At 44.9% G+C, this 71,203-nt stretch overlaps 2 protein-coding genes across 3 annotated transcripts; one reads left to right on the top strand and one right to left on the bottom strand.

The window, feature by feature from the left end:
- The first annotated feature begins 11,026 nt into the window (after positions 1-11,026).
- On the top strand, positions 11,027-25,682 carry ALX3 (ALX homeobox 3). Its single transcript, XM_044675946.1, has 4 exons — positions 11,027-11,279; positions 18,400-18,716; positions 22,584-22,712; positions 25,374-25,682. Exons 1-4 carry the CDS (start codon positions 11,027-11,029, stop codon positions 25,680-25,682), a joined length of 1,008 nt encoding a protein of 335 aa, XP_044531881.1.
- A 10,186-nt stretch (positions 25,683-35,868) lies between these two features.
- On the bottom strand, positions 35,869-65,220 carry STRIP1 (striatin interacting protein 1). 2 transcript variants are annotated; one of them, XM_044672286.1, is made up of 21 exons: positions 65,023-65,220; positions 59,745-59,814; positions 57,894-57,968; positions 57,096-57,230; positions 56,863-56,983; positions 55,989-56,057; positions 54,919-55,025; positions 54,669-54,796; positions 51,939-52,121; positions 51,078-51,295; positions 48,129-48,194; positions 47,877-47,940; positions 46,846-46,917; positions 44,329-44,403; positions 43,979-44,076; positions 41,339-41,465; positions 41,117-41,217; positions 39,229-39,295; positions 38,504-38,608; positions 37,778-37,982; positions 35,869-36,812 (listed from the first exon to the last, which is right to left on the bottom strand). In XM_044672286.1, the coding sequence occupies exons 1-21, from the start codon at positions 65,218-65,220 to the stop codon at positions 36,565-36,567; spliced, it is 2,532 nt and encodes an 843-aa protein (XP_044528221.1). In that variant the 3' UTR covers positions 35,869-36,564. The 2 variants fall into 2 exon arrangements, with proteins under 2 accessions (XP_044528221.1, XP_044528222.1); XM_044672287.1 differs by having other exon boundaries at positions 51,921-52,121; positions 65,023-65,153.
- Positions 65,221-71,203: the final 5,983 nt, after the last annotated feature.

Here is a 71,203-nt window from a genome sequence, read left to right as displayed (position 1 = left end):
GGAAAGGGGGCGGTAGGCCAAAAAAGTTTGGGATCCGCTGGACTAGACAATCCACAAAACAATAAAATCAAATCCTGATTTGCAGTATTTGCTGATTCCCAAAGTGTAAATGGTTAACACTGAATATTTAGCAATCAGGAACCTGAATGAGATGACATCAACACTCCTACTGTAAAGGGATACCCTTAGTTGTTAATACGGACTCATTTATATTTTGTTTCTTTCTTTGTATAAATTTATTCTCATAAATAGGATATAAGCTTCTGGAGGACAGAGGTTTGTATTTCTCCTTTCATGTCTTTCAAGTACCTGGCAGTAGGTACTTAATTGTCTATAGAATGTTGTAGGATTAGCCCCACTTTGTCCCCTCAAGTTGCACAAGTATGTGTGCATGGATCATTATAGCTGCAATCCCAAATTTATAGGTTGAAAGAATCTTGAGTCCATCCAGTTCAACCCCCTTATTTTACAAGTGAAGAAAAGAAGGTTCGAAGTCACTTGCACAAGGTCACACATGTATGTGGCAGGGCTGGGATTTGAACTAAGCTCCTCAGACTCCCGATAGAGTGCACTAAACATTCTTTTTCTCTTGCAGGAGGTGGGGATGCTGAGAGGAAGAGGGTGGAAGCTAGGAAAGGATCTCTTCCTCCAACCAAAACAACTACGTCATGGATTCAGCTAACAGAAAATTCCTGCCCTTGTTTTGTCATAGGTCATTTAAGGATGAGGGACCCAGAGCCTGCTAAAACAAGATGACCTTCCCATGGAGGAATCAGCCAGAGAACACAGGAATCCACTATCCAAGTTATATTTAATAACCACAGAAACACTACTGGGTGATTTACTAGGGGAGATACACCATGTAGATAAGACACCAGACCTGCCTTCTTATACTCTAATAGAGGCTAAGGCACTCAGTCAATCAATGATCAATATGAGGGACTTGTTGTACCTCTGACTTGAGAGAGGCTTACATGGAGAGCAAAGGAGAAAAAAGTTCAATACTCAAAGCAAGAATGAGTAGAAACTACTACTCTGGTTACTACAATAAATAATACTGTGTAATGGAAATAATACAGATCCTGAAGTCCAAGGCCTCAGTTCTTCTTAATTAATTAATAGTTCTATTTTTTTACTGGGCATTTAGAATCTAGTCAGTCATTTTCTCTTTTAGCCTCAATTTCCTTATTTGCAAAATGGATAATATCTCTTGAGATTGTCATGAAGAGCAAATGAAATGATGTACATAAAGTGCTTTGCAAACCTTAAAATGCTCTATTAAAGCTGTTATTCATAAATTGGAACATGCTATATAAATGGAAGCTACAGCGTTACTCAAACTTTGGCATTATTTCCCTTAAATTGCCTATCAATAAAGTACCCTAACAATAATAGCGAGCAAGTTACATAATACCATAAAGTTGGCAAAGCATTTACATTCGTTGTGTTGTTGGGATTCAGTCCTGTTGATTCTTTGTGACCCCATTTGTTGTTGTTGTTGTTGTTTTGGCAAAGATATTAAAATGGTTTGCCATTTTCCTTCGCCAGCTCATTTGACAGATAAGGAAAATGAGGCAAACAGCATTAAGTGACTTGCCCAAGGTCACAGGACTAGAATGTTTCTGAGGCCAGATTTCAAACTCTAGAAAAAGAGTCCTCCTGACACCAGACCCAGCACTCTCTCTACTGATCCATCTAGTTGCATTTACACAGATTATCTCATATAATCTTCACGGAAATCCTATTAAGTAGGCGTATTAAATTAAATATTAAGTAAGAAAATTATTTTTCTCATTTTATAGATGAAGAGACTGAGACAAACAAGAAAAATGTTTAGATGAACATATTTATATTTATTTTTATTAACTATTTGATCATTTCTATTTTATTACATAACATTATATAATTTGTTAATTAATATAATATATTATAAATTAAGTATAAAATAAGGAGTAAGATGGCATTACTGGATTCCCATGGGCTGGACAGCAGTAAATGGATGAGGCAGGATTCAAATTCAAGTCTTCCTTACACCAAGACCTATATTTCATCTAATACATCGTCACGATTTCCTAAACCCCACAGAAAATGCAGAGTTTGCAAAGAACTTGATAGGAGTCCATGAACAGATTGCAGACATAGCAAACACTCATTGGGGGGCAGCTAGGTGACTAAGTGGATTGAGAACCTGGTCTAGAGACAAGAGGTCCTGGGTTCAAATGTGGCGTCAGAGACTTCCCAGCTGGGTCACTCTGACTCAAGACTATCTATTTTTAAGGGTGGTTTAGCTTTAGAATTTCTACGTGTGACCTTGCTGTCCAGAGGAATCTCAGGAGCCAGAATCCTAGGGTGATGTTCTATTCATTAAATTACTTCCTTCAACAAGAACCAAGCCTCCTTGCTTGGGCTGCCGGAACCATGGGCAGTTCAGGGAGCAAAGTTTATTTTCTGGGAGTGAGGTAGAATAGCCAGATCTGAAGATTTATTTTCTCTTTCTGTGCCTGACCCTCCCAGAAGCATGTTCCTAAAGGGAAATAATCTGCTTGGGTTTTCTTGATTTCCCAGGAGAATCTATTTAAGATTTCAGTGTTTGAATTGAATGGAGTAAGTATAATCACCAAACTGCCTTGCCTTTGCAGGAGCCCAAAGTTACATATAGGGGAAACCAATCTGATTCCCTGATTACCAAGATTTTTGGCAGGAGAGCCTCTTCTAGCTGGAAAGTCAGGCTATCCAGTTAGGAGACATGGGTTCTATATTTAAATCTCAGGGACCCTTGGGTAGGTGACTCATCCTTTCTGAATTCCAGTTTCCTCATCTGTAGAATGGGGATAACAAACTTGAGACTCCCTACTTCTCAGGGTGGTTAAGCTTTAGAATTTATATATGTGACCTTCGTCAAGTCACTTTATTTCAGTACTACCACATTCAGAGTTCCTTTTGGTTTTTTAATTTTAAAAAATCCTTATCTTCTGTCTAAGAATCGATATTGTGTATTGGTTTAAGGTAGAAGAGCGGTAAAGGCTAGAACAATGGCTCACACAGCTAGGAAGGACTTCACCATCCACTCAGCCACCTAGCTGCCTCCTTGGGGTTCCTTTTTTCAGTGAAACCAGAGATCTAGTCCATATTATAAAAATTGCATTTAGTCCGTAATTTCCCTTTTTGAAATTCTGTCCACTGGTACCAACCAGAAACTGTTCTGTAATTTCAAGTTGTATTGGCTAAACTGAGGCAGGGAGAGTTAATTGCCCAGAATCACACAGGTAGCATATGATAGAGGGAAGACTCAAATTCCAGTCTTTCTGAGTCCAAAGTCGTCTTCTCTAGAGCCACAGGGCCATACTACTTCATTAAAATTCTAATGCAGATTGAAACAGACCATTCCTCCCTTTATTTCCTCCATGGATTTTTCTCTAGTGGGAGCAATAGATGTGAAGAGGGAAATATGTTTTATATGATAATACACGTACGACTGACATACAAGTCTGCCTTCTTAGGAAGGACAGCGGGGTGGGAAGGAGGGAAAAGCAACTTTTTTAAGCTTATTTATTTCTCATTGAAAAGGGGGGTTTTGAAAAGAAGAAGAATTAATATAATCCTATCAAGAAGGAAAGAAAGAAAAGAATACTAATGAATCATTTAAAAATACAAATGAGACAGCAAAAAAAATGCAGAATGAGACGAGGACTAGCAAAGCAGGGTTGGAATATTATTAATTTTGAATATATTAATTAGAATATATTAATTGAAATATATTAAATTTGAAATAGAGATGTTTTAAAAGCTATTTTTAAAAAATTCCAACTGTGAGTTATTATGAGGGAAAAAATGGAGGATGATTTTGTTAAAAGATGCTGACAAAAAGAAATTTTTTCATGAATTTGGGGTGTAAAATGGTCATACTTTCACAGAGGTGATAGATACAACTATAATTGTTTCTCTTTTATGGGGTGCCTCTCACTCTCCCCTTGGATAAGGAAGGAGGAAAAAACACTTAAAAAAATAATGGATGGAGGCAGCTAGGTGGCTTAGTGGAGATGGAGAGTCAGGCCTGGAGATGGGAAGTCCTGGGTTCAAATCTCAGCTCAGGCACTTCTTGGCTATGTTACCCCAGACAAGTCGCTTAACCTCAGTTGCCTCACCCTTACCTTCTCCCTTGGGACCATTACTTAGTAGATACTTTGAATTGCAAGTCAGAAGGTAAGGGTTTCAAAAGAAAAGTAATGGATAGATAGTAGGCTAAACTTGGGATCAAGATTTGGATTCAAATCCTCTCTTGAGTGATTGTGTGTGATCAGAAATATTCCACAGTTTCCCCATATGTAAAATGAGGTTGGGGCAGCTTAGTGTACAGTGGTGGATCTGGAGTCAGGAAGACCTGAGTTCAAATATGATCTCAAAGTAGCTATGTGACCCTGAGCAAGTCACTTAGCCTTGTTTGCCTCAGTTTCCTCATCTGTCAAATGAGCCGGGGAAGGAAATGACAAACCACTCTGATATCTCTTCCAAGAAAACTCCAAATGGGCTCAGGAAGAGTTAGACAGGACTAAACAATAAGAATGAAGCTGGAGGTTCCATTTATTGAACTCCTCCTTTCCCAGGCCAGTTGGACATACCAAACATTTTATGACATGTCATATAGATGGCAGAAGATGGGCAACAGTCATTAGTATCAAGCAAGAACCAAGTTCTAAGGTCAGAGATCTCTGTGATCAAGTCAGTGTTTAGATATGGCTGGAAATGAAAGGAGGTGCTGGTACCAAGTCCCCCAAAGCCTTTATCATTAGCTAGTCCCACAGGGCTGGGTATATCCCTTCCAGAAATGATTTTAGAAATACAGTAAGGATCTGAAGGAATGGCGAACCCTGGATTACTTGTTCTAATCAATCGTCTCTCACACACATACTCCCAACTTCAATATATTTTGACATCTGAAGGAATAAAAAACTAGGAACCTATCTTCATCTGGCGCAAATTAGAGGAAGTGAAGATAAGGGGGAATTTAGAAAATTGTCCACCCATTATAAAGGTCTATGAGACTCAGGAGCCAGATTCTGTTCTAATCTTCATTCATTTGTATTGGGAGATTTTCTCCCTGTCCCTAGTTGTTCACCTGCTACACTCCAGGCACTATGCAAAGCTCTGGGCATGCAAAGAGAGGCAAAAGACAGTCCCCACCACTGAGGAACTAAGTCTTGACCATTTAGCCAAACAGTCTAGATAATTCCGATAGGAAGAAATACCATTTTCCTCCTTAGTAGGGTGCCTTTGCTAATGTTTGATTCTGAGGCCTGAATGTTCTCAGTGTCAACTCCCTTTGTTCAGTGGACTTGGATAGAACACTGGACCTGGAGTAAGGAAGACCTGAGTTCAAATGTAGCCCAAGACTCTGTGTCTTTGAGCAAGTTACTTAATTTCTTTTTACCTTCTGTAAAATAGGGATAATAATAGCACCTACCTCCATGGGATTGTTGTGAGAATAAAATGTTAAAATATTTGTAAAGTGCTTAATAAATGTTAGTTATCACTAGTACTATTTCTAGCAATAATAATAAGCATAGCATGTCTTTTATTAAATAGAATTGAATTGAGAAAGGAGAAAGAAAAAAGACTCTCTCCTCTCAGTCTCCATCTTTTCCCCTCTCTCCCCCTGTCTCCTCTTCTTTCTCTTCTCTTCTCTTCTCTTCTCTTCTCTTCTCTCCCTCCCTCCCTTCCTCTGTCTCTGTCTCTGTCTGTCTGTCTCTCTCCCCCCTTTACCTTTTCTCTCAGAATCAATACTAAATATCTGTTCCAAGGTAGAAGTGTAAAAGCTAGATATTTGAGATTATGTAACCTGCCCCATCATATAGCTGAGAAGTGTTTGAGGCCACATTTGAACCCAGGATCTCCCATCTCTAGCCTTGGTTCTCTATCCACTGAGTCACCTAGCTGCCTTTCAGACTCTCTTTTGCCATTTGACCCTTCCCCCAGCCTCAGCCTCTTAACTTCCCCCAGCCTCAGTTTCCCTATCTGTGTAACAGAGTACTTTTCTCACAGGTTTTTTATAGAGATCAAATGAGGGAATGGATGTGCAGCTCTTTGCAAACACTGAAGTGTTATGATGTAAAGTGCTTTGCAAACTTCAAAGTGCTTCATAAATGTCAGTTATCATCATCACCTAGTTTGTGAAGTACTGTTTTTCACAGACCTCAAAGCGCTCAGTAGAAAAGGGTTCATTTTTCCCAGGGAAGAGAATAGAATCTCTTCCAGAAGGGAAAACAGAAGGCAGAGTGCTTGATGAGGAGAGGTGGCATGGAGGATCTCTAGACCTCTCAGGCCACTCTTTGCTCTAAATCCCATCACTTCTGCACTCCTCCCCATTCTAAAAGTCAGTGGCAGAGCCAAGAAGAAAAGCCAGGCATCCTAGCTCCCAGTTACCAGATGGTTCTCCATCCTCAGTGGTTGCTAGCTGGGAATCTGAGGTTCCTTCACAGACTTCTTTACAGCTTCTTCATTTGGCTTCTCCACGGACACAGCTGTGATGGCTTGGTCAGTAGCAGCTGGATCGTAGTGTCTGCTAAGCCAAGAAACCAAAGTAAATGGAGTGGCTAACACCTGAGATGTTTTATTACTCAGTCTGCCAGATGGGCGAGAAAGTTTTAAGAGGGTTTGTAAATTCGCCATTCACGCTGTTTCGTAACCAGCTGGATTAAAATATTATTTTAAAATATTTATTAATTTGGTTATTGAAAGCCACAACTACACAAGCAGAGTGAAGTTGGGAGTTAACAATGGGACTGAGATCATTCAAACCTGTACTTACGTGGCAAATCCTGGGCCCAGTCACCCAAGTTAGTGTTTTAAAGGTTCAGGCAGGAATAATAGCCTAGCATGGGGGAGTGGGGGGCTGGGGGAAAGGAGAATGCTAGTACTGAACCCCAAAACTTCACTCCCTTGACAAACATAGTCAGCTTTGGAGAGCTAATTTACTCATCCTGATGCCCAGTTCCCATCTCTATGTGTCCTATAATACTCTGTACCATAGTTTTCTGCTATTTTTTATTTGCAAATTAACCTCTTCTCTTCAGCTTTAATCTGATTAATAGTTGGAGCTTTGTTTTGTATTCCTTCTGTGGTATTCATTCTCTTCTGCCTCAACTCCTACATCCCCAGAGATGTTCTGTTGTTATTCATTGGTATAGAACAGTGATGGGTGGTGGGGGCAGCTGGGTGGCTCAGTGGATTGAGAGATAGGCCTAGAGATGGGAAGTCCTAAGTCCAAATCTGGCCTCAGACACTTCCTAGCCGAGTGACCCTGGGCAAGTCACAACCCCCATTGCCTAGCCCTTACCAATCTTCTGCCTTGGAGCCAATACACAGTATTGACTCCAAGACAGAAGGCAAGGGTTTAAAAGAAAAGAAAGAACAGTGATGGTGAACCTTTTTGAAACAGAGTGCCAGGACCCACCCTCTCTCCACCCTTCAGATCTTTAGCCATGCCCTTCCCCCATACTCTGTGCTAGGCATGCCCTGCGCCCCTTTACCTCCTTGGAGGAAGCATTCCCATTGGACTTTTTGGGGAGATGGGGCAAGTGAAGTGAGGAATATCCTCAACAAGTGTAAAGAGGGGAGGAGAGTGGCTTGAGAACTCTGCTCCTCTCCAGTTCTGTTGCCTGTGGGCTGCCCATCTTACCCCCGTGCCTGCTCCCATTGGCTGCGGGGCAGAGGAGCAGGGGATGTGAAAAAATGTCATCAGGCATGGTAGAGAGGGGGAGGGGAGCAGTTCTTCCGAGTCCCTCTGCCTTTCTAGTAAGGAGCGGGGGGGGGGGGGGGGCGGGGCAGCCGAGTGCCCACAGAGAGGGCTCTGCATGCCATCTTTGGCTCCCATTCCATAGGTCCACCATCACTGGTATAGAACCTCCTGCACTTATAGTCTGGCCTGGGTTCCCTAAATAGGCAAGTGTCTCACTCTTGGGCTCATAGCTAGCATGTATCAGAGGCAGGACTGGAACTCAACATCTTCTTAACTCCAAAGTCAGTCTTTCTATCCACCAGAGCATACTGTCTTTTTATAGGGACTTAGTAAGCTCAAAACTACTTCTGTTAAAGAGGTGCTCAAAGCCCTAGTTATAGCAAAAATCATCCATCTAAGCTTGTTGTCCAGAAGGATTCAAGGATCTAGAACAACCTAGGTCCCAGAAAGAGAATTTCTCCTAGTAAGGGAGAGAATTTAACTTTCATTCCAATTCTGATGAACCTGAACTTTTTGATTTCTGTCAAGTCATAGCTGTCCACCATCCTGATGGTTACCTAGGCTCACAGTCTAGGTGTTATCTTAAATCCTTTTCTCTCTCTCATCCCCCATATTTAACATGTTGAATCCTCTCTATTCTACACCCATTTCTGGTATATGCTCCCCTTTTCTCCTCTGACATTGCCACTCTGCTAGGGCAGGCACCTCACCCCGGACTATTGCATTGCCCTAAGTTTAGTCTCTCTGACTCAAGTCTCCACTCCAGTCCTTCCCCAACTCAGCTGTCAAACTGTCCTTCCTAAACTGCAGATCTGACCACATTCAATCAATTGATTCAAATCAATCAAAACCCTATTGCCTCCAGGACCAAATATGAAATATTTTGGCACTCGGAGCCTTTCGCAATCTGGCCCTTTGTTACCTTCCAGCCTTCTTCAGCTCCTTCCAGTGATACTGACTTCCTTGCTATTCATTGCATAAGACACTCTTATCTCAAGACCTGGGGCATTGTCACTGATTGTCCCCCATGCCTCTTCATCTGTGTTTATACCTGATTTCCCTTAATATGAATGACTTCCCTCTGTTTATTATCTCCAATTCGTCCTCTCTATCTCTTGTTTGTACATTATTTTTTTCCTATTGTCTTTCCCTTTAGACCATGAATTCCTCAAGAGCAGGGTCTATCTTTTGCTTTTCTTTATATTTCTAGCACTTAGCACAGTGCCCAAAGCTCACTAGGTGCTTAATATCTATAATATTATTATAATATTTATAATAGGGGCAGCTGGGTAGCTCAGTGGATTGAGAGTCAGGCCTAGAGATGGGAGGTCCTAGGTTCAAATCCATCCTCAGACACTTCCCAGTTGTGTGACCCTGGGCAAGTCACTTGACCCCCATTGCCCACCCTTACCACTCTTCCACCTAGGAGCCAATACATAGAAGTTAAGGGTTTAAAAATAATAATAATATTTATAATAATGCTCACTAACTGCCTGACTTTGTCAGGTAAGCCACAATTCTAATTGTGACTCTGCTATTCTGCCATTTAAGGGCTCTCATGGTGATCATGCCTCTAACCTGGTGTTTAAACCAATAAGGCTTCAGAGGAATCACAAAGTCTGTTTAATAATGGCTAAATGACTCAGATTGAGGCTAGGGGCTTCTGGTTCCTGTTTGGCCTTGATTTACTGCCCAGCCCTGACTGAAGACAGCCAAGAAACCCCCTTTAAGCCCACAGCGGAAGAAGGAGGTGTTCGCACCAGGCAAAAACTTGAATTCCTTTAAGAAACGAGTATCAAACTGAAATATAAATGATATCTACCTTTCTCCATCATTTTCCTTTAGTCTTTGGAGGCCTTGAATCTATGTCAGCCTTAAGCTAGGTCTCAGGACAGGACTTCTGCCCATTGCCCTGGTTAGTCATGATTTTCTTCCTCTGAAGAACCAAAACCACTTCCAGATTCTCCCACTTAATTCTTACTATGGAGACAAAGCCATCAAACTAAGGGAAGAGCTTGTTTTGTTAGAGTAAGTTCACATTTATCCTTAACCCTCTTCTACAAGCAAGGGAAGATGTCTGGTGTAAACAGCCCGGCCCAACATTCTTGCAAGGGCCTTTTCTTAAGGGATAAGCATGTTCCAGACTCTGTGGGCTCCACAGTGAATGGCTTTGCTCCCCTAGCAGAGAAATGGTTGAGCTCAGTCACTCCACCTGTTCCAAGGATCACAGCTTTAGCATTGCAAGGAAACTTAGCAGTCATCTACACAACTCCCTCCACTCCTGCCACTCTCAGTTAATCCATGCAGAAACTGAGGCTCAGAGAAGATGGCGGTCTAGCTTCTAGGTCACAAGGCAGGAAACAGGGATATCTGAGGCAAAGCCAGGTTCTCTGAACCCCGGTCTAGTTACTCAGCCCCAGCCAACATTATTGCTGCCCATATTTAGTCCAAAGAGGAGGCATTCCCAGAATACCCTCAGCTCTCGACCTTTGCGCTAGGCTGCAAATACTAAGGCTTGGGGGCTGACTCCTTGAGCTGACCTCTTCGGGGATGCAGAGGCAAGCAGGGGCTGCCCTTGCATAGTAGCGCTCACTTGCTCAGGGGTCTGGGCGTCTGTGGAGGAGAGGGGATGGCCTGGGCTCTTCTTCGATCCCGTGTTTTCTTCTCCGAGTGTCCCTGAGATCCCGAGGCCGGCTCTTCGGGAAGATGCGAATGATAGCAAGCAGAACGCCTAGTTCTCTCGGGGTGCCCAGGGCTAGGACTTTCGAAAGGCTCTTCTGCCAAGGGCGCTGTCCCGGCCTTGGAGAGCAGGGGCGGGGATGGGGCAGAAGAAAAGAGGACCCCTCCCCGGCCGAGCGCACAAGCTCAATCTCCCTCCCCACCTCCCATACTCGGCTTCCCGTTGCTCGTAGGACCCGGGCAAGAGTCGTCCGGTCCTTCCCCCACTCCGGCCTGAAGCTGCGCTCACCTCGGAGAACTGGGCACAGGGTGGCCAGGGCTGGGTGCGTCCGGTCTCCGAGGGGTTAATCCCCGCGCGGGGCACCGCCGCACGTGACGTGGATAGTTAGTGGATTAAGTCAGGAGGAACACTACCCCCCTCCCCCTCGCCCCCCGCCCCCCGCGGCGCGCGCCGCTCTCGGGGGCTCCGGGGCCCAGTTCCCAGGTCCCTCCCCCCTTGGCGCGCACAACCCGCGAGGGCAGCTCGAGCCCCAGAGCCGGCCGGCCCGGCAGCCCGTCCCGAGTACGCGTACAAGCTCCCCGGCCCCAGGCCCGGGCCCCCCGGAGGCCTGCATGGAGCCCGAGCACTGTCTTCCTTACGGCTCGGGGCCCGGCGCTTACCCGGCGGCCGACAAGCCACCGGGATCCTCTCCTCACCTGCACTCCGCTCCACTCCCCAGCTCTCGGATTGCTCGCTACGCTACGGCCTGCGGAACTCTGGAGCCCTATTCCCCGGAGGCGGCCAAGCCCCCCGCCAAGTACCTGCAGGAGCCCGGGCCTGGGCCGACCCTCAACGGCAGGCGCTTTTACGAGGCCCCTGCGGAAGGTAACGCTGATGGGAGTCTACGGGCGGGCGGGGGACTGACACACACTGACGCGCGGTTGTTGAGCTAAGTTCTGCAGCCTCCCACGACTACGAGGAATCTGGGAACCCCACTGGGTCCCTCTTCGCCGGGGCCTCCCTTCCTTTTCTCTTCTCAACCCCGGAGATCACCCACACTTTCTCCCGGGTCAGAGGCATCTGAAGGGCTTTGTTCTCGTGCTTTTGCCCTCAGCGGCCGTCGGAACCTGGGTCGAAGAAAATCGGACCAGGGAACCGAAATTCGCTGCCAGGGTCTGGCGGGGAACTTTGGGGATGAAGACTGGGAAATTCTGGTGAGGCTGTCGCGGTGAAAGGCGACCGAAGGGCTGATTGTGGCGGGCCAACTGAGTGAGACAAACTAGGCTTAGGGGGAGAGGCGTGAAAGGCGCCCAAGATCTCTGGACTTGGCTGGCCCTGACCATTCCAGCCCAGCCCGGCCTGGTGCGAGATGACCCCGGTCGAAGAGAGTAAAGCTTATGGGTCTCGGCCGCTCCTCTTCTCAGCTGTAGCTTTCCCCCAAGCCTTCTCTTAGCTGGGGCAGGCCAGTCCCCGGTCCCCAGCTCCCTTCTCCGCTCAGCCTTGATTTCCCCATGTCAGCACCGAAGGGCCTGTGTCACTAGACCGGCAATGACATGGATTTGGCTTTCTTGGGGCAATCGTCCAGCGGGTCATTCGATCATCCTTGATGTTTTTACTATTCAAACACAGGTTCGCCTGAGGTTAGAGTTAGTCTTGCTCTTTCTACTTTCAGCCTTTCAAATTAGGTCTTGAGCTGGGTTTCCCAAATCGGATAGAGGGATTCCAGTTCCTCCTTAGGATATGCCCAGGGCCTGTGTTTTTGAGTGGCTTTTCGGTTATTCCGGGGAACCTGGTACTTTCTTCTGGCGGAGGAGGCGATTGATCCCAGCCTCACGGGTCAAATCTCAGGAAAGCAGAGCCCCGAACAGAGCAATCCGACACCGGCCAGGTCCTCTGGAGGCAAAATTTCCAGCTCTATGACCTCTGGGCCCCGGGGAAAACTGACCCAAACAACTCTTGGGTTGAGCCCTGAACTCCCGGAAGGCCCTGAGCTTCACTGTACTCCTGTGGGCTCTTTGCACTTTAGATCTCAGCAGACTATCTCGGATAACTACTGTCTTTTTTGTGCTTTGCTGAAGAAGTGAAAGAGGCCTGGGTCTTAGGACTAAGAAAGGAGGGGACAGAATAACCCTCGGAGAGCGTCCTCATCAGTGTGAGGTGCCAGACTAGTCTTGAGCTAGCTCCCAGTTCTATGTAGGTCCCCAGCTGACCAGCCATCCCACCCAAGACAATCCCCTCAGCCTTGGTCCTTGCTTCCTTTCCCCGACCTGAGCTGGGTGCAGGAGAGAAGAAGCAGAGGGGTGGGGAGCTGGGGGTCAGCTGTAGGAAATGATTGACTCTTCGGTCCTTCATGTCTGCGTTCTTTGAAAGTGGCTCTCCTGATAAAAACCACAGTTGGGACTTAATGAGAAGCAGTTGGCCTGGCTCCTCAGATCCCAGGCAGACGAGGGGCTGCTTGCTCTGTAAACAGGAGAAATGGAACAGGTACAACAACCCGCACGAGGTGGTAAAACCTGGCCTGGTACAGAGAGAGAGATGAGGGCCTGGAGGACCCAGGAGTCCCCCTACCCTTCTTTACACCTTTCCCTGTCCTTAATAGGGCTGCCTGCTTGGCCTCGCTGGTCAGCATTCACGGAGTGCTCCGGTCTGGGGAACTTTCTTACGCTGTAAGTGGGTGATGCAGGGCCAGCGAAGGGCCAGAGAAAAGGGGGAACCGTGCTGTAGCCACGGGAAACACCCGATCATCTCAGACCTGAACTCCAGGAGCAGCACGAAAAGTGGGAAAGGAAAGGGTGGGAAACCAATGGGTAAATAGCGAGGATGGGAGGAGATTGGGAAAGTACGTAAAAACGAAAATGAGAGCAAGCAGAAGAAAGATAGCAGGCGCAGAGAATGCCGAGAATGTTGGCAAAAAAAAAATGTTTTTTTAAAGCAAGACACGGAAGAAGGAAGATGAAACGCAAGGAAAGCAATAGAGAAAATAAAATAAAGAGAAAACAGTTGGAACAGGAAGGAAAAGTAACAAAACGAGAGAGGAAGGAAAAAAGAAACAAGAAAGAACGAAAGAAACGGGAAAAGGGAAGGAGGAGATAAATAGAGAACGAAAGAAAGATGAATTGAGAGACTGCAGTGGGGATGGAAGGAAAAGAAGGATGAAAAAACGAAAGAAAAGAATCAGAGAGGAAAGAAAACAATTGACTAGACTTAATGCATAAGAAAGAGAGGAAGAAAGAAATACATCAAGGAAAGATGGAAAAGGGAAGGATCAAAATGTGTAGAGAATTAGAAGCCATCGATGGCTTGGGCAAGCCCCGAGGTGCCCCCTAAGCAGTCTCCTTTTCCGAGGTTATAAGTATCTGCCCTACCGAACTGTAGGAGCAGGGACCCCTCAAGAGAGGAAAGCACCCAGGGGCCAGTCCCTAGATCAGATGCCCAGTGACCACCCCGAGAGAGCAACGGCGGCAATTCTGGAGGCCAAGCCCATTTGCTAGGGTGGTAGAAAGAGATGGGGAAAGCCACCTCATTTCCCGAGCCTTTTAATAATGGGCTTGAAATATTTCCCGTTCAGACCAGTAATTGTGCAGCTGCTCCCCATCTGGCCCGATGGGTGTCTTTACAAATCCGGTTAATTTCGCCAGAAAAATGCCTCCGCTACCCTCTTGCTCCAGCGGGGGCTGCTCCTTTCAGCTTTTCCAGGTCCTGGGTGGGTTTTCCTCTTCCCTCCCCTCTCTGGTCCAGCCTGAATTCTACTTCTGGCTCTGCTTCCCTCCACCAGGTCTCTGATCTTCTCTCTCCGAAGGAGGAGGCTGAGAGAACTTTGATTTCTTTACGGAACTAGTTTGCGAACCAAAGAGGGAATGAAGCTGGGGGTAGGGACCATTATGCCGCTTCGGCCAGGCCCCCCAAAACACTGTGAGCTAGACCCGGAGCTCAGGGCTGGAATCGAATCCAGACCTGGATGATGAATTCTGGACCAAAGGAGTCTGATCTGTAAATATTCAGCTTGTTCTTAGTCCCAGCCTAACCGGATGAGTGGTTTAAAAGGCTGGCCCAACTCTGGGGTCACCCCTCAGAACAAGGAATGCGAGCCTCCTTCTAAGACAGGAGTGTCTAACTTTTGTTGTAGATCCCTTTCTCAGAATATCATTTAAAAATAATGGAAGGAAATGCTCATTTTTTAGTTAGAGGTTAATGAAAATGAAAATGTAATTTTTTTTTCAATCTAAGCTGATGGAACCCCTGAAATCTGCCTCGATTTGGCTCTCCTCCCTCCCTCGTCCCCACTGAACATTTTCCCTTCCAGGCAGGACCCCAGGCCCAGGCCACCTCCTCCAAACGCCCCTGCGCTGTCTTCTACCAAAGTCCATAAGATCATAGTCCCCATTTGGGGTTGGATGGAAAGAGATTGCAAGACAGAGGACGAAATGAAAAAAGCTACCAGGAAGAGAGCCCCGAAGGGGCAGCACAGGCCTGGTGGAGAGGAAGAAGAGAGCGACAAACGCGCCGGCCCTTCGGAGGGATTAAAGACAACCAGCCCGCACAGTCAGTCCCAAATCTGCGTCCTCTCCTTCCCAACCTGCGCCACAGGACGCCACCGCCTTCCACAACACACGTTCACACCCGCATTCTCTGCCCTAGGCTCAGATCCCGAGTTCTCTATTCCGCCGCCCTTGAGCAACCCATCCAATGCCCCAAAGCTCTGTCGGGACTCAATTCCAGCACTGCCTTCCGAGGGCACTTCCCCTCTGGCACGGGACATGTGTGCCCCCTTTCTAACGGACGCCCGCTGGCCCTGGGCTCCGTTTCTCGGTCCCTGCCTGAGATGCTCACCCCACCGCCTCCGTACCCCCACCCCCAATTCTCCTCCACTGCCCTGGATTGCCTGCTCACATTCTCACAGCGTGTCCCTTCGCCCCTTTCTCGTTCGCTTCTAGTTACCCTCCGCGTACTCTCTCCTCTAGTAAGGGTTCGGCAGCGTGGCGATAGTCCAGAAGGGAGCCACCGGAATCAGAAAATCCCAGGGACCTCGGAAGTGATCTAATTCGGTACCTGCATCCCCTCTGCGTCCTCCAGGCAAGGGGCTATCCAGCTTTTACTTCAACGCCTCGAGGGAGAGGGGACCCCCTATTTCTTGAAGTTTATTCAACTTTCCAAAAATTGTTAGGACTTTGGCGCCTTCACAGCAAGGCTATATCTGCGGCTTTGCAACGTCCGCCCTCGAAACCCCGCTCATCGATGCTGAACGGGAAGACACCAGTATTAAAGTTTCTTCTGAAAGAGAGACAGGTCTAGAGCTAGCATTATGGGGAAACTGAGGCACAAAAGGAGGGTGTAGAAGTTTAAGCTTGGGGGGAACACGGCAGAGACACAAGGTAGGTAAAGGACAGAATTCAGATATCGTGGGCTGTGCCTGCATCACCCCAAGGCTTTCTTTCTATCCCCACCCCACCATGTTTTCATGCTCACACACTGCATTTCCACTGTATGGTAAAAATTGTCTATTCTTTTCTTATGCATAGACTTGAACTACTTATTTGCCTTTTACATGTTCTTTCATTTTTTGGTCCCTATTTCTCTCCTTCGGGTCCTTTACGTCAGGGTTGCACCCCTTCTTCCTCCACTGGCTGCTCCCAGAGAGATCATTTCCTTGGGTGTCCAGCATGGCCAGAGGAAAAACCTTGAGAATTGCTACCTGAGCCCTACTTTCTCCCTACATCTATGGCGGGGGAGTCCCAGAGCCGGCTTTACCTCCTTTTTCAAAGTTCTCATTCAAATCAACGCTAACTGGGAGGAGGAGGGGCGGTGTGATCTGATCCTACATAGGACAGCTAAACAGAGATGTGTTGTGTTTGAGCCATTTCATTCCTGAAAGTCCAAAGGAAGGCGTCTTGTGCGGGAGGTGAGGGTTGAGGAAGGAGGAAGGTGGGAGGAGGTTTGGTGCCTTAAGAAGGGCTTATAGAAAGGATAAGCACCTGAGGCAGTGAGAGCCTGGGACTGACACCTTGCCATCCCTGGGACCTCTATTTCTAGGGCAAACACTTTCAACCAACCACACATAGAGTACATTTCACAATGCCCCAGACTTCCCCTAAGCTGGACCCTGGATCTCCTCTAGTCACCTTCTGGAGGCTAGGATCCTTCTGGAACTGGAGGTCTTGATGGGTCTCCAAATAGACACTTTCCTTGAACTGGAGTCACCTATCCCACTAAGTCCTATTTTCCAAGCTCCAAACAATGGTGTCTATGTGTTTTCCCCAGGAACTGAAGGTGTGTTTCCAAGCCATTATCCCGTCTGTGCCTATTCCCTGGTTGTTAATGAAGTTCTTATGCCTGGGAAACCTTTTTGTCCTGCAGATCAAGACCTCCCTGAAGTAGGTTTCGACACTTGCCTCTAGATGTAAGACCTTTAGACTGAGATTTGGGACCTTCAGGCCAGTGCTAGACCCCTTACCTCCCCCATTCCCCAATCTCTAAAATCACACACTTATACAAATCACTCTCCAGTTCACCAGGCAAATTCCTGCTTGCCCCCTAAGGAAGATTTTGCTTGCTAATGTTAAAAAAAAGTGTCTCAGTTTGCCTACATGATGGTTCTATCAGGGGAAGAAGGCACAAGAAACTAGGAAATGGAAAATCTGATAGTTCCACCTAGAGCCCTCCCCAGCTTCCCTAGCCTGAAGCTGGTCATGTGATCTTGTCACCAAAATTCCCAGGAAACTGCCTCTCTCCACTGAACCTCAGAGGGGGAAGGGGATGGGCTCCTGCTGAGAATGGGACCAGTGACAGGGCAGGGGGATGTGAGAATAAGAGAATGGTACATTATTCCTATAGCTCTCTTGGGACAGCCAAGAGGGGAATTTTATGGGGTACTGCTGGGGGCCTGATGTCCATGGGAGAGGGTGGAGGAGATGACTGTGACCTATTTTTCACCATTCTCAGGACTTGGTGGATCTCCACAAGTGCTTCCTGAAAGAGGGAGTTAACATGTCAGAGTGAGGCTGCTGGAAACAGTTCCCAGCCTGCAAATGGATTACCCCTTGCTCACTAATTGTTGGACTGTGAGGGAGAGGCTGGACCAGCTAAGGAGACAGGAGGGAAAAGGGAATGGGACTGGAAAGGGAGAAGATTTTGCCATCATTCCTCAGTTTGTCCCCAACTGTGCCCCTTTCATGTTCCACTTACCCCCTTACTGTTGGTTGGTCTTATCATGACCTTCAACATTTCCTGTATGCTCTTGACTTCCTTTCTATGATGGGCCCAACAGGAGATCTAGAGGCATTCAGAGACCCTGCAGAGCCTGGAATCTTCTTCTTTGGATTTTTTCCTCTTCCTCCAAGGCCCCCCGTTTCTATTGAGCTGGATTGCAGTGAAGAGAAGCCCAGTTTTGAATTTAGCCAATAAAGTCAAGATCTAGGAATAGGGATGGGGATAGAAAGGGAGAGACAAACTCTTGGAAATATCCCTTGAGGCAGGATTTTCTGTTTTTGCTTGAGATGTTGGGTTAATCCTGAGATTTGGGGTTCAGAGTTTGTACCTAGGGGTGTTTTTAGTGTACCTGGTCATAATGAGACATGGATGCCAGAGGATGGCAAAGAAGATAGCTTGGAATCAGATTTGGCTTCTAGTAGAAGAAGTGGGGAGCTGGACTTATCAACCACCTCTTTGGTTCACCAATCTCCTATACCCCATAACATCAGAATGGAACATTTCCTTGAGGCACATCTCATTGCCCCTCCCCCAGACTTCCAGACCCTCTAAAACCTGCCCCCCCTGGCCTGTTTTACTCTTGCCCAGACCACAGAGCACATGGCTCCCCCAGGGCCCCCTCCACAGGCAGCCCTCCAGAATGCCAGGCGCCTACTGAGGATGGTTGCCTGGAAAAGAAAGGGAGGAGAGGGAGGGAGGTGGAGCCAGGAGACGTCAATATTCCTCCCCCCCACCCCATTCCACCCACAAAACCCCAGAGTCCCCTTTCCATCCCTCCCTTTTGTGTTTTCCATTACAGCAGAAGAAAAGGTCTCCAAAGTCGCCAGCTTCCCCCCACTGCCTCTAGACTGTCCAGGAGGTCCCTTGGAGAGCCCCCCGGAGCTGACAGGCTCCCCGGCACCCTGTTTGGCCAGGCTTCGGGGACCTCTAAGCCCCCAGCTCACTGACTCAATGGAATTGCCCAAAAGCAAAAACAAGAAACGGAGGAATCGGACTACATTCAGCACTTTCCAGCTGGAAGAGCTAGAGAAGGTTTTCCAGAAGACCCATTACCCTGATGTGTATGCAAGGGAACAGCTGGCCCTCAGGACTGACCTGACTGAGGCCCGGGTACAGGTGAGGAGGACCCCTGGAGACTCAGGTCACCTATTTTCCTATCACAGCCTGCTTGGAATCCCTTAACTTTACTGAGCAAGAGAGGGGAGATTCAGAGGGGCAGAGATCAGAGCTGGGCCAAAGGGAAACCACAAAGGTATGGGTGACATCTCTGGGACATGGTCATCCAAAGGAAAACCTTTTAGGGGATTTCCCTAACTGGACTATGGATACATACTCAAATCCCTAAACTGAGAAGCTTGGTTGTTTGGTGGGGGAGGAGAAAGGGAAGATAAAAAGGGGTTCACCACCCTAAAAGTAATTGCATGGAATAGTAGAGTCCCCCAGAACAAGAGAATTTTCCATTATCACTCTCATTGGCTTCTTGACTCTTGCAAAGACCCAAGCTGACCTGCATCTCCCTCCTTCCTGGAGACTCAGCCAGAGGTCGAGCTCAGTGATGGGCAAACTTTTTAAAGAGGGGCCCAAAGGAAAGGAAATGCTCATCTGTCAGTCTGTTTCTAAGGCAACTCTTTCAAAGTTTCATTGTATTGTATCCTCCTCATTGTATTCTTCAGATTAGAAATAATGTCGCTCTGCCGGATAGAACATTTCAGGGGGCCACATCTGGTCCGAGGGCCGTAGTTCACCCATCACTGACTCTAGCTTTTTGGAGAGGGCTCTAGTGCCCACTGCAGCTACCTATGTGCTGGGAGGAACTAAGAATCCCGTGCTCAAGATCTGGGAAAGGGGAAGAGTTGGAGAATGAGGGAGGAGCCTGAGACTATGGGAAAGAATAAGAGCTGACATCCCAAAGGCTACCGAGGCACATCTTGTCCATAAGAGTAAGCTGGAGGAAGCTGTTACCTGGGACTGGTCAGGAACCCAAATATACATTAAAAGAAGGGCTAACCCCATCTGAGCAGAGCAGGGCAAAGCCCATATTTGGCACAAAAACACTGCCAGATCCTCCTCAGAGACAGAGACAGAGATAGAGAGACAGAGAAAAAAAAGAGAGACAAACACATACACAGAGTCAGGGACAGAGACAGAGACAGAGACAGAGAGACAGAGAAAGAAAAAGAGACAAACACACACAGAGTCAGAGACAGAGACAGAGACAGAGAGACAGAGAAAGAAAAAGAGACAAACACACACAGAGTCAGAGACAGAGACAGAGAGACAGAGAAAGAAAAAGAGACAAACACACACAGTCAGAGACAGAGACAGAGAGACTGAGAAAGAAAAAGAGAGACAAACACACACACACACAGTCAGAGACAGAGACAGAGAGACAGAGAAAGAAAAAGAGAGACAGACAAACACACACACACACACACAGTCAGAGACAGAGGGAGGGAGCCCTTCACTGGAAGATTGCTTTGAACTCGAGGATGAGGGGATGCTCTGAGAGAACAGGAGCTGCTTCCAGGTAAGGAGGGCAGAAGCAAGAGGAAAAGGTTTGGGCCATCTGTGAGTTTTTGCTGCCTCTAGGAGGAGTAGTGGATAGTGATGGGACTCGGAGAGGAAGGAGGGGAACCCCTGAGCATATGCCTCTGGGCTATTGTGTCCTTCCTGAGGTACCCTGGCACATCCCACTGCCCCAATCCCTCCCAAAGCCCACTGCTTGCATTGTGGGTCAGCCAAGATCCAACACCATCAGGCAGGACCCCCAGTGTCCCAGGGCCCTTGGTGTGAGAGAACCAGAGATAAAAACAGCTTCAGAACCTGGAGTCCCCGGGAGCTCTCAGCTGGTATCCAAGAACATGGACACAAAGCAACTATTTTTTCCTGTTCTAGCTATGGAAAGACAGATGGAGACATTCCTTTTCCCCACCCCCATTCCTTCTCCTCAGCCTCTCAAATAGGATCACAGATTTAGGCTAGACGGAACCATAGATAGCATCTAGTCCAATCCCTTCATTTTTTTTTAAACCCTTAACTTCTGTGTATTGACTTATAGGTGGAAGATTGGTACGGGTAGGCAGTGGGGGTCAAGTGACTTGCCCAGGGTCACACAACTGGGAAGTGTCTGAGGCTGGATTTGAACCTAGGACCTCCTATCTCTAGGCCTGGTTCTCAATCCACTGAGCTACCCAGCTGCCCCTCCAATCCCTTCATTTTACAGAGAAGGAGACTGAAATTCATGGAATTTTAGTCATTTGATCAAGGTCATAGAGGTGGCAAGCATCAGAAGTAGAATTTGAATCTGGGTCCAACACTTTCTATTGCCTTGAGGGAATGTTCACTAGAGTTTCCCAGTTCTCTGAGAATCTTTCTGTAATAATGATAGCTAAAATTTATATAGCAGTTTAAGTTGGATGTTATTATTATCCTCATTTTTCAGATGAGGAAACTGAGGTTGAGGGAGGTTAAATTCCTTGCAGAGGATCACTTGGCTAATAAGTAACTGAGAAATAATTTTAACTTAGAGCTTCCTGACTCCTGAGTCCAGTGCTCTATCCACTATGCAACCCAGTAGACAGAAAATACATACTTCCCAGTAGAGGTATCCTTTTCTTCATTCAGGATATAATTCTAGCTCCATGGAATTGAATAATCAAAATTACACACATTTACACGAGTCATTGCCCCTGAAGTGGGAGTAGGTGATGGTGGACAAGCCAAAGAATCAGTTTGTGAATCATTTCTCATAATGCTGCTAGGTCTGCGTTGGAGGCTGGGAGGGGAGTCATGAGAAAGGGAACTCGGAGTGTTCAGGGACATGACAATAGTTGCCTCACCATTCTCTTGCTCCCAGGGATGTTCTCTGTTGCCCTGGTGTCTGTTCCACATGTGATTCCCCAGGGCCAGGGCACAAACTAATTGTTCCTTTTTCCTCCTCCAGCAACAACCACACCCCATCGTCCCCCTTTTACTTCCCCAGATTTGAGTGGGAGCCTCAGCCTTGGCAGAGTAAAATAGGGCTTGGATTTCATTTCAGGATGTAGAATGTTGGCTTGGCCCCCATACACCAATATTTACCTTTTCTTCTCTTCCAAATAGATTATAAACTTCTGTTATTATGGGGGGGTTTTGGCTTGTTGAGGGTGGGCACACAGTGGTTGCTCAATATTTCTGAATTAACATGCATGCCATTCATGCTACCCAAGTGGAGTATCTACACAACTACCCTCCAAGCACGGAGAGGAATTCTTCATTCCTTTTCACACAGTCCCAGACTCTATTTGAATTTGAAATCAGGGGACCTGATTTTGAATTCTGGTTCCACTGTGTACTACTTTGTATGTACACTCTTGGGCAAATCATTTAATTTCTCTTTTCCTCATGTAAGATGAGGGGGCTGGACTAAAAGACATCTAACATCCTTGAGTGCTCTATATCGATAATCCTTCCTGATCAGAGAGGAAATGGTAATCACGAAACATTCAGCTACACAAATGCACACAGACGTGTACATGGATGCACCTGGGTACACATCACAGACACAAATGTAGGCACAGCTCCTGCACACACACACACACACACACACACACACACACACACACACACACACTGGTTAGCAACCTTCACACCAAAGGCAGGCAAGCCTGGAGAAACATCTAGAAGAATGAGTCAGGTCTGGAGGAGGCCAGTAAAACCCTTCCTCTTGGTTTGGGGCCATATTGGACCTCTCCCAGGTCCCATCCCCTTACTCACATGGTTGTGAGTGGTTTATAGATTTATTAGCCCCTGTAGCCCAAAGCAGCATGATGACATATCCATCTCCCACTCTGTCCTCTCTGAAGGTTCTTATTCTGGTTCTTTGCCTAATGAGCTCTCCACCCTTGTGAGGATCCCAAGGAGACCATATCCCCTTCCTAACTGGCTGCCTCACCAAGGCACTTTCCCATCCTTCCTCTCTTCTTCCTTTCCCTCCCCTCAAAGGTCTGGTTCCAGAACCGAAGAGCCAAGTGGAGGAAACGGGAGCGATATGGGAAGATCCAGGAGGTGAGGAATCCCTTCACAGCCACCTATGACATTTCAGTGCTACCCAGGACAGACAGCTACCCCCAGGTAAGGTGGTGGGCAGAGAGAGAGAACTCCTGGCCACCCCAGGATATACTAGAGCCCTGTCTCCTGCCAGTCAAACCTCCTTCCCTCCACTGGGAGTTGGGATCTTAGGGACCCCACCTAAGATTTCAGTACTTCCACTGGGGATGTGTGCCAGAATGTCCCCTGTAATTGAGGACCAAGAAGAGGGAGGAGATAGAAAAAGGGAAGAGGGGAAAGTCAAGTCAAAGCTTTTCTGCCAATCAGGAAAATAATAATAATAAATAAGTAAATAAATAGTTTTCAAAATAAAAAAAACAAGAAATGCTAGTAAAGAGAAGCAGGAACAAAGGACCCTAGGCAAGATTTTAAAATGGACTCCTTCCTTTGTGCATTACTCCATCATAATATGGAGACACAAAATGAACAGCTCCATATACATGTGACAGAAAGTCGACAGATACATACCAGAAATGGTAGAATTTTCCAGCACTGAAATAATTGATATTTATAAATTTATAAGGAGTGATATAGAAAGCATCCTTTCCCTGTGGGCTAGGCTCTCAGTGGCTGTCCAGCTTACCTGTCTTAATCTCATTTCTGAAGGAGAAGAAATTTGGGGGCTCTTTTTCCCCTCCCATGTTGGGCAGCTCCATGTTCTGATGGTGTAAAAAAAAAAAGAATTGGTACTGAGCATCAGTTCCAAGGCAGATGAGCTTGGCAAGGGCTATGCAATGGGAGTTAAGTGACTTGTCCAGGGTCACACAGCTAGGAAGTGTCTGAAGCCAGGACCTTGTCACACTAAGTCACCTGGCTGTCCCCTTTAGAGCTTTTTTGATCAAGGGAACTGGAAATGCTTGCAGCCTAAAGAAGAGAAGTTTAGGGGTGGGTATAGTGGAGGACAGAACATGATAGCTGCCTTCAGGTATTAGAAGGATTGGCTTATGTGGGGGATTATTCTTGTTCTGTTTGGCCCCAAAGGACAAAACCAGCAGCAAGTTGGAGGGGTAGATACAGGGGTAAAACTTCCTGACAATTAGAACTGTCCAAAAGTAGAACAGGCAGCCTAGGAAATAGCAGGATGAATCCCTCCCACTTGCCTTACTGGAGTTTTGCAGGAAAAGACCGAGAGACCATTTCTCAGGTATGTGGTAGAGGGGACCTTTTTTCCTTGTTTGATACATATACTAAGCTTTCTGCAGAAGAGGAAACTGAGGCTCAGGGAGATTGAGAAATTTGCCCAGAGCCCCTTCCTTATTCAGTTCCAGCATTGTGCCTTCTTCCCTCTAGTGGAGCCCCACTTCACCCCTTTTTGCTTTCACATTCTCCAGAACATTTTTCTGGGCTTGATTTAGTGTGGAATAAAGAGTAATGAGTAAATTAAGAAATAGCATACCGGGGTAAGGTCACTGGACATGCATAAATGTCTTTTGAAAATCACCTCTCCATTCCATTGAGGGGCAGCCAAGGTTTCTAGACTACTTCTTAAGTAAGGTCTAGAAAACCATGATATTCTTCCAGGTTCCATCCATGCCATTGGGGTGGATGGGTGGGAGAGAGAAGGTCTCTCTCATGGCCCCTGAAAGAAATAATGCCCTAAAACACCTCCCTAGCCGATTTGGTGAGCAGAAAAAATTCTTTTACCAATTCCAATGCTCTAATGGACTCTTAGCCAATCATTGTTGCTTCTTTCCTATTTCTCTTGAGCGATATTGCCTAAAAGCATCAGCTAGAGGGATATAGAAGCTCTAAAATAAAATCCTAAGTGGCTCAGTGGGTAGAGCACCAGACCTGGAGCCATGAGATCCTGGATTCAAATCTGGCCTCAGATATTCCCTAGCTATGTAACCCTGAGCAAATCACTTAACCCCAACTGCCTAGTCCTTCCCACTTTTCTGCCTTGGAACTGATCCTTAGCATCGATTCTAACTTGGAAGATAAGAGATTTGGTGAGTCCTTGAGAGGTTCGGTTTTTGAACCCTACCACAAAGTTAGCAAGTGTCAGAACTCAAGACTCCCTAACTCCAAGGCTAGCACTGGATTGGTCTCCCCAGATGCCTTTCTCTTGCCTACAAAAGATTTGTTCTCCTCACTTCACAGCATTTGGGGGAGGAAGGAGTAGAGGTTGACCATTGCTTTGTAGACCATGAAGTACGTCCATATGCAGTTCTATGATCGTTTCCCACTGGGTAGAGAAAGGGATAAACAAGGTCCGACCCTTCAGATGCTCTGCCTGTCACCTGGTCATCTCTAGGACATGCCAGAGTTGCTTGGTGGAGGGTGATGGGAAAAGGGCACTGATCTGAGAGTCCGAAGAGACAGATGGCACCTACTAGGAACTAGTGCGTGACCGTAGTTTCTTTACTTGTAAGATGAAGAACTTGGTCCAGATACTCTTGAAGGATCCCATCAGAGATGAATGTCCAGCCATCGTCAGGGTTCTCCCTGAACATTCCTGTGGTGGTCCCCCAGGTGGTGGGGAGCGAGTGGCATGGAAGATTTTGGAAAGGGGGTGGAATGGAGATGTGAGGTGAGGTGAGGATGGGGAGGGGAATGGCTCCATTTTTTGTCTCTCTCCAAAGCCTGGCACACAGCGCTTTGCCCTTCAAGGAACTAACGAATGCCCTAATGTGTGCATGGGCATTGAATTGAAAAGCTAATGTACCCCCCTGCTTCTCATTTCAGCTACAGAGCAACCTGTGGCCCAGCCCGGGGTCGGGGAGCCCGGGAGGCCCCTGTCTGATGTCACCAGAGGGGATTCCATCCCCATGCACATCACCGTACTCCCATTCCCACAGCAATGTGGCTGGCTTTATGGGTGTGCCAGCTTCCCCAGGACCTCCCCCGGGCATCTACTCCATCCATGGATTCTCCCCAGCTCTGGGAGGCCACAGCTTTGAGACAGCCCCTGATGGTGACTACAAGTCTCCCAGCTTGGTCTCCCTGAGGATGAAGCCCAAAGAGCCACCTAGCCTCCTCAACTGGACCACGTGATCGGACCACCCCAAGACAGAACTGCCCCCCTCCTTGGGCTGCCCTAAGGATCTTCCTCATCGGATACAGCCAGTCCTTACTCCTAATCTAACCTCCCCACCCACCCCCCATATATAGGAGAGGGACCATTTCAGCCTCTATTAATTTCCAGACACTAGAGTGGGCACACCACCCACCCCAGTCTGCCACTCCATCCCCTACAGAGAGGTCCATGGAGAGAACAGCTGTTCCCACCCCAAATCTAGCAGCAAACAAACCCGAGCTTCCTCCCCTTCTCCTTCCCTTTCCTTCAGAGGATCAGGTTTTTCTCCTATCTCTGAATTTCAGTAGCAGCCTGGGCTTATTCTAGACTTCGCCCCATCTCCTTGGCTCTGGGGGAGATACAGAAAACAGGTCTTTCCTCTTTTTTGAGGCTTTCTATCTTTCAACCTATACCCCCCCCCCCCCCGCTTCCAGGAGTCATGGTTCCAGGAGCCCCAAACAGATGAGATAAAACTGGGATGGGGAATGTTCTAGAATGGTAGGAATTTCCTCCATCCATAATGGAGGGGAATAGAATAAGAAAACATGCCAATGACAGTATTCATTAATTCATACGCCCTTTACAGCTTTCTGAGGGCTTTCCCATACTTCCTCCCGAGTGATCCTCAAACCCAGATTAAGGAGTAGGGAGGGAGGGCTCGTCCGAGGAGAGGGCACTGTTCAAACACGTTGAGCTGCTCCATGTTTTCTGTTGGCAGCACAAAACCTTAAGGCTGGCAGGGACCTTAGAGTCCTTTCATGTTACAAATGAGGAAAGAGGCCACTTGACTATGATCACCCAGGGAATAAGTCAGGGATTTGAACCCAGGTCCTCTTTAGATCTTTTCATTATACCACTCTGTTGAGGATGGGTATAACCATTTCCCATCCTCGAAACCTTCCCTATATCCATTCGCAGGAGAAGAGGGAGTAAGGAGGAACCAGTTAAATGGACTGGGCTGGGGCTGGGGAGGCCACTGAGATGGTTATTGACCAAGCTTAATGGGAGGCTCTCCTAGTTAATAGAGTGGGAGCCACAGCCTAAAACTTTTTATGGATGAAAAGAAGAATTTCATGATGTTGAGTTTTCCTTGGGCACAGTCCTTGATTCCTTACCTCGATCCTCAAAGCTCTTGGGCTTTGCTCCCTCGCAGAAGAGTAGATATGGTATTTGGGGAGGTTCTTCCTCTGGGCCCTACCCACCATGCCTGCAACCTCTTTCCCCATTAGTCTATGGAATCATCTCCTGGCTCGCCAAGGAACTGAAATTCCAAAGGAAATCACCAAATATGGCCATTTTGGTGAGCCCTCCCATGGTGTAGGTCCAGAGCCATCAAAGAGCTGTGCCAGACTGTTGCCATGGAAACACCAATGGCACCCAGATCTCCTCCTCCCAAACCCTAAAACCATTGGTTGGCTTCTCAGTAAAGAAGAGCAGTGACCCAATTCTTCCATGGTCTCCCCATCAGGGGACACCAATTAAATGTTGATTCCTTGTTATTCTAACCACCCTTATTTTGTAAAAATACATCTGTAAAGATTTTGTCATTTGCCGTAAATAATAAAGGGCTTTCTTTTTTTTTTCCTTTTTTTTTAAAGAGATGATTGATTTCTGGTACCTTCGGGCTAAGTCCTTGATTGCTCCCAATCTAGGACAGTCAGATGGTCAGGACTGGGCAGGGCTGGTCGGAAGCAGAGGCCCCCATCACTTGTTTCTCCCATATGGAATGCTATCTGTACCCCTTCCCCTAGTGGAGCCATGAAGCCAAAGTCTTGGAATATAAGAACTAGAAGAAATTCCATAAACTAGGTGTCTTGTTTTAGGGATGAGGAAACATTCTCAGAAAGGTGACACGATTAACTCCAGGTCCCATGGCTGGTAGGAGGTCCCAGGATCTAGGGACAGAGTTGAGATCTCCTCTCTAGTCCATAATCACATTCTGACAGTCTTCTACATACATATTCCTTAACTACTCTTCTGGGGATCCTGGTCCAGGAGTTTTGCTCCAAAGAGGGCCAAGATTAGCTCTCCCACTCCTGGGAGAAGGGAAGGGTTTGATGGAAGGACTGGGAGGGAGGTGGTGGGAAAATGAACAAACTTAAGAGTCGGAAAGACCTGGGTTCAAATTCTGCCTCAAACTAGCTCTGCTTTAGTTTTCAAGACGTTGGATTCGATGGCACGTCAGGTCCTTTTCAGCTCTCTGATCCCACGGTTCCTGGTCTTGCTGGTCTATTTCCCTGGCCATTTCTCGGACATTGCTTAGGAAAAACCTAAAGGCCAGAGGTCTAGTGAAGGAACGTTAAGTGCTTCATTGCAAATAGTGTGGCCTCAAGTATTTGAAAGACTGTGAAAGAGGAAATAATTGGTTCTCCTTGCCTAGCAGTCACATCCAGAAGCAATGAATAGAAGGCTCAAACTGCTTTCATTTGTGATCAGGAAAAACTTCCTAACCATTCGGGCTGTCCAAAGGTAGAATGGGGCTGCCTCCCTTGAAGGTGAGCTCCCCATCTCAGAAGGCTGGAAGGGGATGTCAACTGCTCCAGCTCCTTTATTTTACAGAAAAGGAAACTGAGACCCAGGAAGGTAGAGCAACTTGCCCCAGGTCATACAGGAAAAACAAAAAGAAAAAAAAAATACAGGAAAAGAATGGCAGGACCAGGATTCCAACCAAGCCCAGTCCTCTGACTCCAGAACCAGCACTGGCTAAGGGATATGGATGGAGAGGGAAGGTGTGTGGGGCCGTATATTTAGGGTTTCCCCGCCAGGGCAGGAGGCCCCGACATCAGCTCTGAATGGGAGAGAACTTGTTTGATTCCTGCTCGCAGACAGCCCCGAGTCTCAGCCTGTCTGAGACTCCTGCGAGCTTCTGGAGCGGTGGGGCAGCGACAAAAACCAGGGCTCTTTCTTGTGGTTTCAGGGTATTAGCCTTTCAATCCTGGGCCTTATCTCTTCAGGCAAGGGAGATGCAGGCTCCTGGGCCCCGAACCCCTGCAGTAAACACAACCACATTGCTCAGAAAATCTCAGCTTTCCCCTTCTTGCCACCCCCTCTCCAACTCCTCATCTTTCAGGCCTGGAGAAACCCAACAACACAAAGCCACCCAGTCCCATTTTTATCCCCTGTCAGGTCCTGGAAAGAAATCGGTGCAGATTCAGAGCCGGATCAGATTTCCTGGCCAAGACCTTCCCAAGACAGTAACAGGACCCAGGCATCCCCAGGCTTGCCCCCATTGCTGGGACACACATTCTGGGTCACTGGGAAAAAAAAATTGGCATCGTTTTCTCCTTGTCACTCTCTTTCCTCTTCTGACTCCAGAAATCAGAGTTCCAGAATTCGTGATGGGATGCCTCATCGGTCCTGATGTTCTCTTCTTAAAGCTCGGGAGCTTTAAGCACGTGTGAGGGGCTGAGGGCTCAGGGGAAGGGAAGGATCTGAAACCACTTGGAAAATGGTCCATGGGGGCAGCTGGGTGGCTCAGTGGATGGAGAGCCAGGCCTGGAGACAGGTTCAAATCTGGCCTCAGACACTTCCTAGCTGTGTGATCCGGGACAAGTCACTTAATTATCTAGTCCTTAACTGCTCTTCTGCCTTAGAACCAAAACATAGTATGGATTCTAAGGTGAAAGGTAAGGGTTTGAAGAAAAGAAAATGGCCCTAAAAAAAGGTGGGTCCTGGGGGTTCCTGGGGAGGCCTTCTGAGGAGTTTTGTGGGATCACTTCATGCTGAGGCATTGTGGCCAGAGCAGAAAATACCAGAATGGAAGCTGGAGCCTTTCAGCAAAATCTCCACCAGCTTGTTTCACAGGCTATTGATCACCTCCTGCTCCTGCTTCCTTCCAGGCTTGATGGTAAAGGGGAAGATGGAGGGGGGTGGGGACAGGGACAAGGAACCTTCCACAGTCCGCCCGTGAGGCCTCGGATTCCCCGGGAGCTCTTCTCTCTCTCCCTGGCACTGTCATGCACAAGAACGTGCCGTGGAACAGAAAAACAAAAGCTGTTGTATAAGCCAGCAGGGCTGAATGGATGAAGCCGGGGCTAGATGAGCCAGAGGGGGGCCATCCCTACGCCCCCTCTCTAGGGCAGTCTATTCAAGCACCCCTTGAACCCATGCCTCAGTGCCCTCTACCCCCCCAAGCTTCATTCTCAGGACCCCAGAGATTTGAGGGGAGGTCAGAAGACCCCAAGTCCTCATCAGTCCAATTCAACAGGATCCAACACAACAAAATTTGCAGCTAGGTGGTGCCATAGTGCATAGAGTTCTAGAGCACCTAGCTCATCTTCCCGAGTTCGAATCTGGCCTCAGACACTTCCTAGCTGGGTAAGCCATTGCCTAGCTCTTCCACTCTTCAACCAAGACCCAGGATTGATGGTAAGATGGAAGGTAAGGGTTAAAAATAAGAGCCAGGAGCAGAGAGAGGTGGGGGCTGGAGCCAAGGGGAGACAAAGACCCGCAAAGGAAGCAGGAGGTGGAGATGGCAGAGAGGATGGGAGAGAGTGGCAGGTAGAGAGAGACCAAGATGGAGGTGGTGAGGAGGGCAGGGAGGCCAGGAGCTAGCTACTGGCTGCAGGCCAGGGGAGATCTGCCCACAGCTCATATTTCTTTGTCCAGTGACAGTTAAATGAACAGAAAGCTAACTTTACAATCGCCTGCTTCACACATAATGAATATGAATGGGCATCCCCAGAGCTTGTTTCTCAGGCTTATCTCTGAATTGACAGGTCTCTCCCTCCTCGGGTCATCTCCCAGCCAGGAGTCAGGCCATCCCCATAGGCCAGGGGTGGCTGGAAGGGCTTCCACCTGCTTCCCATTAAGCCCTTGGCTTGTTTTCCCAGACTGTGCTCCCCTGCGCTCCCCCGGAGTTATCTGTCTGGACCCAGGAGAGCTCGACTGGGTCTTGAGGAAAGCGAGCCCTTGGCTGGGTCTGGGACTCCCAGACTGCCTGCCCCAAAGTCTCCCAGACCCTGGGGGAGGAAGAGGAAGGAGATGACAGTGAGGTATGTGGTAGATGCTCTCAGATGAGCCAAGAAAGCCAAGGATCCTGAGTAAGGGAGTCAGGAAGAATGGCCCTGGCCAAGTCACTCAGCCCTTGTTCCCCTCAGCTTCCTCAACAGTAAAATGAGGATAAGAAAATTGTTTACCTCCCCAGATCATTGTGAGGATGAAATGGAGTATTTGTAAAGTGGCCGGCACATAGTAGGCACTTTAGAAAAACATTTCCTTCCTTCCTTCCTTCCTTCCTTCCTTCCTTCCTTCCTTCCTTCCTTCCTTCCTTCCTTCCCTCCCTCCTTTTCTTCCTTCTTTCCTTCCTTTCTTCTTTCCCTCCCTTCTTTCCTTCCTTCCTCCCTCCCTTCCTTCCCTCCCTCCCTCCTTCCTTTCTTCCTTCTTTCTTTCCCTTCCTCCCTCCCTCCCTCCCTCCCTTCCTCCCTTCTTCCTTCTCTCTTTTCTAACATCCTTTTGCAAGGATGGTGGCTAGAGAATTGAAGGATGCTCTTATCTGTCTTGTCTCTGGATTGTGTGCCTCTTCTGATGAGAGTTAAAAGCTCTGAGTTATTGAGCGTAAGGGCTTCCACTTCCAGCGACCCCCAGCATCCCCGAGCAGGGCAAGGCTTCCATCACTAGGTCCCCCCAAAACATGAGGCCCCTTAAAGCTTAAAGATCTGAGCAATAGTAGCTCTTCTATACCGTAACCTGGTGAAGGTTCTGGCAGCCGGATGGCTCAGTAGATGGAACGCTGGGCCTGAAGTTGGGAAGATGAGTTCAAATCTGGCCTCGGACACACTCGCTATGACCCTGGGCAAGTCATTTAACCTCTGCTTGCCTTAATCCACTCGAGAAAGAAATGGCAAACCATTATCTTTGCCAAGAAAGCCCAGTGGATGGGATGGTCCAGTCATGGAGGTGGACACAACTGAACAGCTGATGGTTCTACTCCTAAAGACTCCTCAGAGCGGTGCCTTACACTCCTCCTGAAGTGCTTTTGGGAATATTGGGGCCCCTTGATCTCCCAAGGGGGAAGGCTCCTGGACCGAGGGGCTGAGGGAAGGGGCGACAGAGTGGGGAAACGGACCAGCCCCTGGGAAATGAGATAGGAACAGAGCTCCTAGCTCACAGCCATCTTTTTTTTTTTTTTAAACCCTTATTTTCTTTCTCGGGATCAATACTAAATATTGGTTGCAAAGCAAGTAAGAACTAGACAAAGGGGGTTAAGAGCCTTGTCCAGGGTCACAGATCTAGGAAGTGTCTGAGGTCACACTTGAACCCAGGACCTCCTGCCTCCAGGCCCGGCTCCCCATCCACTGAGCCCACCTAGCTACCCCTTTCAATTCTTGAGTCCTCTCATTCTTCCCTCTCCGGGGTAACAAAATCCCAGGCAGCATTTGAAGTGAGAGGCCCTAGAAAAGGAACTGCTTCTTGTTAGACATTTAATCCTCTGTCCTCAATCCCAATCATTTTCACATCAACCTAAATTACAGGCCTGAAGACTAGACCTTCTGCAGCCCCCAGCCCACCCCGAGGGCCATCAATTGGAGTAGGCAAAGGCCTGACACTCGGACGGGGTACAAATGCTTTGTGTGGCCTCCTGGTCCCAGAGGACACCCTTTCCCCAAAGGACTGCCTCATTGGGAGGCCAGGCCAGGAGAACTCCTCGAAGTGCTCGAGGGAGGCTTCTATTCAGCCCTCCAGCTGCGGGTGCCCCATGAGGTAGCCATCCATTGTTAGCCCACAAATCTGTCTGGCCTTGCTCTTTTGTCCCAGACATCTTCAGCCTGATGAGCTTGCAGATCAAAATTTTAAACCCTCGCCTTCTTAGGATCTATAATGAATATAGGTTGCAAGACAGAAGAGCGGTAAAGGCTATGCAAAGGGGGTTAAGTGACTTGTTTAGGGTCACACAGCCAGGCAGTGTCTGAGCCCACATTTGACAGGACCTCCCATCTCTGGGTCTGGTTCTCTAACCACTGACCTATCTAGCTGCTCTTCTCCTTTCTATTAAAATTTTATTATCCTGCAAAACACATTTCCATATTGGTCATTGTGGTAAGAGAACACTCCTGCGAGAGAGTCTGCTTTGATCCACATCCCACTGACTCCATCAGTGCTTTCTCAGGAGGTGGAGAACCTTCCGTCATCGGTATTTCAGGATTGTCCCAGGTCGTTGCATTGCTGAGAGTTGCCACATTTTCACAGATGATCGCAATACAATATCGCTGTTACTGTGTACGATGTTATCCCAGTTCTGCTTATTCCGCTCTGCATCTGTTCTTGCAGATCTTTCCAGCACAGTATTCCATCACCAACATGGACCACAATTTGTTCAGCCATTCTTCAATTGATGGACATCTTCTCAATTTCCAATTCTTGGCCACCACAAAGAGCAACCATAAATATTTTTGTACAAGTGGGTCCTTTCCTCTTTTTTTTTTTTTATTATCTCTTTTAGGATATAGACTCAGTAGCGGTATTAGAGGATCAAAGGGTATGCACTGTTTTATATCCCTGTGGGCATAGTTCCAAATTGCCCTCTAGATGATTGGATCAGTTCACAACTCCACCAATAATGCATTAGTGTCCCAATTTTGCCACATCCCCTCTAACATTTGTCACTTTCCTTTACTGTCTATATTGGCCAATCTGCTAAGTGTGAGGTGATACCTCAGTGTTGTTTTAATTTGCATTTTTCTAATCAAAAGTGATTGAGAATATTTTTATTTGATTATTGATAGCTTTGAATTCTTCATCTGAAAAGTGTTCATTCATATCCTTTGGCCACTTGTCAATTGGGAAAAGGCTTATATTCTTATAAGTTTGACTTAGTTCTCTAAAGATCTGAGAAATTGTACCTTTATCAGAGAAATTTATTGAAAAAATTTTTTCCCAGTTTGATTCCCTTCTAATCTTGGTTACATTATGAGTTTTGTTTGTGCAAAAGCTTTATAATATAATCAAAATGATTCATTTTACATCTTATAATGCTCTTGTTTGGTCCATGGATTCTTCCCTTCTCCAAAGATCTGCCAGATGTTAAACTATTCTATGCTCCTCCAATTTAGTTGATATCCCTTTATATCTTAATCATATACCCATTTTGACCTTTCATGGAATAGGGTTTCTGCCATACTGTTTTCCAGTTTTCTCTAGTTTCTGCCCTAGTGTTTTCTAATTTTCCCCGATTTTGTAAACAGTGAGTTCTTTTTCCAAAGTTGGGGGGGGGGGTCTTTGGGTTTATCAGACACTAGGTTGCCAGTCACTTATTGCTGTGTATTGTGTATCTAACCTATTCCACAGATCCACCATTCTATTTCTTGCCCAGTATCAGACTATTTTGATGATTGCCCCTTCATAGTACAGTTTGAGATTTTCTAGGCCACCTTCTTCCACAATTTTTTCATTAATTCCTTTGATATTCTTGGCCTTTTCTTCTTCCAGATGAATCTTTTTACAAATTAATTTCAGCAGCATTGTCATTTTTATTCTATTAGCTCAGCCTACCCATGAGCAATTAATACACCCCTCTCCTTTAAAAAAAATGACATCAGAGCAGCCTTGCCTCCCGAGTCATCTAACCTCATTTTTAGAAAGTAATAAGCGCAGGGACTCAAGCCTAGAGACACCTAATGGCTTCTATGCCCTGGTACGACTGATCAAAGCCCAAGTGGCTGCTCCGTGCCAAGAACACACACCCGCAGACCCAGCCAATGTGTACTAGTGCGGCACGGCACGGGGCACCAGGTACCCTGCTGGCTCTCTGCCATGGCCACGATAAGGAATCCCTGGTAACACGGGACATGGGCAAGAGCCGAGGCCTGGGAATCTAGAGACCCGGCTCTGCCGCTAACTACCCCTCTGCCCTTGGACAAGCCGCTTCCTCCTCTACAAAACTTAGGTGGGTAGATTATCGTCGTTTCCTTTGGCTTTACTCTTTTGGGGTCCGACTGTACCCGTCGGGGAAGACACGGGGAAAGCTGAGAGGGATCGGCTTAAGGAAGCAGAAAACAATTGGGCCAGATGAGCTCAAGGACAGACTTTGCGACAAAGCAGAAACATCCAGGCGCTACCCGCTGCCCACAAGCGAAAGCCAAGGCCTCCTTCTTCACCCTGGCAGGGAGTCCAAGAAATTCCATCTAGCAAACCAGCAACATCCATTTCCCTTTTCCTAAGCAAATTTCATTTTTGGGCAAACGGCCACCCAATCTCCGCGGCTTTACATTTTCTACGGGCCGTCGCTGCCGACCACAAAACTGGCACCAACTCCCACGATGGCTCAGGCACAACGGAAAGTCGATTCTGCTTCTGAGGGGTGCTGAAGTATCGGATCTCCTCTTGGAAGCTCAAGAAGAAAGCGCCCCTTTGAGACCTCGGCGAGCTCGTTCAGGAGCAGAGGGACCCGGGCTGAAAGCGAGCCAAGAGGAGGCGCGCTTTTAACGAGCACAAGAGACCCCGAGAGGGCCCGCCAGGCTCGGCTAACGGTCACTGTGGCTGGGAAGATATCTTGTGGGCCCCCTTTCGGAGGACGGGCCCCGCCAGCTTTTCCAGTACCTCGGCTGCCTCTAGGGCCTGCTGGGCTCCACTGAGCTTCCTCCCAAACCCTGGAGGGCTCACAGGCCACCATCCCCATAGAGCAGGGGTTCCCAAACTGTCTTGGCCTGCCGCCCCCGTTCCAGAAAAAATATTACTTAGCCCCCTGGAAATTGATCTTAAATGTTAATAGCAATGAATAGCAAAGACAAATGCCCCTGTGGCCATCGCCACCCCCGGGGTCGCTGGCCGGCGCCCACTTTGGGAATGGCTGGGCTAGACAGTGAAGAAGATCTGATGAGCCCGTCAGCGTGGAGAAGAGCTCAGGAGCTCCCGCCTCCACCCACCCTCCTCCCGGCCCAGCCCAAGACAGCCTCACCAGAGGCGCAGGCGCTGTTTAAGAGGAATCTAGCCCACGTGAACCCCACGTGAGGGATGCAGGGCAGGTCACGGTGGGTTCAAAGAACAGAGCCATTATTTCTTATCGCAGATCACAATCTCCGCTCTTTGTGGGTGTTCAGGAGGAGCTGCCCGGGAGGGCCCAGGTCTGCTGCAGCCTCGGTACTCCCCCAAGTTAAAGCAACAGTCCTTTTCCTTTTTTTGCTTTTTAATGTAAATAAAATACACAAATACATTTAAAACCCCAGAGTTACACAACACACATATATTTTATATATATATATATATAGACATATATATGTACAGGACAAGGCAAACAGAGGGGAGCCCGTGGCCCTGTCTGAGGGCAGCGCCTGCCTCCCCCGACCCTGTCCCAGGCAGACGTGCTAAGGCAGTGCCGGCCTGGGCCTCTGCAATAGCTGTTAGAAGGAAGGGAAGAAGTCGCTGGAGGGGAATCTGAAAGGGAACCAGCTCAGCGCCCTGGCGGACAGCGCCGTCCCGGCTCCCCTCAGCCCGCACTGAGTCGGGCCACCATGCTGGGTGTTTGGGTGGAGCTGGCGGATCACACCTGGAATCTGGAGGATGCCTGGAGGGCTCGCAGGGCTCTGCTCTCAGCACAGCTTGGCCCAAGTCATGGCCAGCCAAGGGCTATGTGGGAAAGGAAGGCCGCCCTGGCTCTGCAGAAGGACATCTGTCCTGGGCAGGGCCTGGGAAACCACCATCAAGAAAGAAGTCAAGCCCAGAAACTTCCCCCACCAAGCGCAGGGCCCTCGGGGCTCTGCAGTAATGAATGTCTAGAGGGTGCCCAAAGCCACACCGCCACCTGGAGGAGGAGGAGCGGCGCTGCAGCCGATGTGGCCACAAGCCGGGCAAGGCCACTGAGGCCCAGGCCGGCGTGTGGCGTCTCATCGGGCTCCAGCCGGTGCCAGGGGCTTCAGCAAAGCCTCACTGCAGCAGCTCTTCCCAGGAGATGGGCTTGGAGAAGACCTCCCTTTCCAGCCAGAGATCATAGTTCATCTGAAAGTCCTCGGGGAGGTCCACCCGCTGGCCCAGGACACTCTGCAGGCAGTTGTCCACAGGCAGGAAGTCGGGGTTGTTATGGGTCCGGTCGTACCTCCGAGAGTTGAAACGTTCGATGTTGGCACGCAGCGCACACTCTTCCGCCTGGAAGTCCCAGGGTCGGGCGTCCAGATCTGGGGCAGGAGGAGGTAGAATTAGAACCGTGGAGGAGCGGGCAGTGCCTGCCATGAGCTTGGGGACCAAAGACAAATGGGGCCTGGAAAGCAGGACACCCTAAAACTCCTCATCACTGGGGAGGGGGCAGGCAAGGGGTGAAGAATTGGGGGAAGCCTTCCAGAAATGACATTTTTCAAGGAGATGCAAGAGCAGTATGTAGAATGGAGAGAAGACATTGCAATATTCCACGTAAATTCAACTTAGCAAGTACTTATCAAGTGTCTACCCTGCAGAATGCAAGTCCCATGAAAAAGAGGTTCATACTAGAGGGTGTCTTTGGATTTCATGGAAAAACTTCCAGACAGGAAACCTGAGGTCCATGAATGAGTAACTAAAGGAGAAAATGATTGCTGTCACTAAAAGCCAACATTATCAAGCAGGGAAAGGTTTGCAAAGTGTTTTGCAGGCATTACCTGCATTTGAGCCTCAAAACCACCCAGGGAATACTATCCTCATTTTATAGTTGAAAAACCTGGGGCCAAGGGAGGGTAAGCCTAACCCAGGGCCACAAACTGCTAAGTGCTGAAGGGGAGATTCAAACCTTGTTCTGCTATTTACTACCTATGTGACCTTGTCTGTAACCTGAGCTTTCTGGGCCTCAACTTCTACCTTTGTAAAATTCCAGGGCTGGACTACATCACCTCCAAGGTGCCTCATAATTTTAAATTCTACAGTCTTCCATATGCCCCTCAGGATTTCTTATTTGTTCATCCATCTTTGAGGCTTTTGTTGGCATCTTTGCAAAAAGGGAAGAAAAACGGATGTCTAGATTTTCCCTCTTGTGTTAAGATCCTGATGCCACGAATCGGGGTTACCTGGCTATTGACCCTTTCTTCAATGTGAAAGCTAGAGGAAGACAGATCCTCCAAGAATGGAACTCAATGGGCTACAACCCCTCCTTCCCTTTCCCCAACTGTCTCACCATTTCCGTAGGCCCAGTCATCGTTGAGCCGGTGTCGAACTTTTTGGTAGATGGCTGACATAGTCTTCATGTTGCTCTTCCGCCACTGACGTCCCAGATACTTGGTCTGGACCTTGAGTAACTTTAGCACATAAAGTTGCATCATGGCTTGTTTCACTTTCAAGGCCCGTTTCAGGATCGGTGCTGACTTGAAGACCACCAGCATCTATAAGCCAGCCCAAGGGCAGCAATAAACATATTAGGGAATGGTCCGTACCAGTCCTTGGCTTAGAGGGCCCATGAAATCTTTGTACCTTATTGTATGTTTGCTTTAGCAATAAATATGAGAGGCAACTAGCCTTGAAGCCAGAAAGATCCTCATTCAAGTTCTACCCTCGGACAAACCCTGGCTGTGTCACCCGGAGTATGTCAATTAGCCAGTCTCTCAGGCTGCCAGGTTGTGACTACAAATTTCAGAGAAGATGTAGACCTGCATCAGTGGAGGGAGTTTCTGATGGAATGAAACCTATTCCTAACTGACAAAAAGGTTTTTCTTCCAGGAACTGAGCTGAGCCTCCCCTCATTATTCAATGCAGGAGGGGATCAATTAAATAGAAATAAATTAGATACAGGAAACCTAGAGGGAATGATTTTGGTTCACTGGCCAGTCTCTAGTAACCAACCCAGCTTGAGGGACTTGTTGCCCATGTGGAGGAAAGGAGAAAGGCCTCGACACTCTTCACTCACCATGGTCCTGGAATGCTTCCATTTCGTTAGCTTGTTCAAGATCCGAAGCAAATTAATACAAGAGAAGAGGTTTCGCCAGCAAAACTGGTTATTATCCCCAGCTTCCTATGGGGAAAACCCAAGAGGAAGGTATAAGTTTGAGATAAAAAGGCTTTTGTTAGCCAAACCCCATGAAGTCCAAGAGAGGTCTTAATGTCTAGCAAAGGCTGGAACCTGGTGGACACTATGTCCCCAGAATAAGGAGTCAGACAGGTCTCTCAGGAGATGATTGTGTCTTAAAGGGAAAGACCACCCAACCTGCTATCTTGATTACAGCAGTCTTGGAATTACACCCAATGGGGAATATATCATGCCTTGGTGGGTTTGCCACCTTCTTCTGATTTGAGCCCAGGAGACTTCTAGCCTGATATTCCCTGAATTCTGAGCTACCAGATTGAAAAAGCCTAGGTCTTGGAGTCAGAGGATCCGGATCAAATTCTAGCAACACTGGGTACATCACTCCAGCTTTTTGACCCTCGGTCTCCTTGGATATAAAATGGGGAGTATTTCACAGCTTAAAGCTCTCCTTTTTCATTCTTCCAGTTTCACAAAGGGGCCTTTACAAGAAATGAGGGCTGTCCTGAGGGACAATGATTCCATCCTTAAGATAGGGAGAGGGATACCAAGGGTCCATCCATTTGACTGCCTCCTCTTTTCCCATCAGAGAGACAGACAAACTCACTCACCAAACTCTCTGCTGTCAGCTCTGGTAGCTCATGAACCACACAGTAAGGATAATCCAGAACAGAAATACTGTAGGGGTCAAGAAGAAAAAAAAAAAAAAAGACCCACATGTTTAAGGCCCAGGGGTTTTCTTGGAAAGCACTCTGAGGTTAAGTTATCCTGAAAGGGTATCCTGGGCCCTGTTCTCTTTTCCCTTTATATTACTGTAAAATGCTGGCCCTCAGGAAGACCTGAGTTCAAATCTAGCCTTAGATACTTTTAAGCTGGGTAACCCTGGGTAAGCAATATCACTTGTTTGCCTCAGTTACCTCATCTGTAAAATGGGGATAAGAATAGTAAATATCCCCCAGAGCTATTTTGAAGAACAAATGATGACATTCCCAAAGCACTTTGCAAACCTTTAAACACTACACAAATACTAGCTGTTGCATTTGGTTATCTCATCAGCTCCCAAAAGCTAAATGATCACCTCTATTCATAGATGATTTCCTGGTTTATATATGAAGCCCCATCTCTCTTGAGCTTGAGTGCCATCTCACTAACCTTTTAGACCTAATGTATCCAAAACAGTATTTGCTACCTCCATCCCTGACTCCCCCACCTCCTACCTTCTGTCATTCTAAACTTTATTATTATTGTCCAGAATGCCACCATCCTTCCAATCATTCAGGCTCAAACATTAGGCATCATCTCCAGTTCCCCATCTGACTCATCCAGCACAGCCAATGTGTTGTCAGATCTTGTCAATTCTCTTCACAACACCTACGCACGTCCCTTTTTCTGGACTACTGCAAAAAGCCTAGGTTCTACCTGGTTTCTTCTCTCTGCTTAGCTGCCAAGTGATTTCTCTACGGTCCAAGTCTGATCATGTTCCTCCTGGTCTCTTTTTCTTCCCTCCACAAATCTTCTTGGAGTACACTGGCTTCCCACATGATGTCCCACCTCCCTTGTCTATGACCTCATAATGACTGTCTCCAATGCCTGGAAGACTCTTTCTCTTCACCCTCACAGCTGAGCTTCCCTGGGCTAATTCACAAGTCAGCTCAAATCCTACCTTTTGCTAGAGGCCTTTCCCCTGCCTACCCTCCCCCTTTCCCTCCAAGATACTTATTTCTGATATTGAATACTTCTTTTATGCACATAATTAGTTACAGAATTATCTCCTCTATTAAAATATGAGCTCCTTCTGGAGATAGGGACCTGTTTTTGACTTTCTTCATATCCCCAGCACTCAGCACATAGTTAGCTCTCAGAAAATGTTTGTTGCCTTTGGGAATAATCTTGGCTGGCTTTTTATTTGTTTGTTTTTAACCCTTTGCCTTCTGTCTTGGAGTCGATACTTTGTATTGGCTCCAAGGCAAAAGAGTGGTAAGGGCTAGGCAATGGGGGGCAAGTAACTTGCCCAGGGTCACACAGCTGGGAAGTGTCTGAGGCCACATTTGAACCTAGGACCTCCCATCTCTAGGTCTGACTCTCAATCCACTGAGCTACCCAGCTGCCCCCTTGACTGGTTTTTAATGTGTTGTAGGGAACAAAAATTTCTTACCTTCTCTACCCCCTAGCTACCCAGTTATAAGGTAGAGATAATATCTGACACAAAATACTCTTGTCAATTCTGGTGTTCTCTCAGAGACATCAACATTTCAATCATCTGGTGTTTAGGAGATTTTCTTATCCAGGTGGAGCCCATGTCTTAACTCCCTGTTAAGTGGTGCTCTGGGGCCCATAGTTTGGGCACTGCTGGTCCTTTAAAGAACCTGCTTTGTGGAAGACAGGTGTCTGAAGGGCTCTCTGGAGTCTAGTGTCATAGACTGGTTCTTAAGCAGCATTTGTTGCTACCCAGGTGAGATGGGGATGTGGAGGTCTTGCCCCTTCCCCAGCCTCCATTACCTGTTTTTGGCAGTGATGTATGACATGATGGTTTGATTGAAGAACTTCAGAATCAAAGGGATACAGTTGGCAAACACGAGATGCTGGGCCATGTACTCAAACTGAAACCAAAGGAAGGAGGCGGGCAAGGTCATATGGAGGGAAGAGCCTATCTTAGAACTACAAGGCTCAAGGTTACAGAAATGCCAGAGGCTACAGCTGACATTCCTGGTAGGGAGGTACCTGATAGACATGGTTTAGCTTGAAGTGTTTGAGCAGCAGCAGCAGGACAGCAGAAATGGCCTTCACGATGATCTCTTTGTGGCGGTTTACGTCCACCCCCAGCTTCATGCTCTGTAACACGGTGGTTCTGAAAACACAAGGCATACACAAGCGGCTTAGCCAAGGCAGGGGTGAGGCATGGGCAGGCCAGAACCTGCACGAGAGATGATGGTGTCAGGCATTCTCTCCACAGCCTTCAGAAAAGGGCCCACGCTCTTGGCCTAGCCACCTCCTTCTTAGCAGTTTCTTGGCTCCTTGGCCCTTGATGGAATCTCATCTGGCCAGAAGAAACCTTAGGAGGCTGGGCAGAGCCCCCTATAATGTCACTTTTCTCCCAGGACTTCCTGGTGCTATGACTTTTTCTATCCCAGAGTAGGGACAAATTCCTTTCTCCTGAAGTGGCAGCTCCATCTGGAGATTCATCATGGCACCGTGTATATAAGCTGGAGAAACCTGGATGAGAACAAGTCACTTGCCCCCTCAGTGCTTCTTCAAGGGACTATTCCAGGCTAGGAGGTATGGGACTTTTTCACACCTCTTGCCTCTGAGCCCCTCTATCCATTCCTGTAGATGCTGTGAATTCAAGCCCTATTATTCTCGCTGTCTCCTGAATAACCTCCCGATCTCAAGTCTCACCACTCCAGCCCATCCTACTGCTACTGAACTCCTGATTCAAATCAATGCCAGCAGCTTCCTATGGCCTCTAGGATGAACTCTAAACTCCTCTGTTTAATTTGCAAAGCCCTCACAGTCTTGTGCCAACCTATCTTTGTAGCCTTGCTGGGCATCGCTGGCATTCATGTTGCTCCTCACACAGGCCCATCTCTGGGCCTCCATCTCTAGGCTTCCACACAGGCTGGCTGCCAGGTCTGGAGTGAACTCCCCTCTTTATCTCTGCCTCAGTAAGATCCTCTTTTCCTTTAAGACAAAGCATTTCCTCATCTCCACCACCTGCTAGGGCTCTCTCTTCCTCCCCAACTAACTTGTATCTAGCTATTTTGCAATAGCATTTATTCATATTCCATTTATGCCCTATATTTTTCTTTCTATATTTGTTTTCTCTTCCTGTAAAGTCCTTTTAAAGAGAGAGGGATTGTTTCCTTCTTTATACTTGTCTCCCTAGTGACTAGCACAGATGCCTGGCTCAGGGCAGCTGCTTGATACTTGTTGACTGACTGGAATAAAATGGAGGCATCCCAAAAGTACTATGTAGGTGTCAGCTATCGTTCTTTCACTCACTGTGCAACCATAGGTCAGTCAATTAACTGCTCTGAGCACTAATTTCCTTATTTATAAAATACTGATGAAAGTATGTGAATTCCTTAATGCAAAGAATTATTAGGAGAAAAATCAATGTTTTGCCAACTTTAAAGTGCTATATAAATGTGAGTTGTTATTATTCAGAGTAACTAGCTCTATGACCTTAGGCAAGTCCCTTAACCTCTCAGTGGGTCAACATCTTCATTTGTAAAATGAGAATAACTCTCTAAGCATTTTTCTTACACGGTCACTGAGGATGAAATAACCAATCATCATTAGGTTCTTACTATGTGCCAGGCTAGAACAAAACAAAGCCAACCCTTACTCTCTTATGTAAAAAGTTTCGAAAACCTTGAAAGCATTTTACAAATGTCAGCTACTATTACTGATAAGATCAAATTGTTTTTAAATTTTAATTTTCTCTCCTTCCAATCTCCTCTCCATTCCCCATTTCCCCCATACAAAATCTCTAATTTGAAAAGAGCCACTTTCATAACAATAGAATGAGAGCTCACTGCCCTAGAGTAGTGATGGCACCTTTTAGAGATGAAGTGGTGGTCCAGCCCCCACCCCACCCCACCCAGACAGAGTGCTGTGCCTCCCCTCCCCACCACATGCTGGTTATGCCCCACCTTCCCCCTTACCCTACATAGGGAAGGAGAAAGCATTCCCATTGGGCTGCTGGGCAGAGGGGCAGGGGATGTGAAAAAAATATCATCAGGCACAGTAGAGAGGCGGAAGGGAGCAGCTCTCCTCTGCCTTTCTAGTAACAAACTTGGGGGGGGGGGGGAACAGCAATTGAGTGCCCACAGAGAGCGCTCTGTGTGCCATCTTTGGCACCAGTGCCATAGGTTCACTATCACTGCCCTAGGGGGACCAAGGATTTCCCTTTATAACTTTAACCAGATCTTAAAAACCTTTTTGACACTAAATGAAACTGGCTCGCCAGCTCTGGTTGGCAAGTTGCTTGAGCTCTAAAGATACCACTGAATCAGAAAGCTGGAAGGAATCTTAGAGATCATATAATCCCATGTCCTGCCCCTAATTCATTTTCCAAATCACAAAATGGAAGCCCAGAGAGGGCAGGTAAATGTCTTGTACTTGGGCCCCCAGCCAATCTGCAGTTGCAGTGGGACTAAAATCCAGCTTTCCAGAATCCTAGTCCAAAGCTCTACTCTCATGTTGTGTCTCTGACTAGTGAATGTATTAAATTCTATCCAGGGACACCCTCAAGTGCCAAGGAAATAACCCTAAAAAGTCTCTTGGCTATCTTCCTTGGAGACCAGAGAAGGTTATTTGCCATCTTCCCTCCCCTGCTCCATTCACAGGAATGATACCTACGGCATCTCCTCAGGTAGGACATCAGCCAGGATGTTAATGGAATCTGTTTTGGCTTTGGAAGTAGGAGCAGCTGCCAGCAGGATTTTCAGCAGGGCAATCTGGAGTGGGAACAAGATATTTAGAAAAGAGCATGGGATGGTCTAGGATCAAAAGGCAAAATTCTGAGGTTTAGTTATTTCTATATGTTATCAGAAACATGAAGGAGAAGGCAATAGTGACCTGGCTATGTAAGTCCACAGAACAAGAGAAAACAGGTACTTTTCATCTACTAATGGAGATAGAAGGATGTTATCACTTCAAGGGGTACAAAAAAAACCATACTTAGTGAAGAAGGAAAAAAAATCACTTACCATGTACTGAGGCAGACTAGGGAGAAGTCCCTGGTAAAGGGTTTCAGCAGGGACTTGTTCCACTTCCTCCTCTCCCTTTTAAATATAAAAGATCATAGAAATGAAACTTCTAATAAATCCTGGACAAGCTCGCCTTGTTCTGTCTGGCTATTGTTCTGTAAAGATTGAAATGTAGGTGAAAAGCGCCCCCTGTCATTAACCTATTGCACCCAACAGGACAGAGGAGCCTGAGGGTCCTGAAAGCTATTTCCAATTGTCTATTAGAAATATCAAATTGGATATTCCCATAGACATCTTAAACTGAACATGTTCAAAACTCATTATCTTTTCCCTCTAGACCCTGCCTTCTCCTACTTTCCCTATTGTTCTTGTCCATTTTTGAAAAGAACCAATGACATTGAGGGGTGATGTCTTAACTTGTGCATGAATGGATTTATCTGAGGCAAAGTTGCTCAATCATCAACCTTATTTTCTCTTCCAGAGTCATCCAAGTCTAGTGGTGAAACAAAAGTCAGGATGACCGGTGATGGCCCAAAATATAGCAGATGACTTTGGAAACTTCAATGTCTGGCTAAGCTCTAAGCCTCTGAAGTGTCTACTTCAACCACTTTTATAGCCACTGGAACAAACTGTTCACATCTGCCCATTCTACCAGTAAAGTCTTCATTTTGTGAAGATAAGACTAACTCTCCCCTTGTCTATTTTAAGTTAATCAATCAAAACTTAAGTATCCCTACTTAGTACCTTATCAGTCACTAAGTATGAGAGTTCACAAGTCACTTGCTAGAGTGGGTAACAACTCCAGAAGCCACTTTCCCACCCCTGGGCAGTGCTAGGCAAATTGAAAGACTGTGATTGGTTCCCATTAAGTGGAGAAGGGACAGGAAGTGACATGGAAAAAACTATAAAAAGTCCTGAACTTCCTATCCAAGGAACTTCTCCTTTGGAGTTTGTCTTTGGAGACTCTATATTGGTGAGCTGGGTTGAAGGAGGAGACTCTTTTCCTGGATCCTGCATCAGCTTGCTGGGTGAATAGATGGTCTTCCTTTCCTGGCTTTTGGTTCCAGAGATTCCTGCCTTGGCTTTGGAGGAGGCTACACTGGTGGAACCCTGGCTGAAGACACCACTGGGACTTCTGGTTGAGGATTACCAGGAAAATCCATGTGGAGACAGTCTTGGAAAAGCCCTGCTGGGACTGAGCCTGGCTTCTCAGAAGGGTTAGTAGTCTTATTAGAATCTGTCTCTTTATCTACATTTTTCCACTTTTACTCTTTCCACCTCTTTGTAAACAAAGCTGCTAAAAGTCATTTATGTAATATTTTTAAATCGGTGACCACAATATTACTTAAGAATTCTCATATATAGCATAAAATCTAAATTTTAAATTCTTATAATTTGCTTGTGGTAGATATCTCCCTGACTCACCAATGGCTCTTTGGCTCATTGGTCACCCTCAGTCTAGTTCAGTCTGTCTGCTGAGATATTTCACAAGGGGTGGTTACTTTGCATGCCATAGCTTCCTGGAGCCACAGGTAAGAGATGAGTGCCAGTCAGATATCAAAGGTGGATCAGCAGCTCTGAAAAGGGCTCAGCGAACCCTCACATCAGAGCTGCTAGTCCTGGAACATCCATACATCCTGCCTTCTCTATTACTGTAGAGGGCAACACCAATCCCTAAGGCTCACATATTCCCTATATCTCTCTATCTCTTGTCCTCCTAATCCGCTCTGTTGCCAAGGCCTGTTGACTTCTTTTTTTTCCCCTCATAGCAAAAATGTTTAATATTTTCTGAATAACAAAAAGGTAAAATGAAAATTTTAAACTAAATATGTGTGTGTGTACACGTATAAGGGCCTGTTGATTTCACCTGTTGATTTCACCTATTTTATTGAATTCATTCCTTTCTCTCCTCTGACACTGCCACCACTCGGGTGTGCAGGCCCCCATTAACTTCAACTTCATGCCAGGATTACTGCAATAGCTGTTGGTGGGTCTGTTTGCCTCAAGGCTCTCACTACTGGATTCATCCTTCATTCAGACACTAAAGTAATTTTCCTAAAGCATAGGTTTGCCTGCTCAATCAACTCCAGGGGCTCCCTGTTACTTCCATATGTAAAAATCCTGTGTGGGAAACCCTTCATAACATGGCCCCTCTCTGCCTTCATCTTACATACTCCAATGACACTGGTCTCCTTTCTGTTCCCAAAATAAGACACTCCATCTCCCAATTCCAGGTACTTTCTCTGGCTGTTCCTCATGTGTGGAGTGTTCTCCGTGTTCAACTGTTTTCTGGTTTCTCAAGTCATGGCTCACCTTGTACAAAAAGCCTTTCCTGATTCCTCTTGGGATTCCTGATTCTTCCTGAGTGCCTCCCCTGTGTATACCTCATTTGTATACAACTGTACCTTGGGAGCAGAGGCTGCTTTTTCCTTTTTCTTATATCCTCAGTGCTTAGCCCAGTGTCCAGCATGCAGCAGGTGCTTAATAAAAGTTTTTTTCTGACTGACTTGCACTTACCCCCGAAAGAGGAGAGCGCAGGTACTCTTCCTCCATCTGGGCTTGGACTTCTGCGATTGATGTATATTTGTGCTGTTGTGAAAGAGAGGAAAGAAGGTACTCATGAGTCAGTGGGTCACTCTACAGACCATGGTCTTCCATTGTGCTCTGAGCAAGAGAAGGACATATCAAAGCAGTTAGTTGTCTTTTTATTTTTTTTAAAACCTCTACCTATCAGCTCCAGAGAAAAAGAGTGCCAAGAGCCAGGCAATTGGGATTAAATGATTTGCCCAGGGTCACATAGCTAGGACATATCTGAGGCCAGATCTGAACCCAGGACCTCCGTTTTCCAGGTCTGGATCTTTATTCACCAAGCCATCTAGCTGCCCTAAGGCAGCTAGTTTTATAAAAATTTTTCCTTTGAAATACAATTCTTTGAGATGAAGTACTATCAAGGCCATCAAGTGGGGCCCTGCTAGTGCAAGACTGGTCTAAATGGGCACTTCTTGTCCCATCTCATTACCTAGTTTTCTCAGAGGAGAGAAGGAAGAGAAAATTATATCAGGGAATGGCTAAGAGAAGTAACCACTTTGAGGGCAAATAAGGAGGGACAAGTTGATGGCATGACAGGGAAGGACAAGAAGGAAAAGTTACAAAAGGCAAACATAAAAACACAAAATATCAGTCTAGACCCATTGAGGGTAGGAGCAAGGAACCATTGGCACTTCAACAGCCCCTGAGGGCATTTTAGCAACAAAATTTATATTCAAAATGATAATCCTGAACTATCAGTGCATTTAAGAATATCAAGAAGTACATAATGCTATATTGCAGAAAATTGCCCACCAAGACAGTTAAAATGTAAAGTTTGGGGTATGTGAAGATGTGAGTCTCAGGTGAAAGATAAATTTACTTATGGGGAACAAATTATTCTCCAAAAAAATGAGGCACAATTATAAAACTCCAGCCTAAAATTAACATCTTCCCAGTTTCCCATTCCACTCCTCACTCTCTGGACCAGACAGACCAGGAAGTCTCTTCAGGGTACTCACCAGCTTCAGAGTCCTGATGCTCTCATGAATTGGCCTTGGCAGACCCACCACTGTGTTTGTGTCACTAGAAGGGAGGAAAAAAACATTCCTGTTATTAAGTCTATAATCTAGTTAATCAGACTTTCAAAAGAATGAAGGCCAAAAGAGCAAGACTTAAATGATTCCACTGTGTTGGGGGTGGTAAGGAGGAGGAAGTTCCTCTGCCAATGTCTTCCAACCACTGAGACAATAAAGAATATAACCAACACTTACCTGCCAAGTGTGTAGCCAATGAATTTACTTCGGCTGGATTCTAGGAACATCTCAATGTCCTTTTCTCTGCCACAGATGGAAAGAGGAAATATGTTATTGGATAGGCTAAAATGTACATTTTCTGGGTACACTTGTGTGTATGTGGGGTAGAGGGTGGGAGGTGTTGGGACTAACCTTTTCCTCGTTTTTTCTCTTTTAGAAGGAGAAAAAAAACTACAAGGGAGGAACATCTAGGCAATATTTTGTTAAAGATTCTTTTAAAACTAGATCTAAAGAAATATTAAGAATCATAAAATAAGTTGCAGGATACAAAATAAATGCACATAAATCATCAGCATTCCTATACATTTCCAACACACTAGAGCAGCAAGAAGTAGAAAGAGAAACACCATTTAAAATCACCCTAGACAATATAAAATACCTAGGAATCTATCTACCAAAACAAACACAGCAATTATATGAAAATAACTACAAAACACTTTCCAAACAAATAAAACTGGATCTAAACAATTGGAAAGCCATTAACTGTTCATGGGTAGGTCGAGCCAACATAATAAAAATGACAATTCTACCTAAATTAATTTACCTATTTAGCGCCATACCTATCAAGCNGGAATGGCTAAACAAACTGTGGTATATGATTATGATGGAATACTATTGTGCTATAAGAAATGATGAGCAGGATGGTTTCAGAAAAGCCTGGGAAGACATATGAATTGACGTAAAGTGAGAAGAACCAAGAGAACTTATATACAGTAAAAGCAATATTCACAGATCAACTGTGACCAAGACAATGACCCAAGACAATGCCAAAGGCTCATGATGAAAAATGCTATCCACTTCCAGAGAGAGAACTCATGAACTCTGAGTGAAGATTGAAGAAGACTTTTTTGAAATTTCCTTATGTTTATTGTTTTCTATTTTGTTTTTGACAACATGACTATTATAGAAGTATGTTTTACATGACCACATATATTTGATGTCATATTGCTTGCTTTTGTATAGGTAGGGGAGGAACAGAGGGAGAGAATATTTGAAACTCATTTTTTTAAATGAATGCTAAAAATAAAGAAATTTTAAAATTAATAAAAAAAATCACAAACTGACTATAAAAAAAAAGAATCATAAAATATATTATGTAAAACTTGGTTAGCTTTTAAAATTACATTTGATATGTTAAAAGTTAATCCAGATAATAAATTACAAAGACACTGATGGCTTTGCTTTTTAAAATTACAAATGGAGCTGTAAATGGCTGAACTTTCGAGGAATTCAGTCTTTCTGCTTTGCTTCTATCAACTTAAGTGAAAGAGGAAACTCTTAAGAAAAGAAATCTCATATAGTAATACAGAAAGTTTTTTCTTCTGGCCACACACAATGTTTCTCATACTGTCAGATATAGAAAGCACTCAGTTTTGGAAAAGCAGCTAAGCAAAAAGCAGTTTGCCTGAATTGAGAAACCCTTCATAAAAGAAAACTTTTTATATGTTCTTCTATGTCTTTGTTTTGCTCATTTTCAAACACATACCAGTTTCTATGTTATTGAGTAGCAATATATTAAGACTTACCAACATTTTATTCAACACTCAAAAAAAGTTCATAGTCCATTTTTTTAAACCTTACTTTGGGGGCAGCTGGGTGGCTCGGTAGACAGAGAATCAGGCCTGGAAACAGGAGGTCATGGGTTCAAATCTGGCCTCAGACACTTTCTGGCTGTGTGACCCTGGGCAAGTCACTTAACCTCCAGTGGCCTGGCCTTTACTACTCTTCTGCACTGAAATGTGTAGCACTGATTCTGAGATGGAAAGGGAGGGTTTAAAAAAACCAACAAAACAAATCCTTGTCTTCTGTCTTAGAATCATTTAGGACATCCAGTCTCTAAACCTGGCTTTTAATCCACTGAGTCACCTAGCTGATATTTTTAACTCAAACTATACAAAGAATCCCTGATGAAAGGCAGGATGGTATCTTTTTCTCCATGTCTGAGAGAAAGGGGCTTCTTGTAAGCATTCTCATTAGCTGAGAAGCTAACCTCCAGGGATCCTATCCTCAACATTACCTAAGTGCCATTGTTGGACATTTTCTAAAGAAGGCAGACTGCTTTGGACTGATCTCTATCTCACTTACACATCTTATAGGCTGACACATGGCAGTCCTATAAGCACAGATGCATTATTTCCCACTAGTGGAGAGATCAAAGGAAGTTCCTCTTGGGGGTCAGGGATTCAAGACTCACCTAACCTATAAGAATAAGAGCCACTCCTCAACTGATGAAAGGTCAAAATATATGAGACAGTTTGTGGATAAAGAAATCAAAGCCATATAAAGGTAGATGAAAAAATGCACTAAATCACTACTGATTAGAGATATGCAAATCAAAATAATTCTGAGATATCATCTCACACGTATCAGATTAGTTAAAAATTTTGGAGGGGATGTGGAAAAATGGTGACACTAATACATTGTTGATGGAACTGTAAATTTATCTAACCATTTTGGAGAACAATCTGGAATTAAGCCCAGTTATAAAACTGTGCATACCCTTAGACCCAGTAATATCACTGCTGGGTCTGCTTCCCAAGGAACTCAGAGAAAAAGGAAAAGAACCTACATGTTCCAAAATATAGCCGTTTCTCTTTGTGGTGGCAAATAACTAGAAATCAAGGAGGTGCCCATCAATTGGGGAATGGCTGAACAAGTTTTGATACAAGATGGTGATGGAATACTAAAGTGCCATGAGTAAGCTAATTTTTTAAAACCTGTGAAAGACATCCATGAAATAACAGTGAACTGAGCAGAACCAAGAAAACATTATAGACAGCTATAGATACTTAATATTTAAAGAATAACTTGTAAAAGTCCACTTCTAGAGAATGATCTGTGTGGGAAGGAGAGAGAAGGGCTGGAATATCTGGGAATAAATTCTATTAATTAAAAAAAAAAACTCACCTAACTTTGGGGGCCCAAGGCAGCCCTTTTGGGCAGGTAAGTCGGTCTGTTTGAGGGTGCTGCACTGGGGGAGGCATCACTTCATCCCGCTCAAGGGGAAATGTCTCTCCCTCTAAGCTGTTATCATCATCATTTTCCTCTTCTTCTTCTCGGGAGTCATCAGCTTTATACGGATCCCGCTCATTGAAGGCATCAAGGTTATCTTGTTTGATGAGAGCCTGAAAACAGGAGAACAGAATAGGAAAAGAGAATATACATCAAGAATGAGTAACAGGAGGCAGCTAGGTGGCTCAATAGACTGAGAGCCAGGTCTAAAAATGGGAAGTCTTGAATTCAAATCTGACCTCAGACACTTCCTAGCTGTGTGACCCTAGGCAAGTCACTTCATACCCATAGCCTAGCCCTTACCACTCTTGCCTTGGAATCAACAAACAGTATTGATTCTAAGATGGAAGATAAGGGTTTTAAAAAAAGAAACAATGAGTGATGCCTGAAAAGACAAAAGATAAATAAGGTGAGAATGGGTGAAATGTTAAGAACATGAGACAGAAATCAAAAGGGATAATTAATTGTCCCACCACATGCAATCTTTTTTTCCTTAAACCCTTACCTTCTTAGTATCAATTCTTTTTTTTTTTAAGTGACTTGCCCAGAGTTACACAGATAGGAAGTTTATGAGTCCAGATTTGAACCCAGGACCTCCCATCTCTAGGCCTCATTTTCTACCATTGAGCCACCTAGCCACATACAATCTTAAAAGCTCTGAAGAATTGAATGACAATTTCTCTTAGGGGCATCTGTTGCTTTAGGACTTTACTACTTCACCAGAAGCATTCCTAGAACCTCTGCCCTATTCCTAACCTTGTGCTCTCGACGACCACGTTTCTGCTGCTGTTCAATGAGGTCAGAGGCAGAAGCTGGAGGGGAGGCTGCTCTCATGTTCCGAATCACTTTGATGCTGTCTTCAGGCAGAGGGGGAAGACCTAAGATCTCACGCTTTTCTGCCTTCATGCTTTGGAGTTCCTCGAAACCTCCAAGTGTGCACTAGAACAGAGAATGGAAACCATGAGCATCTCCAGAGCTAGATCAGTTTCCAAGAGTAAGAGGAATTCTACTGAATGATTCCATTGATACCAGGGTCAACAAACACAACCTCTCTTCACTTCCATTAAATGGTTCAAAGCACCCATCTAATTTTCATCTTTACATAGTCTCATAATCTCTGAAAAAGAGGATAAGTCCATTCCAAGGGTAGCTTAATGACCCCAAGACTGGATAAAGATACCATGTCATGAGGACAAATGAAATGATAAGCAACTAAAGGGAGGAAAAAAGGTTGAAGAATAATGCAAAGTCTAGGGGCTTCTGGAGCAGCAATGTCAGACTCCCAAGCTTAAATAGGAGTATCTTAAATGCTACAGCAGGGGAGTGTGCAAGATGATCCACAGAGGTGCAGGTAGAAAATGTTTAAAATTCTATTGATAGTTCTCTCTTAACACTAAGACTGATTAATAGATGGTTGAATTGGCACATTCCTTTAGTATGTCAGATGGTCATATGTGGTATGCAGAGTACATACAGAGAAAATGGGCTTCCAGAGCATGGAGGGGTGAACAGTGGTGTCCTCATTTGTTTTTACTGTATTATGACCTGTTGCAGTCTATATGTGCCCACTTTAGTGGCTTTATATATCACAACAAGTTTTAACTAAATGAATATTCATAAAATGGGCATGTAGTTTAATTTGCAGGCACAAAGCAGAAATAAAAGAAAGTGGAGCTGACACTTTTACTAAGGGGTAAAGCTTCCCTTAGTTAAAGTGCAAAATAAAAGACAATGACATTCTAATCAAAGCTGACAAGAGGAAGACAAATTATCAAAAGGATTATTTGAAACACAGATTTCCATCTATCATTATCATCAGTAAACCTTGTCTGATTTGTATAGTGTGCCTTATCTATGCATCATGATTAGCAAGGCATTTCAATGTGAGCCATAAAACTATCACATATACACACCTTAAAAAGTCTGGAAATTGAATTTTATAATCTGTTTAAATACCTTTCAAATGGTTTCAGAGATTTTTAATGCATTTGTTTAATATAAATATATTTGTCTAAATAGAAATGTAAAAATATAATAATTCCTGATTAGTTTGTAAGGGTAGCTTATTGATCTGGAAGATAGAAACTTATTAGTCCAATGTAAACAAAAACTGCCTAACTAAAAATAATGAAGTAGTAAGTTCAGCCAACTATTTGCTTCCTTTCATTCAGATCTATGTATTGCTGGGCAGTTTTTCAGTGATGACAGACCTTAAAAGCAAGAACTAAAATAAACTGAATTTATTAGAACCAGCCCTTTGAAATGCTAAATAACAGTGTTAAATAATAAAGCCTTCCATCACACTGTTCTTACTAAAATACTATTAGATAAAATGATAATAATTAAGAATATGCCAAAGGTACAAAACCCTTTTTGTTTTCACTAACAATAACATGAATTAGTGAGAGCAAAAAGGCTTTTGTACCATTAATAAATCATTTGTAAATAACTTAAAATATTCCTCTACCTTTATGGCATTGTCTTTTAAATTATTTTTCATTTATGCTTTAAATGTTCCTAATATATTAGCATAATCATATAAGCATACAAATATTGTGGTTACATGAGCAAAAAGGTTTTACTGATAAATGTGGAAACCTCTGTACTAAAGAATCATAAATTAATTCCAACTTTGTCTTTGAAGAAAAAGTTAAATTAAAACCCCACATAGACAAAGTATTATTACATAGCTCCTCCTAAGTGAGATAACACATCAAGTTTAATCTAACTCTTCTGCAGGGAAGTCAAACTTTTAGGCTTGAAAGGCTTGGGCTGATCCTCAAGAACCTGATAACATCTAGGTGGTTTCATTATTTGGAGGTGATTCCATTTTCCTGTGTAATTGGAGTAAATCACAAGGAGGAAACCAATAGCAGGAATGATAAAGATGAGATATAAGTAAACCAGAAAGGGCATAAGAACATCTGGCAGTACTTGCTAGAGCTTTAGGTAAGGCCCTTCCTATACTTAGTGAACCTCTCACTAACTCTGTGAAACGATGACTCCCTATAAACAGAAGAATGTTTTCTTGGGTACTAAGGCAGTAGATAAAATCTCAGCCTCATCCTTTTACCTAACTACTTCTCCTATGGTGGGAAAGGCTCCAGGCCTGGCCCTGTCTCTGATTACTAATGATAACTCCCAATCTGGTGAAGACTAGTTGGCCCTCTCCTTTCTAGAAATAGGTCGGGTTTCACTGTCCAGATTGAGAAGGCTATAAGGCAGCTCACTGTTAATTCTCAGTCCGCTCAGGTGACATTTAACAAGGGGTTATATTTATATTAGTTTTAATCTCAACCACTTTTGCCCCCAAACAAGTTGCAAATCCAAGAACTCTGTCTCAGAAGACAGCTTTGTATGGGGAATGTACAAGTCTCTTGCAACATTCTCCAAATCTACATTCTAATCTGGAACCCAAGTCTGCATGGGTCCCATTAGCCAGATATGGCACCTTCTCTGACCACTGTTCCAAGGCAGGATTCTTACCAATACTGTCTTCCAGAGAAGCAAAAGAACCTTCTTCATGGGGAAATGAGGTGCGTGTCCACTGCAAAACTTGGTCACCATCCCAAACAGCATGATGGAGAAAGGCTCATTGTTGTATAGGGGAGAGCCTGGAGGCAACACAAAGACAAAAAGCCCCCTTCAGTAAAGGTAGACCTCCTGAGCTAAAGATTTTGGGGGTGACAGTGGCCTCCAGTCATTCTTATAAATAGTATATTAACAGAAGTCATACCTAGCTCTGCTCGGAATGTCTGTCTCATAGTCTTCCAGTCAGCTTTATCACCCTCACATTCTTGGTGAACAGTCTCTACGATCAGGTACATGATATTGAGTAATACCCTGAGGACCAAAGCCAGTTCATAAACAGAAGAGGATGAAGGAAATAAGGGCCACTTAATCAAATTATTAAAAAATGTACATCTAAAATATGCAGAAACATATGTATTGCAGAGGGGTCAAAATTAAGAGTCTCTCACAACAAAAACAAATTTTTGTACAATTCTCCTATTCAGTGCCTCAGTCTCTTCAACTCTAATAATGAATCTATTTTAGGCATCTGGTGTTTCTCTTAGGTATAATGCCCAAAGTGACTGAGAAAGGAAGGAGAGAACCAATGGAAGCTAAGAGGATTAAGGTGGAGAAAAGGACAGAAAAGGGCCAGGACTGGGTGAGAGATGACAATGGGGAAGAGGGAAGGGCATTGGCAATAGCAAGAGTAGTAACAAGGATAGGGTAGCACCCTATCTGGGGCTTAAACCAGAGGGGAAGGAACTATTTAAGTCTAATGTTGGAGCATCACTAATTTAATTAATTCAGAGAAAGGCTCTGCCCTAAGTTTCATTATCCTGTCAAATTCAAAAGTGATCCAGTGATCACTAGGCAATAGTTGTTTATGGAGTATCTACAAGGGATAGAGAACCACATGGGTAGCAATGCTCTTCCTATTATAATGCTGCAAACAGAAGAATTCAAGAGTGTCTGTCTCCTCTAATATCTTCCTTTATCTGGCATTCAGCAGTTTCTTTCCAGCACATCTACTCCTAAAGGCTCCATCTCTGGGCTTTACAAGATAGGCTGACATTCCTGACTATCCATGGCTCTCACCATCCTGTTAACTGTTCACCTAGAGTCCCATCATACCCTGTGGCTAAATGTACATGGAAGAAATATAAATGGAAAAAACAGGAGGAAAAAGTAATCTCCTCTGACCCCAATGTGATTAGATGTCCCAACCCTGGCTAAAACTGCATTAGCTCTATGCTTGCCCAAGCCTCCTCAAAGAGAACAAATAGAAAACCTCACCTCAGGTCAGTGCTGTCAGCCAGGGAGATGGCAGGCTTCCTCACAGCATTGCTGCAAGCTGCACTGTTGCTAAAATGAGAGAGAGAGAGAGAATCAGATTCTTAAGAATGGTACTGCTCAAGCTGTTCCATCAAAAATGAGGTTAAATAATTCAAATAATGGCAATATTTAGAGTGCTAATCAGCTGGATTCTCACATGCCACAATTTTAATTACTTAGTTTTAATATTTTAGCCAAATAGCAGTCACTTTAGAATCAAGCCCCTGAATCTGACAAAACAATATAGCTGTAATGGAGACTAGAGATAAGCCTGGGTTCTGTTTATATGTTAGGTTTTTGCCTATTCTCCTATTTTATGGGGAAAATTATCCAACAAACATAATATCAGGCTCTCTACTAGAGTGTAGAGTTGATAAATTCAAAGTCTTCTGGTTAATCCTAGAGCCAGGAAGGCCCTATAAAATATAATGCAAATAGTGAAGAGTGAGGTGCTTTAATGATTTCTCTTTGGGAACTATTCCTGGTCCTGAAGATCTGAATAAGGATTTTTCCTCTGTGGTTTCCCAGGAATGAGTAAAGGTTAGAGAATATAGTCATTCTCTGGGGTTGGCAGTCTAGACCTGAGCTGTCATACTCATCTCATTGTAGAACTCAACAATCCAGATTCCAAAGAAAATGTCACTGGGAAATAGTTAACAAAATAAGTAAAAACACAATAGAACACAGATCATGTTAACATGTGGTTTTCTAAGTCAATCTGTAGCTACTTTATTGAGGTAAGACCTCACTGGCCCAGACTGTCTGATCTCTAAACCAGTGAGGGGTCCTCCTGCATACCTTTCCCTTACTTAAGACCCTGATAAAAAGTGCTCACTCGATCTCCATGTTCAGGAGCTCCACCAAAGCATTGAACGTGCCCACCTCCAGGAGCAGGAAGACATTGTACCTCGACCATGACTGAACTTCAGATTCAGTGGTGCATTCGCCAAAGGTACCTATACATACGCACACACAGAGGATACAGGTCATTGCCCCGCTCCCAGTTGCTTCAGCTGGACAACTGCAGTGCAAAGAAGTCACATGCCCTCTGGTGGCAGCTCCACTGACCTTGAGCAACATAAAGGATTGCTCGGGCCACTTTGAGCCTCTTCTCCCGGGCAGTGACTTCTAAGCCATCCAGAAGCCTCATGGCATGGGTTCGGTGCTGATTAATGTCAAGTTCAGTCCACTTCTTATCTGCCACTATAAAGGAAAAGACCTAGTTAGCCTTAAGGCTGTAAAGCTGAGTTCTTTGGAATGGATGTAACTTGAAGGTATTCTCTATGTAGAGAAGCTCAATTTGCTTGTCTAAAGATACAAATGCACAGACCTGAAACAATATTTTTTTTCCACCAGTTTTGAATATGATTATAAACAGAAAGGGGCATATATAGATGGTGGAGTGGATAGAATGTTGAGCCTGGAATTAGAAAATCTTAAATTCAAATCCAGTCTCAGACACTTACTAGCTGTGTGACCCTGGGCAAATCAACCTATTTGTCTCATTTTCCTCATCTGTAAAATGAGTTAGGGAAGGAAATGGTAAACCACTCTAATTTCTTTGCCAAGAAAACCTCAAATGGGATGATAAAGAATGGAACACAACTAAAATGACTGAACAACAACAAACAGAAATGAATTTTAAAATTTATTTCTATAATTGTGCTAACATTCTGAAGTCCTTCTCAGGATATAAACACAGTAAGCCACATGGGCCCTAGCTGAGTCACTGCCCAGTGACTTGGGAAGTCATGCCAGTGTATTCAGAGTCCTGAAATCTAGAGATGACTAAACATATATTAGAGTAGCTCTTAGGAGACAGGTTAAAGGGAAAACAAGGATAGGAAGAAAGAAAAATCATCTCACCATGGATCCTGAAGTCTTCCTCAAAGCATTTTCGGTTCATCAAGAACTCAGGTCCTTCAGTGTAACTATAGAGTTCTGCCAAAAACAAAGGCATATTACCTCAACAAATCCAGAGAAATAGTACAGGCCAGGGAAATGCAAGATTTTTTGTCTTCCAATCCCATTTCTTCAATGATGCAAACTGAACTAGGCCAGTTACTATTGGGTACTTTTATTTTCCTCAATTGCAAAAGGAAAAGAGTGATGATTTGCCTCAAATTTGCTGAAAAAATTAAGCATCACCAAACAACAATCATATTCCACAATGAGCCTTTCAGATCCTTGCTTCCAATCAAGTCTCCTCAAAGGCTAAATGGTCTTGAAGTCTATTCAAGGTACAAGCTATTCCATGTATGTTAGCTATACCATGAGTGCTTAATAAATGTCATGGGCTGGCCTTTGTAGATATAATCTATTACAGTTGAGTTTTTTCCTAGGAGTGCTGATATCTTTGACTAGTTCACCACTCTTGTCTGGCTTGAGATCAGAAACCTTCATCTGTAAATCGACTAATCATCAGCTCCCATTAATTCAAATGTCATTTTAATACAAATGATTCTCAGGTCTATTGTGTCCCATCTTCAGAGGCCTACTGAATGTCCAACAGATATTTAAAACTCAACGTTTCTGAAATTGAATTCCTTTTTTCCTTAAACCCTTGCCTCTGCCACTCAATCAAGCATTTACATAGCACTTTAAGGTTTACAGAGTGCTTTACCAATATTATCTCAATAACAACCCTGCAAAGTAGGCACCAATTTTATCCCCGTTTTACCGATAAAGAAACTAAGGTAAACAGTGGTGAAGTGGCTAGTCCACAGTTATACAGCTTGTAAGTATATGAGGCCAAATTTGATTTTGGTCTCTCAGGTCTTCTTGATTCCCACTTTACCCATTTAGTTCCCCAGACTTCCAAACTAATTATTACTGATGGCACCTCCATCTTTTCAGTCGTCCAGGTTCACAGTATTCGTGTCATCCTTAATTCCTCCCTGTACTCCCATGTCCAATCAACTGCTGTCCTATCAACATCTTCACAACATCTTCTCAGCTGCCAGTGATCTTTGGAAAGCATAGATTGCTAGCCATGTCTCCCCTGCCCAACTCAATAAACTCTAGTAGCTCCTTATAACTTCCAGGATCAAATATAAAAACCCATTTGGCTTTTAAAATCCTACTTAATCTGGCTCTTTCCTATCTTTCCAGCCTTCTTACACTCTTCTCTCCTCTATATATTCTATGATCTAGTAACACTAGTGGCCTTGCTATTCCTCAAAAACTTCAGTCCATCCCTCCACTGTCTGCATTTTCACTGGCTGTCCCCCATATAGCCCATGCCCATTTCTCTCCCTCTTGTTTCCTTCAGGTCTCAGTTAAAATACCACCTTCTATACTAACCCCTTCCACCTTCTCTCCACTCCCAACCCCACCCATCTCCAATAGTTCCTTCCCTCTGAGATTATCTCCAAATTTATCCTTTATTATATATTTTGGATCTGCACAGTTGTTTGCATGTTATCTCCCTCATAATGCCTTTTAAGTGACTGGAGGGATATAGTCTGTTGGCTTCATTAGCAGGTTCTAAATGGCTTAACTAACCACAGATGCTTAATAAGAGTGAAGCAACAACTTATGATCACAGTGGCTGGGAGTCATGAAATAGCAGCTGAACCAAATAACCAAACATTTTCCTCAAATATTAAAAAGATTTATTCAGAGGGTGGAATTTATTTAATCCAAGTCTAGGCTCACATCATTAACTAATTGAAGTCATGAGAAAATTTCTAACAACTAAGAAAGGCCATTCTTTACCTGAGAGCTCTGCAGCCCATTTATCTGTATCGGCATATTCAAATTCTAGGTCTGGGGACTCAGAATAGCCCTGCTGAGAATAAGAAATATTTTAATATAAAAGACACCTTTACATTCTAAGCACTTAAAAACACTTACCTTCTGTCTTAGTGACAATTCTAGGACAGAAGGTAAAGGGCTAGGTAATCAGGGTTAAGTTACTTGCCCAAGGTCATACAGCTATAAAGTATCTGAGGCCAGATCTGAATCAAGGTCATCCCACCCTCCAGGCCTGGTGCTTTATATACAGTTCCACCTGCCCCTTGAGCACTTTTTAAAATGGGAAAACATAAACCCTCCGGAAAGTCCCTCAAGTGACCCCATCTCCTATGTTTTTCAAATACAGGTAATGTTTACCACATAACCTCTAACATAGGATCCACAAGTGTACAGGGTGATCTCCACCACAGGCCCTGAAAATTTAGGAAATTATCCCCTATATTTTTCTTCATCTAGTTCAGCCCTCAGCAGCTGATAGCAAAATGTTTACTGAAGTACTCAAGTGCCCCTGAGATCTGACTTGATGGAAACATTGCAGCAGTCACACAGAAAAGGCTACTGAGCAGAACTCAACATTCAAAGGAGAGTAAAAAAAAAAAAATGTAGCTTGGCTACAGAAAGTGAGTTAGCTGACCGGATGGTAGTGACAAAGGGATATAGTCTGTTGGCTTCATTAGCAGGTTCTAACTGGCTTAACTATCCATAGATGCTTAATAAGAGTGAAGCTACTCTGTTAGAATTGAAGCATTAGGTAGTTAGTGGGGAGAAAAAAAGCTTCCTGAACTTTTTTTAGTCTAGCTGAAGAGATAACACACACTAGAAATGACAAGACAATTATTAAATTAAAAATAACAGGCAGAAGAATATTATTTTACCTATTTGTATAGTGAGCCAAAACACATAATTAACATTTATACAGTGCTTTAAGGTTTGCAAAGTGCTTTGAACAAATTATTTATTTTTCATTTGAACATTTATAAACAATAAAGTCTGATGTAGCTGAGACTCAGTTTCCTCATTTGTAAGATAGGAAAAACAACAATTTTCACTAATTCCTTATAGCTTTGTTAAGATAACTATAAAGCCCTATAAGGTGGTTTGACAATGGCATGACAATCACCTATTTAACAGTGGTATGACAATCACCTATTGTCATAATTAATCATTTTGCTCCCAACAGAATCATAAAGAGGTTTCCCAGTATTACCAAGTTTTCAATTAAATGCCTACTACCTATGGTACCAGGTATGTGCTTGCTGCTAGGGATACAAAGACAAAATAAAAAGTTCCTGACCACAAGAGCAGGGGAGACATGGAAGAGAAAGGAGACAACATGTATATATATAAGCATATACAAAATAATCACAAGTAACTACTGGGAGGGGTGTTAGTACCTAGGTGAATCAGAGAAGGTTTCCTGTAGGAGGTGGAATTTGAGCCTGAGTTTGATGGAAACAAGGGATTCTGAAAAGCAGAGGGGAGGAGGGAGATGCACCTTGTTCATGGGGTGCTTTGTGGGTACAAAGATTGGGAGAACTGAGATGGAAATGCAAGATGGCCAGATGGCTACATCGAGGAGTGTGAAAAGGGGTTTTAACAAGGATGGGAAGATAGATTAGGGACAGGTTGTGAAGGGCTTTCAATGTCAAAAGAATTTGTATTTGATCCTGAAGACAACCAAAAGCCATCAGAGGATACTGAGTGACATGCTAAGACTTCTACTTTAGGAAAATCATCAGCAGTTGTCTGGAAGATGAAGCAGAATAAGGACAGACTTGACAGTAGGAAGACCAATTAAGAACCTATTGCAATAATCCAGGGAAGAGACTGAACTAGAAAGACTCCATTAGTAGAGAGGAGGAGGTCAGATGAGAGAAGTGGTGTGGTCACAGAAACAAAATCTGGCAACCAACAGGATATGTGGGGGGGTACAGGAGAGTGAAAATATGAAGTTAATGCCAAGGGTATGAACCTGAGTGAATGGAAGAATGGTAGTGCCTTCTACACTACCGAGAGAAGTCAGGCAGAAAAGTTGGTTTGGGAAGAAATATAATGAGTTCTAGAATGGAACAACCTAAGCTCTAGGTCACATCTGAAGAAAGATGGAAGCTACTGCCAGATAAAGAAAGATATCTAGATAGGGCCTTGCTTCTACCTGTGTCTCCCAACTGTCTAAATGCCTATCTCTTAATCTTAGTAAAAAGTAAGGCACATGGAGCTTGGAGATTCAACAAACATTTCTCTCACTGCTGATATCTAACTAGAGAGATGGACAATTGCTTCTAAATTATGATGAAGTATAATTCCCTATTATAAAGGCTATCTTAACAGCCTCTTCTCAGTCTTAATCATTCCTGAACTTTTTGTAGCATCTGATACCACTGATCTTCCCCTCTCTGAAATTCTCTTTTACCTTGGCTTTTATGACATCACATTGTTTCTATTCCGTCTTTTTGGATTGTTCTGTTTCCTTCAATGGGACTTCTTTCTCCTCCCCTTCAGAGGAGAGTACCTTACAGATAATCTAATTTAAACTCCTCATTTCATAGATGCAGACATTAAAGCTAAGAGATATGAAAAGATTTGTCTGAGCTCATACTAACAAGTAGCAGAACTGAGTTTCTAACCTAGATCCTATGACTCTAAATTAAGCATTTTTTCCAAACTGCCTCTATATCCCCCAGTGCTCTTCCTCTCTAAATATTCTTATGTAGTCCTTTATGGGGATAATTTTTTAAATCTCCATTTTTAGTCCTAACCTCTTATATGAGTTTTTAGCTCTCTTTTGGACATGTTTAAATCACTGTCCTATTAGCACCTCAAACTCAACATATCTGAAAGCAGAATCATTATTTTTATCTTTCCTTCCCTCATGGAAATCAGTTCTTTTGAATTCTCTATTTTTAATGGACCTATCAGTTTCCTAGTTATTCAAGGCTCAAAAACCAGGCAATTAGCACGAATTTCTTTCTCTCCTTCCACAGCCAGCCAATCACCAATTTCTGTTGATTCTATTTTCATAAAGCTCCTCCTTTCCATCATTTCCATTTCATCACTACCAACTAGTTCAGGCCTTTTTAGACTATTAAAATTACCTCCCAACTAGTCACAGGAGCAGAGATTTAAAGCTGGAAAGGATACTAGAGGTCATCCAATCCAAGTCACTCAGTTGACCAAGGCTCAGAGTTGCAGTAACTTCCCCAAAGGCACACTGGTAATAAGTAGCAGGACCAGGATGCATAGTCAGTGCTCCTTCCACTGTTGTAACTTTCTCTCCTTTTCTAATCCATACTGATGGTTAATTTTCCTAGAGTACAAACAACCCTGATCATGAACTTTCTCCATTCAGACATTTTCAGTAATTCCTCACTGCCTACCAGATAAAATCCAAACTCCTTAGCCTAACATTCAAAGGCCTCCATAATTTGGCTTTGATTGACCTTTTGCTTTTTCTATGGCAGATGCTTTTGCTCAATTTGACTACTACTTCCTGCTTCCCAAACACCAGCTCTTTTCATTTACACACTTCTACTTTTGCCTGTAGGGACTCCCTCAGAACTTCGAGACTCAGCCTGCTGAATCCTATTTTTCCTTAAAGGCCTTTAGACCAAAGATCACCTTCATGTTGCCTTCCCTGGTCCCTCAGCTAGAAGTGGTCCCTCTCTTCTGAATTCTCATGGTGTTCTGTACTTCTTTCAAAATGGCACTGGCATACAACATAAGGTGCAGAGATCAACAATCTTTCCTCCTCTCTAAGCTAGAGAAGAAGCCAGGGCCCATGTCTTACTCATCTCTGTAACATTCACAATCTAGTACAGCATTCTGCCCATGGTTAGGGTAGGCACTCAAATATTTGCTCAATACACACCTCAGTAATTTGTAAGCACTCACCATCAAGATTCCTTTCTCTTCCATTCTCTCTCTTTTTAAAACCCTTATTTTCCATCTTAGAATCAATACTATGTATTGGTTTCAAGAGAGAAGAGTGGTAAGAGCTAGGCATCGGGTATAAGTGATTTGCCCAGACTCACCCAGCTAGGAAGTGTCTGAGGCCAGCTTTGAACACAGGATCTCCTGTCTCTAGGCCTGGTTCTCAATCTACTGAGTCACCCAGCTGCCCCAATTGTTTAAGAGAAGTGAGTCACCTCTGCCTTTTCTCAAGGGGCCCACAGCAAGACCTCTCAGCCACCTGTAAACTATCTTCGGATCAGACAATTTTTGACTTGGCTTGTCACAGATTCCAGCTTATAGACAAAACCATTCAAAAAGTGACAAACATTTGCTAAGAGTCAACTATATGTAAAGATTAAGTATAGGCTTATCAGAAGTCACTGGCTTCCCTCAGCCAAGAGGTAAGAAAATTCCTGGTGAATGGGGAATTCACTTCTGCTCCAGTTCCTCCCTCCTATCTCCTCGAGTAACTTTCAATAGGTAGAGTACTCAGGGAATATGCTGATTAAGGTGACCTGATTTCTTAAAAAATAGAATATCATAATGTGTATTTTCATTCATGAAATTGGTCATGAGAAGCTGGTGGGAGGAATTACTCTAAGAGAAGGTGAATGACTGGAGGAACTAGGAAGGTACTGGAAAGAGCATGAAATGGAAGGCGATCCTCAGTGCTTTAACTAGTGCTGGGTTTCCATTTTTTTTTTTTCATATACAGTACATTAGTTAGGGGTAATCCATGAATGTGAATGAATGGCCTAATGGAGGAGGAGGAATAAGAGAGAAGAGGAGGCAGGTCAGCCAGAAAAGAGGAAGAGCAGAAGGAAGAGGAGTTAGAAGAAGAGAAACAAGAGGAAGATCAGGAGGAGGAAGAGGAGCAAGAGGAAGATCAGGAGGAAGAGGATGAGCAAAAAGAGAGGAGGAGGAAGGAGAGAAGACGAAGAGAAGCCGGAGGAGGAGGCGTGCCTCCATTCAGGTGTCTTAAGCAGAGACAAGAGCCCGACAGACGACTATGACCTCTTCTCAATGGCAGATGATGTCTCCCAACCACCCTCTTAAACCCTGGGGAGGCCAGGATGCGCTGGCACCCCTAAGACCCACCCCTCGTCCCGAGGCCGGCAGCAAAAGGACCGTCGGATATCGGAGTCCAGGAGCCGGGCCTGGAGCCTCCCTTCCAGCTCCGGCCGGGCCGCACTGACAGCTCCGGGTCAGCGGCAGCCTGAGCCCCGCCCCCACCGGCCCCGCCCACGCCCACCCCAGCCCGGCCAGGCCTCGCCCTCAGACCCCTGACCTCCGAGTCCTTGCGCTGGTTGCGGTTGAACTCTCGCCCTTTGCCCCCAGGAAGGACGCCCCCGCCTCCCCCACAGCCGCCGCCGGTCCGCGGGGCCACGGCCTGGGGTTGCGGGGATGCCGGGGGCGGTGGCGGCGGTGGCTGGGGCTGCTTGTTGTTCACGATCAGAGGACCTGGCCCACCGCCTCCTGGCTCCATCTTGGCTCCTGCCGCCTCAGCCCAACTCTCGCACGGCCGTAGGGCCGCTTCTCTCGCGAGATTTGACCGCCCACCCAGATGCGCCCCCTCGCTTCCGCCATAATGAGTGTGGCGGCGAACGAAAGAAGCCATCTTGAAAGCGGCAGTGTTCTCTAGTCAGTCTCGGATTCTTCAGAGGTCATCCAGCAACACGACGTAGGGTCAAACGAGGGGCCCATTATTTTCCAATGCTAGTTGTTAAGTAGAACGCTCTATTTGGAGTCAGAGGACCTCATGACTGCTTGAGTTCTACAGCACAGGGGTGATGGAAATCGCATCCAGATGGGAGTTTAAGACTTAGGTTCAGATGCCATTTCTCTACATCCCCATCTGGGTTTCCTTCTCCGTAAAGTGAGGGGTTTATGCCAATCAATATACCAACAAGTTTTATTTATTAAAACCTTTCGTCTTAGAATCAGTACTTTGTATTGGTTCAAATTCTAAGACAGAAGAGTGGTAGGGGCCGCTAGGCAATGGGGGTTAAGTTAAGACATCCAACTAGTTAGTGTCTGAAGCCACATTTGAATTCTGGCTCTCCAGACTCTAGACCTGGCATTCAATCCATGAATTGGATTCTGAGCTACTTAGCTGTCTCCTGCCCCAGGTATTTAAGTGCCAACTGGATGCTTGCTCTGGAGGCAGCATAGAAAAAGGGTTAATTTCTCTTTCTTTATCGATAAAATGAAGAGGATTGGATTAGTTAGGGCTCTGAGGTGCCTTCCAGCTGGAGGGAGAGAGACATGACGCATAAAGTGTCAAGTAAATAAAATTACTACCACCCCTTTGACCACCATGTCCCCCCAGATCCTGATGGAGATCCAGGGCTCTGAACTCAAGAGCCCTGGGAATAGCAGTGCCCCCAGCAACTCCTGTGGACATGCAGCCTGGCAACTGTTCCTGCAGGTGCTATCATCAGAACTACTGAAGACCCGGGAAAATGAACATCACCAAAGTCCTTGGCCCTGTCCAATGCTTCAACATTAGAAATTGATAATGGCGTTGTAAACAGAAATGACATTTTATTTTGTTTTTTTGAAATGACATTTTAAAAAAGAGGCATTCAAAATCAAAACAACTCTGAGGTATCACCTCACACCTAGCAGACTGGCTAAAATGACAAGGGAGAGAAATGAATGTTGGAGGGAATGTGGCAAAATTGGGACATTAATGCACTGCTGGTGGAGTTGTGAGCTGATCCAACCATCCTGAATGGCAATTTGGAACTATGCTCAAAGGGCTTTAAAAGACTATCTGCCTTTTGATCCAGCCATAGCACTGCTTGGTTTATGCCCCAAAGAGATAATAAGGAAAAAGACTTGTACAAAAATATTTATAGCCATGCTCTTTGTGGTGGCAAAAAATTGGAAAATGAGGGAATGTCCTTCAATTGGGGAATGGCTAAACAAATTGTGGTATCTGTTGGTGATGTACTCAAAGGAATAAAGAACTGGAGGAATTCCATGTGAACTGGAATGACCTCCAGGAATTGATACAGAGTGAAAGGAGCAGATCCAGAACATTGTACACAGAGACTGATACACTGTGGCACAATCGAACATAAATGGACTTCTCTACTAGCAGCAGTGTAAGGATCCAGAGCAAGGCTGAGGGACTTATGAGAAAGAAAACTAGCCACATTCAGAGGAAGAACTGTGGGAAGAGAAACACAGAAGAAAAAGCTTGAACACATGGGCTGATGGGGATATTATTGGGGATGTAGACATATGGAATATGGAATTAGGTCTTGATCAACGATACATGTAAAACCCAGTGGAATTGTGTGTCGGCTAAGAGGGGATAGGGGGATTGGGGGAGAGGGAAAGAACATGAAATATGTAACTATGGGAAAATATTCAAAATAAAAATAAATAAAAGAGGCATTCACACCAGCTTTGCTGATACACTCTGAAAATCACGGGATTGTTCCATGTGACTTGCTATTGAAATTTTCTATGTGTTCTGTCCTCCAGCAGGACGTAAGAGATTGCCTCATTTTCTATTTGTATCGCCAGTGCTTATCAGCATTTTGCTTAAAAAAGCCAAGTGCTTAAAAATGCTTCATTCATTCATTCATTCACCAACAGCTGGAGGAGTCAAAAAAAGCTTATGTGGGAGGTTCCATTTGGACACTGTCAAAACTAGACTGAGACAGGTGAGGAAGGAGTGTGCTCCTTCCAGGAGTATAAAGGACAGTTGGATGGGAGAAAAAGAACAAAGTAGTTGAATGGAGTATTTTGTGTGAGAAACAAGGAGGCAAGTCTGGCTGAACTGTGGGGTTAGAAAAAGAGAATAATATATGGTAGGTGGAGGCCAGGTGGCAAAAGGTTTCAAATGCTAAACAAAGAAGTTTGACCCTGGAAGTAATAAGCTCTAGAGGTAATAAGGACAGTCAAATCTGTCTATGTTTTGGACAATAACTAGAGCCATTGGGTGGAAGATGGATAGAGAGGAAATAATTTGAAGCAGGGTGATCAGGTTAGTATAGTTTTCCAGGTAAGAGGTAAGAAATCTAAGCTGTTGGGTAAGTAGAGAGCTGACAGAAGAGATGTTATGGGAGTAGAAATGACAAGATTAGCAACTGGATGGATCTCTGAAGTCATTGCCAACCCTAAATCTTGTGATCTCCCTCTTTACTTCTTTCTTCTCTGTTCCAATTACCAGGAATATAGCCTGTGGAACTCCACCAATATTTCTTCTAGGCTACTACCCAAATTAATCTGACTATGAGGACTAAGGATTTGGCTGGGAAAGGAAGAGGGAGGACTGAGGATAGGTCTTTTCAAACATAAACATGCAAATTGGCATTTTTGTTCTGGCATCACCAGCTAGTACTTATTTGCAATAGGCCTGCTTCCATTGCCTGGGAAATGACCCAACACAAATATGTACTCTTTCAAAGTCTTAAGAGTCAAACTTTATCAAAACCTGAGTCACCTCTTTCGTCAGCTAAGCATATACATGCAGCATTTGTGTCCTCTGAAGGTCTTTTCCAAGACAAACTCATGACCCAGATATGTATCAAAGAGATTCTTTTAAAGGAATGATACTGACTCATGAACTTAGAAATTCTGGAATAAAGCTTCATATCAGACTCAGAGATTTAGAACTCAAAGGAATCTAGTCCAACCTGCAGACCTGTTTCTTTCAGCATAAAATGGAAGATTTCTACTGACTTTCTAAGGAAGGTGCCTTCCAGGACTAAATCTGATTCTCAGATGAAGATATGCTGTATTTCTTGTGCCACTGGATTGCTCTAAGGTTCCTTCCAGATTCAAACCCTATGATAGTCTTGGGACAAGTTCATATATCTTTTCGAGCCTGAGGAGCCGTGGTAATCTGAAAGTTCATCTGTACTGAAAGTTCACCAAGTACTAAAAGTTCACCAAGTACTGAATGACCTTTTCCAGGAGAAAGTGGAATGCAGGCTATTGGGAGGGGAAATCAATATTGCATCTGGGCCAGAGATTTGAGAGGTTCCACTTTGAGAGAAGCAGCAAGAAGTTGAGCTTACTGAAAGGGCAGTCAGCCTCTTTCTGAACTATGAGCAAATATAGCAGGTGGCTCTATAAAAGCAAGTTTTTATTTTGAAAGAAGACCCTGCTTTGGTCTTTTCCAATATCAGATCAATCCATGATCCTGCCAAACATCTCATAGCCATTGGTCAGGAGTGAAGCTAAGATCATGCAAAATTCACTATCTTCTGATTAGCATCATCATTCTCCTTATAGGAAGGACAATGTCAAATTACTATTACATTGATAGGCAAAGACTGTGGAAGGCAGAGAAGGCATTATTCTATTAAGTACCACATACTGAAACTGCCACTTAGGCTCTGTTTGCTCACACAATTGAATCTTGGAATTATTTCTGGCACCACCTAACTATTTTAAGGCAGCATAAGATGGTTTAATTTGGTGGCATATTTGGCTTTGCTGCCCAGATGTCAACCGAAGGACATTCTCGATACTCATAAGGGTGAGAAACCATGGACTGTTTGCTGGAACATCTAAGCCACAGTGAAAGGAAAAATGGGTGAAGCCCAGGGTGGATGAACACTAAAGACTGGTGACACTGATGTGTGAACAGATGAAAGCCTTTAATTGGGAATACCTCCTAACTGGAAATGATGGCAAAAGAACTCATTTCTCCCGAATTGCCAGGAACCCTGCTTTATCACTAACAAATAGTAGAATCTGCCCACTTCATTATCAGATTTAGTTCTATCAGTAAGAGCTTATAACCATTTATCTAGTATGTTGCCCTGGGGAATTTTTTTTTGGCCATAGGTACTCTGGGGAGGGACCCATTACTAATGAGGGAGTGAAAGAGCACCACCTGCTGGATTTCCTGAGGGGCAGCAGCAGAGAACCAATTCTTGGACCTTTTATCTAAGCAGGCCCAAACTGAGGGGGCCAATTCCCTGCTCTGGCACCGATTCCTGTCATCAGGGAACAGTGGGGCAGCGAGGAAGGGAGAGGCAATTTAGGCTGCTGTTCACAGCCAATGGCACGGGAATCTCCTTGAACCCTTCCCTCAGTGATTCTCTAGAGGTGCCTCCACAATTCTGTCAAGCTTTGCTCCCAGGGTCATCTTCTGTTGCTCTTTAGTGACCTTCAAACCCAGACCATCAGAAAACATGTCTTACAGGAACTAAACCAGCCAACTTTGGAACTCAAATACAAGCATTTATAAAGCGCTTGCTGTGTGCCAGGCACTGTATCCAAGGTTGCACAAAGGTTAATGGGGAAAAAATGGTCCTGGCTACAAGGGGGGTCATCCTCGAATAGGGGGAGACAGCATGCAAACAACTCTGTCTATACAAGAAAAGGCAGAGTGGATGGAAGGAAATCTCAGAGAAAAGGTGGAAGGACTTCTTTCAGAAGGTGGGTTTTGAGCTCTTGAAAGTAAGCTGCCCTGAGGCATAAGTGAGGAAGAACATCCCAGGCAAGGGGATCATCCAGTGAGGGAGCTGAGCATCATTTCTCTAGAAGAGCCGAGTGTCATGTGTCGAGAGATCATACAATGTATAACATGATTGGAAAGTCCAGGCCGAGAAGGACTTTAAATGCCAGATGGTTTTATAGTGGATCCCAGAGCTGAACAGTGGAGTTCACTGACTAGGGAATGGTCAGTCATGAGTATGGTGCTGTCAGCCTACTAAAGCTCCCACTCCAGACATACTGCCATAACCTTTCCTGGTTTCCACCTCTTACTCTAAGACTCGAATTCAGATCTACCACTAATCCGGGAAAGGCCATCTAAACCAACTGTCTAGGCTCAATTCCCTATACCTGTGACTCCCCAACCCAAAATGTCCTCCCTTTCATATATGTACATTCTGCTCCACAGTAGTTTTTTTGTTTTTGTTTTTTTTTCAAACCCTACCCCTGCCTTACAATCAATGCCATGTATTGGTTCCAAGGCAGAAGAGTAGTAAGGGCTAGGCAATGGGGGTTAAGTGACTTGCCCAGAGTGGTCACACAGTTGGGAAGTGTCTGAGGCCAGATTTGAACCTAGGACCTCCCTGTCTCCAAATCCACTGAGCTACCCAGCTGTGCCCCACCCCCAACTGTAGTTTTAAGATACAAAAGTTACCAAACAGCAACTTTCCCAAAAGTCTTTTCCATTTACAAGGCACACCTAGCAGTATAAGCACTACATGCCCAACTGGAAATTTGTTGCCAGGAACAATGTGTTCTTACATTTTTGAAGGTGGAGATAATAATTTCCACTCTCACACTTAGCTTCAAACCTAAATTAATGAGATCTTTCCTAATTGTCTCCAGACAATTTCCTGCCTTCAGACTCTACCCTCTTTAAGTCACCATAATGTAGCCTTGGTTAATATTCCTTTAGTTCCACTACAATTGTGACATTCTCATGTTCAATATGCTTCAGTAGTTCCCCAATACTGAAAAAAGCCTCAACTCATGCTTCTAGGATT

This window comes from Gracilinanus agilis, chromosome 4, assembly GCF_016433145.1.
Source record: "Gracilinanus agilis isolate LMUSP501 chromosome 4, AgileGrace, whole genome shotgun sequence".
Lineage (NCBI taxonomy): Eukaryota > Metazoa > Chordata > Mammalia > Didelphimorphia > Didelphidae > Gracilinanus > Gracilinanus agilis.
This window is presented reverse-complemented; position numbering and strand designations above follow the sequence as displayed.

Bases quoted from the DNA above. Each gene is read 5' to 3' on its own strand.
- ALX3 (XM_044675946.1), top strand. From the start codon at position 11,027: ATGGAGCCCGAGCACTGTCTTCCTTACGGCTCGGGGCCCGGCGCTTAC. The intron at 18,717-22,583 runs GTGAGGAGGACC...CTCCCCTCAAAG, and splicing joins TGACTGAGGCCCGGGTACAG to GTCTGGTTCCAGAACCGAAG. The intron at 22,713-25,373 runs GTAAGGTGGTGG...TTCTCATTTCAG, and splicing joins GGACAGACAGCTACCCCCAG to CTACAGAGCAACCTGTGGCC.
- STRIP1 (XM_044672286.1), bottom strand. From the start codon at position 65,220: ATGGAGCCAGGAGGCGGTGGGCCAGGTCCTCTGATCGTGAACAACAAG. The intron at 44,077-44,328 runs GTAAGTGATTTT...TTCCCACTCCAG, and splicing joins CTAGTCTGCCTCAGTACATG to ATTGCCCTGCTGAAAATCCT. The intron at 41,466-43,978 runs GTAGGTATCATT...TTGTGTTTTCAG, and splicing joins GTCCTACCTGAGGAGATGCC to AACCACCGTGTTACAGAGCA.